The sequence below is a fragment of the Delphinapterus leucas genome, chromosome 12 (genome assembly GCF_059928025.1).
Source record: "Delphinapterus leucas isolate spDelLeu-1000000601 "Yukka" chromosome 12, BTC_Dleu_Yukka2, whole genome shotgun sequence".
Classification (NCBI taxonomy): Eukaryota; Metazoa; Chordata; class Mammalia; order Artiodactyla; family Monodontidae; genus Delphinapterus; species Delphinapterus leucas.
Window position 1 is genome coordinate 73,232,955 of NC_143140.1, and position 72,089 is coordinate 73,305,043.

At 34.1% G+C, this 72,089-nt stretch overlaps 1 long non-coding RNA gene across 2 annotated transcripts; it reads left to right on the top strand.

Annotated features, from left to right (window-relative positions):
- The first annotated feature begins 5,045 nt into the window (after nt 1-5,045).
- Nucleotides 5,046-41,500, top strand: LOC111166338 (uncharacterized). 2 transcript variants are annotated; one of them, XR_016395240.1, is made up of 4 exons: nt 5,046-6,292; nt 32,057-34,030; nt 38,699-38,797; nt 40,583-41,500. It is a non-coding gene; the product is annotated as an uncharacterized LOC111166338 (long non-coding RNA). The 2 variants fall into 2 exon arrangements; XR_016395239.1 differs by lacking the exon at nt 5,046-6,292 and having other exon boundaries at nt 29,308-34,030.
- Nucleotides 41,501-72,089: the final 30,589 nt, after the last annotated feature.

Consider the following 72,089-nt stretch of genomic DNA (forward strand, 5'->3'; position numbering starts at 1 on the left):
AAATAGTGTGTGTGGGTAGACAGATAAATGGATGATAGATGATAGATAGACTGATAGACATAATCTGGGTGTGTTTAAATTGTGCAACTTAAATCTATATTCTATGAGTCATATTTGAGATAATGATCATTAACTTCATTTATTATTAGTTTTTCATACTCTTTTACATTTGATTCACCCAAATCTTTTAATAATTTTCTTATAGTCTTTCATCTGTCAGAAGAAAAAAAAAAGTTCTGGTGGTAATGCATAATGGAGCCACTGTGGAAAAGAGTTTGGTGGTTCTTCAAAAAGTTAGGGTTACTGCATAACAATGAAATTTTACCTATAGGTATACACACAAAAGAATTAAAAACAGGTACCCAAACACATGTTCGTAGCAGCACTATTCACAATAGTCAAAGGCAGAAAAATCTCAAATGTTCATCAATAGGTGAATGGATAAACACATTGTTATATATACATACAATGAAATAATATTCAGCCATAAAATGGAATGAAGTACTGATACAGGTGACGACATGGATGAACTTCCAAAACAGCTAAGTGACAAAAGCCAAGCACAAAAGATCACATATTTTATGATTCCACTTACATGAAATATCCAGAATAGACAAATTCATTGAGACAGAATATGGATCGGTGGTTGCCAGAGGCAGGGTGATGGGGCAGGGAGAGGGAATGGGGAGAAACTGATTGATGGGTATAAGGTACTACTTTGCAGTGATGGAAATATTTTGAAACTGGATATAAATGGTGGTTGTACAGTGTGAATGATCTAATTGCCACTGAATTGTTCATGTTAAAATGGTAAATTTTAAGGCATGTGAATTTCACTTTGGTAATTAGCATTCAAAAATGTCTATGGTATAAGCAGTATAACTTCTCATTTAAGACTAGGACATTTATGTTCTTAGCTTCACAATTCTGATGGGGGCTTCTTCTCCTTAGTTTTCATCCCCCCAAGCTGCATCCACATACAGGCTTTTCCCCTCTCTGGACCTTGAGCTTCAATGACTGCAGGCTGATGTTTTGTTGCAGCTCAGTAACAACCACACAGCCTCTCCCATCCTTTTATCTTCCTTAACTAAGCCAATGCCTCATCTGAGTGTAATCCTTTGTCAGAAGCATATTGAAACTCCAAAGAGGTGTTCCATTTGCCTACACACTGAACATGAAAATGTATTCTGCTACCTATACACAGGGCATAGAAGGACCCTGGTACTTAATCTATGACCCAGACTTGACCTGAGGGTATCTTGACATAGATGTCTTCTGTTTTCAGATTCTCAGCTCAAATGAAGGTTCTACTGAAAGCTTCCAGAATTTGGAGATCTATTTCTAATCTAAGGGGAAGACAGAATCTGCTCTGGCTCATCACATTTTTCTATATCCTTTGAGTGCTAACCACAGGAAATATTTTTAAACTAAAAAGTCAAGATGTAACTCTTTCTTTCATTCCAGAATTTGACTCTCCTCTGAGGCAACATGTGACACTGACTATGAAAGGAATTGGGAATAAAAAAAAAAATATGTGATCTCAGCCACAAATAGAAGACTGAAAAAACTGTATCCTTAAATTAGTAGAGCTTTATATATAGATGTTTGTTTCCTAGGGTTAGGTTCTTCACGATTTAACATGACTACAATCGATGATTTCAAAACCATTATATTGTCCCGTCTCCTTTCTGTGCCTATTATTATCCTGGCAATGGGAAGCAGGAAGTCAGAAGTTAAGAAGAGAAATAGTGTCTTTCTTTGTAAACCCTTCAGAAAACACTCCTAAGCAACAGCACATCATTCGCTCTATTCTAAACAACTGAAGAACATAGTGGCATTGATGTAAAATCTATGATCTTATCACAGCACAGTTTGATCAGGAATCTTAACTGATGATCACAGGCATTATGTAAATAGCACCATGAATATTGGTCGGGGTCTTTGTAATAGATTATTATTTTTTAACATCTATATTGGAGCATAATTGCTTTACAATGGTGTCTTAGTTTCTGCTTAATAACAAAGTGAATCAGCTGTGCATATACATATATACCCCATATCTCCTCTCTTTTTTGTCTCCCTCCTGCCATCCATACATATCCCACCCCTCTAGGTGATCACAAAGCACCGAGATGACCTCCCTGTGCTATGTGGCTGCTTCCCACTAGCTATCTATTTTACATTTGGTAGTATATATAAGCCCATGCCACTCTCTCACTTCCTCCCAGCTTACCTTTCCCCTCCCCATGTCCTCAAGTCCATTCTCTATGTCTGCGTCTTTATTCCTGTCCTGCCCCAAGGTTCTTCAGAGCCATTTTTTTTGAATTCCACATATATGTGTTAGTGTACGGTATTTATTTTCCTCTTTCTGACTTAAATCATTGAATCTGTAGATTGCTTTGGGTATTATAGTCATTTTCACAATGTTGATTCTTCCAATCCAAGAACATGATACATCTCTCCAACTGTTTGTATCATCTCTAATTTCTTTCATCAGTGTCTTATAGTTTTCTGCATACAGGTCTTTTGTCTCCTTAGGTAGGTTTATTCCTTGGTATTTTATTCTTTTTGTTGCAATGGTAAATGGGAGGGTTTCCTTAATTTCACTTTCAGATTTTTCATTAGTGTATAGAATTGCAAGAGATATCTGTGCATTAATTTCGTATCCTGCTACTTTACCAAATACATTGATTAGCTCTAATAGTTTTCTGGTAGCATCTTCATGATTCCCTATGTATAGTATCATGTCACCTGCAAACAGTGACAGCTTTACTTCTTCTTTTCCAATTTGGATTCCTTTTATTTCTTTTTCTTCTCTGATTGCTGTGGCTAAAACTTTCAAAACTATGTTGAATAATAGTGGTGAGAGTGTACAACCTTGTCTTGTTCCTGATCTCAGAAGAAATGGTTTCAGATTTTCACCATTGAGGATGATGTTGGCTGTGGGTTTGTCATCTATAGCTTTTAATATGTAGAGGTGAGTTCCCTCTGTGCCTTCTTTCTGGAGGGTTTTTATCAAAAATGGGTGTTGAATTTTGTCAAAAGCTTTTTCTGCATCTATTGAGATTGTCATATGGTTTTTATCCTTCAATTTGTTAATACGGTGTATCACATTGATTAATTTCCATGTATTGAAGAATCCTGACATTCCTGGGATAAACCCCACTTGATCATGGTGTATGATCCTTTTAATATGCTGTTGGATTCTGTTTACTAGAATTTTGTTGAGGATGTTTGCATCTATGGTCATCAGTGATATTGGCCGTAGTTTTCTTTCTTTGTGACATTTTTGTCTGGTTTTTGTATCAGGGTAGTGGTGGCCTCGTAGAATGAGTTTGAGTGTTCCTCTCTCTGCTATATCTTGGAAGGCTTTGAGAAGGATAGGTGTTAGCTCTTCTCTAAATTATTGATAGAATTTTCCTGTGAAGCCATCCAGTCCTGGGCTTTTGTTTGTTGGAAGATTTTTAATCACAGTTTCAATTTCAGTGCTTGTGATTGGTCTGTTTATATTTTCTATTTCTTTCTTGTTCAGTCTTGGAAGGTTGTGCTTTTCTAAGAATTTGTCCATTTCTTCCAGGTTGTCCATTTTATTGGCTTATACTTACTTGTAGTAATCGCTTGTGATCCTTTGTATTTCTGCAGTGTCAGTTCTTATTTCTCCTTTTTCATTTCTAATTCTGTTGATTTGAGTCTCCTCGGTTTTTTTCTTGATGAGTCTCGCTAATGGTTTATCAATTTTGTTTATCTTATCAAAGAACCAGCTTTTAGTTTTATTGATCTTTGCAATTGTTTCCTTCACTTCTTTTTAATTTATTTCTGATCTGATCTTTATAATTTCTTTCCTTCTGATAACTTTGGGGGTTTTTTTGTTCTTCTTTCTCTAATTGCTTTAGGTATATGGTTAGGTTGTTTATTTGAGATGTTTCTTGTTTCTTGAGGTAGGATTATATTGCTATAAACTACCCTCTTAGAAATGATTTTGCTGCATCCCATAGGCTTTGGGTTGCCGTGTTTACATTGTCATTTGTCTGAGTATTTTTTGATTTCCTCTTTGCTTTCTTCAGTGATCTCTTGGTTATTTAGTAGCATGTTGTTTAGCTTCCATGTGTTTGTTACAATTACAGTTTTTTTCCTCTAATTGATATCTACTTTCATATCTTGTGGTCGGAAAAGATCCTTGATATGATTGCAGTTTTCTTAAATTTACCAAGGCTTGATTTTTTACCCAGGATGTGATCTGTCCTGGAGAATGTTCCATGAGCACTTGAGAAGAAAGTGTATTCTGTTGTTTTTGGATGGAATGTCCTATCAATATCAATTAAGTCCATCTTGTTTAATGTATCATTTAAAGCTTGTGTTTCCTTATTTACTTTCATGTTGGATGATCTGTCCGTTGGTGAAAATGGGGTGTTAAAGTCCCCTATACTGTTATTGTGTTTCTGTCAAATTCCCCTTTTATGGCTGTTAGCATTTGCCTCATGTATTTAGGTGCTCCTATGTCGGGTGCATAAATATTTACAATTGTTATAGCTTCTTCTTGGATTGATCCCTTGATCATTAGGTAGTGTCCTTCTTTGCCTCTTGTAATAGTTTTTGTTTTAAAGTCTATTTTGTCTGATATGAGAATTGCTATGCCAGCTTTCTTTTGCTTTCCCTTTGCATGGAGTAACTTCTTCCATCCTCTCACTTTCAGTCTGTATGTGTCCCTAGGTCTGAAGTGGGTCTCTTGTAGACAGCATATATATGGGTCTTGTTTTTGTATCCCTTCAGCCAGTATATGTCTTTTGGTGGCAGCATTTAATCCATTTACATTTAAAGTAATTATTGATATGTATGTTCCTATTACCATTTTCTTAGTTGTTTTGTGTTTGTTATTGTAGGTCTTTTCCTTCTCTTGATTTTCCTGCCTAGAGAGGTTCCTTTACCATTTGTTGTAAAGCTAGTTTGGTGATGCTGAATTCTCTTACTTTTTGCTTGCCTGTAAAGGTTTTAGTTTCTCCGTCAAATCTGAATGAGATCCTTGCTAGGTAGAGTAATCTTGGTTGTAGGTTTTTCCCTTTCATCACTTTAAGTATGTCTTGCCACTCCCTTCTGGCTTGCAGAGTTTCTGCTGAAACATCAGCTGTTAACCTTATGAGGATTCCCTTGTATGTTATTCGTTGTTTTTCCCTTGCTGCTTGTAATATTTTTTCTTTGTATTTAATTTTTGATAGTTTGACTAATATGTGTCTTGGTGTGTTTCTCCTTGGATTTATCCTGATGGGACTCTGCAGTTCCTGGACTTGATTGACTATTCCCTTTCCATATTAGGGAAGTTTTCAACTCTAAAGTCTTCAAATATTTTCTCAGTCCCTTTCTTTTTCTCTTCTTCTTCTGGACCCCTATAATTCAAATGTTGGTACGTTTTCCCAGAGATCTCTACAACTATCCTCAATTCTTTTCATTTTTTTTTCCTTTATTCTGTTCTGCAGTATTTATTTGCACTATTTTATCTTCCAGGTTAATTATCCGTTCTTTTGCCTCAGTATTCTGCTATTGATTCCTTCTAGAGAATTTTTTATTTCATTTATTATGTTGTTTATCATTGTTTGTTTGCTCTTTAGTTCTTCTAGGTCCTTGTTAAATGCTTATTGTATTTTCTCCATTCTATTTCCAGGATTTTAGATCATCTTTACTATCCTTCTTCTGAATTCTTTTTCAGGTAGGCTGCCTATTTCCTCTTCATTTGTTTGGTCTGGTGGGTTTTTACCTTGCTCCTTCACCTGCTGTGTGTATTTCTGTCTTCTCATTTTGCTTCACTTACTGTGTTTGGGGTCCCTTTTTGCAGGCTGCAGGTTCGTGGTTCCAGTTGTTTTTGGTGTCTGCCCCCAGTGGCTAAGGTTGGTTCAGTGGGTGATGTAGGCTTCCTGGTGGAGCAGACTATGCCTGTGTTCTGGTGGATGAGGCTGGATCTTGTTTTTCTGGTGGTCAGGACCACGTCCGGTGGTGTGTTCTGGGGTGTCTGTGACTTTATTATGATTTTAGGCAGCCTCTCTGCTAATGGGTGGGGTTGTGTTCCTGTCTTGCTAGTTGTTTGGCATAGGGTATCCAGAACTGTTGCTTGCTGGTTGTTGACTGGAGCTGGGTCTTATCGTTGAGATGGAGATCTATGGGAGAGCTTTTGCCGTTTGATATTACACGGTGATGGGAGATCTCTGGTGGACCAATGTCCTGAATTTGGTTCTCCCACCTCAGAGGCAAAGGCCTGACACCCGGCCGGAGCATCAAGATGCTGTCAGCCACATTGCTCCAGGTATGAGGGAAGTTTCTTGCCTTTTGGGAAGTCTGAGGTCTTCTGCCAGCATTCAGTAGGTGTTCTTTAGGAGTTGTTCCACATGTAGATATATATCTGATGTATTTATGGGGAGAAAGGTGATCTCTATGTCTTACTCCTAAGCCATTTGGAAGGTCTTGTCTGTAATAGACTTTTTTTTTTTAACATCTTTATTAGAGTATAATTGCTCTACAATGGTGTTTTAGTTTCTACTTTATAACAAAGTGAATCAGCCATACATATACATATATCCCCATATCTCTCCTCCCTCTTGTGTATCCCTCCCACCCTCCCTATCCCACCCCTCTAGGTGGTAACAAAGCACTGAGCTGATCTCCCTGTGCTATGTTGCTGCTTCCCTCTAGCTGTTGATTTTACATTTGGTAGTGTATATATGTCCATGCCACTCTCTCACTTTGTCCCAGCTTACCCTTCCCGCTCCCCGTAGCCTCAAGTCCATTCTCTACATCTGCGTCTTTATTCCTGTCCTTCCGCTAGGTTCTTCAGAACCTTTTTTTTTTTTTTTAAAGATTCCATATATATGTGTAAGCATACAGTATTTGTTTTTCTCTTCCTGACTTACTTCACTCTGTATGACAGACACCTAGGTCCATCCACCTCACTACAAATTACTCAATTTCATTTCTTTTTATGGCTGAGTAATACTTCATTGTATAAATGTGTCACATCTTCTTTATCTATTCATCTGTCAATGTACATTTAGGTTGCTTCCATGTCCTGGTTATTGTAAATAGAGTTGCAATGAACATTGTGGTACATGACTCTTTTTGAATTATGGTCTTCTCAGGGTATTTGCCCAGTAGTGGGATTGCTGGGTCATATGGTAGTTCTATTTTTAGTTTTTTAAGGAACGTCCATACTGTTCTCCATAGTGGCTGTATCAATTTACATTCCCACCAACAGTGCAAGAGGGTTCCCTTTTCTCCACACCCTCTCCAGCATTTATTGTTTGTAGATTTTTTGATGATGGCCATTCTGACTGGTGTGAGGTGCTACCTCATTGCAGTTTTCATTTGCATTTCTCTAATCATTAGTGATGTTGAGCATCCTTTCATGTGTTTGTTGGCAATCTGTATATCTTCATTGGAGAAATGTCTATTTAGCTCTTCTGCCCATTTTCATCAAATCTTCCCCTTCCTGTCTTCACATATTTACTTTGGGACATTGCAGATCCTCCCATGATATAGATTGTATTTCTCCACCCCTTGATTCTGGGTTTTTCATGATACTTAGACTAATATAACATTAGCAAATGTGACACAAGGAGATACTGAAATGCACTTGCATGGGCTGGTTTCCTTGCTATTCTTAGAACACTTTGATAGCCACGTGGAGAAGCCTGGCCTCATCTGCTGAAGGACTATATGGATACCAGCTGGAGAGAGACCCCACTCATCCCATCCATCCCAGACAAAACCATCACAAACTTCCCAGCTTCAAAAAACCACCAGCTCTTTGAAAATTCAAAATAAATCTAGCTGAGATCAACTAAGCTTGATTAGATTTGATGAGCCATCAGGCTCAAATAGGCGACCCACAAAATCATGCACTAAACAGTTGTTTCAGACCACTAAGTTTTGGATTGTTTTTCATGCACCAATGGCTAACTAATAAACCTACTGATTTTTCTCTTCTACAACTTACTTACCATTGCATCCTAATTCACCAAAGTAAAATATAAATTACATTAGCTGCTATTTGTTGATCACTTACGTATACCAAACGTATTGCTAAAAATTATATACTTTAAAAAACCTTTCAAGGTTTGTGTTAAGGACTGAACTGTGTCCCCCAAAATCCATATGTTGCATCCTTAACCCCCAGTGTGACTTTATTTAGAGATAGGGCTTTTCAGGAGGTAATTGAGGTTACAAAAGGTCATATGCATGGAGCCCTGATCCAATAAGACTGATGTTCTTGTAAGAAAAGTAAGAGACAACAGGAATGTGCAAACGCAAAGAAAAAGCCATGTGAGGACACAGCCGGAAGGCCGCCATCTGCCAACACCTTGATCTTGGACTTCCCAGCCTCCAGAACTGTGAGAAAATAAACTTCTGCTGTTTAGGTCACCCAGTCTGTGACATTTATTTATGTCTTCCCTAGTTTGTATTATTGTAATATAGTTTGTATTATTGTCTTCTTTTTGCAGATGAGGCAACTAAGTCTGAGAGGTATTTATGTAAATGGTCCAGAGTAACCAGCTAGCATTACACAGAGATGAGAGCCTAGACTAGGTCATTTTGATTGTGAAACCCGGGTTCTCAGCAATATAGAGGAAAGAAAGTGTGCTTATATTTTACTGCCCTGACAATACCAATACTAGGGTATGTAATCTAAACCAAAAATCTTGCAACAAATATTAAAGAAAACACTACTTTTGTCAAATAAGATGTAATAAAAGATGAAACACAAAACATGCAACCAAGAAAATGACTGATTAAAGAGCAATAAGAAAGGAAAAAGTTGGAGGAGGAAGAGCACCCATAATCCATTGAGAACAGAGACTCTGATGACCTATTTGGTTTCCTTTATTCACCTAAAGCTTTATAATTATAGTTTTTGTATGTCATACTAACTTTCCACCACACAACTTGTGGTTATTAATTCATTATGTGATCTTTCCTTTTAAAGGTTTCTGCTTATTTTCTGTCAATGAGAAGATTGATCAGAAGTGGCTTCATTTCAGTTTCAGGGCTCTGTTGCAAGGGCTCCATATTCATTTAGGCCAAATATGGGCATACAGTTTTCTTAATTTGCTAAATCTATTCTATTTCCTTGTCTTTTGTTAATTGATTCTCTGGCATGGGGGAATCAAACAGGGCTCTAAAAGTACCTACACACACCTGGCGAACTCTGGAAAGATAATGCCACAGACAAAAGGTAGATTAGCCCACTGGTAACAAAACTCAAGTTTCTCTAAAGCAATTGATGATTAATTAAAACTAGTGAAACCTCTTTAAATAATCTTTACTAGTAGGTTTGAACAAACACTTGGCTTGATTAAAAGCTAAATGAATAGTGAGCATGCATGACACTCATTCACCCATAGTTAAATTGTATTTAAAGTTAAATAACATTAAAATTTTCTTTAATGTTGCACCATTAAGTACAACTTATGTTTAGTAGGTTCTGATTTTATAAATCTATATAATTTTGTTTTTAATTTGAACCTAGCTGACTGTTTTGGTAACATTTCCTTTTAATAATTCTATCAGAAGACGAATACAAAATTCTATTAAAAACTAAGGTTTCCACATGTAAATGTCCCACACCTTTTTAGAAACATTACTCTTAAAGCTTACAACACATTTTTAGAATAATTCAGTTTTTTCTTCTCAACATTAGCATTTAGATTAAATATGATGTACAAAATATACTCAATGTCCCACAGTATTACAATTTTTATATTCTCCAATATTTTATGGGACAAAAATGGCTTATCTGCTCCCTTTATGCCATACATAAGTTAATATTTTTCCAATGCCTTGTTTGAATTACTAATATAGAACACTATGACTCAACAACTGTTTTGAAGAATGACTTGGTTTTCTTTTTTTTTTTTGGAGGATCAATTTTCTCACCAATTTGTGATAATGTTCTTTGATACTGATCTTATTTATCACAATGTAACTAACATCTAGTACATGTAAAATGTGCATTCTCTTAGTATTGTAGGGTCTTAATGGGATTAAGAAATAAAAGATTTCTAAGATTTTTTAAAGAAAACAACACTAGTAAATGGCAGAGCAAAGGTTTGAGCCCATATTAGTCTGGATCAAAAATGGTGTTAACCAATATGCTACTCTCCTGGGTTTGCAATATATTTTTTTCACTAGCTCTTGATTCCACAAAATTTGTATTTCCTTTAAAATTCATTTCAAATATGTATTATAATAAGAAAAATGTATGCAATTGCCTTCAGAGGAAAATATAAACTCTAAAACTATATTCAAGGTTTGAAAATTGAATCAATATTTCAAAAAGGACATTTTTCAAGCTTACAGCTCTTAGGTTCCTTTATCTCTATTTTTCTCAAAATAATTTCAGCAGAATTATTAACAGAACTGATTTCTTTTTAAGGTTTTTGAGCAATGGGAAGTTTCACTTTTGTTAAGTCATGGAATTATACATAGAAAGTAATGTTGTTGAGATTATGCCTATCCAATCAAATGTGCTTTAGAGAACATCTCTTATTACATAGTGAGAGTGTCCTGAATGGTTCTCAGGAGACCAGGGCACATTTTCAGATCTAGTTTTGGTGACACATTTCTGTGAACTCACAATGGTTCCTGATTTTATAAATCTTCTGGGCAATAACTTACAGGAAAGTACCTCCAGAGTGCTTGAGCCCTGTGCCAAATTTGAGAAAGAACTCTGAACATGTTATATTTGAGTTCTCCTCGAGAACAAGGAAAGAAAGCATTAAAAAACTGAAGAGGTATGGAGTGGGAAACGAAGTTTCAAGGATCTTGGAAATATTTAGTGAAAAAAAGAGACAAGAGAATAGAATGGAAAGACCAAAAACAGGATAAATTTTGAGGAAAAAAAAAAATCCCAGGCTTGGATGGTGGGCCCAGTTTATAGGTGTGATTTTGAGAAAATATAACTGGTGAGTTTTAGGTTCTTCTATCATAAAATGTAGAGAAAACTGTCCTTTTTCAGAGAGATAAAATACCTAACACAATACCTGTGACTTAGTAGGCAATTGCAAACTTTCACCCCATCGTGGCTATATAGAGATTAAATAGGTAGTGTACTTTTAAAACATTTAAGAATCACAAGAAGTGGCAATAACAGTACAGAGAATCCCCTAGGACCCGGTACTCATTTTTTCACACTGATAACATTTTCCTTAGCCATAGTACACTTTAACCAGGAAACTGACATTGGTACAAAACTATTAAGTAAATTATGGATCTTTTCAGAATTCCTACCAGTTGTTACATGCACTCAAATATATGTGGGGGGTGTGTGTGTGTGTCCGTGTGTGTGCATGTGTGTTGTGATGTGTAATAATATGAAATTTTATTATGTGCACAGACTCAATACCACCACCACAATCAGGATAAAGACTAATCTATCACTACAGAGAAACTTCCTTATATCAACACTTTAAGTCACAGCTTTACCCTAATCCTCAACCTAGGCAATTTCTGTCTGATCTATTCTCCATCATTACACTTTTGTCACTTTGAGAATGTGATACAAATGGAATCAAAATACAGTATATAATTTTTTGATATTGGCTTTTGTCACTAAGCATAGTGCCCTTGAGTTGATCTAAGTTGTTTTGTACATCAATAATTTGCTCCCTTCATTGTTGAGTAGTTTTCCTTTGCATGGATGTATCATGGCTTTTTTAGTCCATCCACATCCACCTGCTGAAGGATGTTTGGGTGATTTCCAGTTTGGGATATTGCAAATAAAGTGGCTATGCACATCATATAAAGATTTTCATATCCATAAGCTTTTATTTTTCTATGATAAATACTCAGGAGTGTGATTGTTGGGTCGTAGGTTAAGCATATGTTTAACTATTAACAAAGTTGCTGAACTGTTTTCTGGAGGGACTGTAACATTTTACATCCCTAGTAGAAACGTATGAGAGATGCAGTGCAGATGCTGTTGCAGATGGGTGGTATTTTAAGAAATGTAAAATATAAAACAATTTCTTCTCTGACTTCTTGGACAAAGGAGAGTTGGTCACGGAATACAACTCGGGAAAAATTGCTCAACTGAATGCTAATACTGAGAAAGAAGGAAGCATATGATTCACACTTATGCAAAATTTTGTTTCCTCAAATGATTGAGTGGCTCAGTTGGCATGAGATTTGCCTGCTTGGAAATTTACACATTACTTTCTGTATTAATCAGGCCATATTCTTGTTTCTGTTCAAAATAAACAACATATGTTATTGTGTAAATTCACCCTAAATAAACCGAAATTCTATTGTCTTCAGAAATTCTTGTAAATATGGTCATTCATTAACAATATGGGGGCAGGGAGACTCAGTCTGGTGGGAGAAGCATTAGCAAGATTTGGAATGTCACACAATCCCTGCAGGCAAGTAGGAGTTGCTTTAAAATAGGTCCTATTTAAAGAACCCAAGTGTAACACATCTTGTATTATCTTCACAGTGAATAAAGACAATCCCTAGGAACATCTTCATGGCAGCAATAGTCTGCTGCATTCATTTTCAAGGGTGCCATTTTAAGGTACAAAACTAATTTTTTCCTAAATCAATGCCAAAAACAAACCAGCAAATATGTTAATATAATTTTCACTTCTTTTACTTAATTACAAAACCATAGACAAAAAGAATTGAAGAAGAATGAGATATCCAACCAAATAATGTTAAACTAGTCAATACTGTTCTTTACAGTTGAGCAGCATTTATGATAGTTAATGGAATCGAAGAGTGTAATTATTTACTTGTTTGTGCACTTAAAATATTTCAAGCAAGGAAATCATCCTTTTATGGAAACCATTTATTTTTAAATTTCCTCTTTATAGCTCTCTGTATTTTCCTAAGTTTACCTCGCTTTGCCAGCTAAAAACAAAATGAACAGAAAATGTAAGTACTTTTCCTCAAAATAAACAACTATCCATACCTGTGGATTTCCTCCTATGAAATGATAATAGAGGGTTTGAGAGTCAGTGGAAAAATATAGTAAGCTTAAAATAACCAATAAGAAGGAGAGAAAAAAATGAAGAAAATGACATATGATCTCACTGATCATAGAGGTGAGACATGAATGGAGATGGGCCAGCACCACTGGCTTGTAGACGTGCCTTGATCTGCTTTTCCTTCAGGTCAGCATGAGGGTGGTTGTTTGCTCTCTACTCCTCCGATTTTGTGTCCTAATTCCTTATTTTTTTCATACTGCATTTTAAAAATAATGTTTCTTTGTGCAGTCATGTTATGCCTATAATTTATTTGTGTTTTTTTTCTCTTTAAATTTTACTTGTATCTTGGGAAAATCAGAAGAAGAAAGTTTCAACAAAAAGTAATAAGCTTCTTTGACACACCGTTGATTGCAATAATCACTACAACAACCTCAAACAAGGAAGGAGAGGTTTTCTTCTATAATGACAAAGACACCAGTAATGTTTCACTTTATGTTGTGTACCTTCAAGGTAATCAACAGAAATAAATTCACCCCTTTCACTGACTATATTTCCCAAAGCAAATTTATTATTGTATCTCAACAGTTATAAATTATCAGTTTAAAACCACATATAGATGTTATTATGCACTAGGGTACCATTTTATGAGGATTAGAAATGGTTTGATGATAGAAATTTATACTGGAGTATTTCAGTAGCAACCACAGTAAAAACATTCCTTTCATTCCTATGATACTCAACAGAAAGTAGATAAAAGAACATTGTAAAACATGCACTTTAGTGCAAGCTGTTTATCAGACCCACTCTGTGGACACTGAAAGCCCAAGGTAAGCGCATTTGACTGCCTACTGTAAAACACTTAAGATCAAACTCAGGATTGGGTGAGTGAAACACAATTATTGGTGTCAGCAGTTTAAATATAGTTCTTGCTGAGAACACCTTCAAGATAACTGTTCAGACCCATCCATTTTGCCAAGTAGAGGTAATAATTGGTAACTGTCAGTGCTCCCTCCAAACACCAGCCTCCTCCAAGAATAACCCAGCATGATTACCTCGCAGCAACTGGCTGCACTTTTGCTGACTTCTTGTGAGTGGTTTTTCACACACAGTCACAGATAAACCCACTGTAACCGAACACAGCTGATGACTCATTTCATGGCTTTCAGCTGGTCTCCTTCAAAGCTGTGTGTTGTTTCTGTTTTAGAAAGAACAAGCAACTATTTTTAACAAAAGGGTGAGTTTACTACTTTTTATTCAGAAAAGACCATGCAAGCATCTTATAATCTTATGCTGTGACATGCAGAACATTCCTGGGTTTTGTTCCATAAATAGAGCAAAGTTTTACTTAAAGGAACAAAGTCAGAGTGACCTTCAAACCTATCTTTAGACTTTTGTGTGTTGCTACAGTAGATGCAGAATTCAAATTGAGTTGCTCTGCAAAATGTATTTTGGAAGCAGACATTTCTAGAGATTACAGATGGTTCAAAAGCAATTTAATGCTAGGTACACTTGGGGTGCTGTCTGATTCATGAATAATGAGGACACTTACATGTTCACTTGATATATGGTATTCAAACAGAACTCAGTGAATATTTCTTATGGAAAAGGTGTCAGCTGGAGTGGTTATATATGGGGGACTTGCCACAAAAGGGTTCAGAGTTTGTAATAAGGTAAAATGAGGGCAATTCTCTTTTCTTTTAAAAGAAAATATATAATTTTGCCTTCAAACTTGTTAAGAAATGAACACATGTCAATGATGAAAATTAAATATTCATAGAATGTTTTAAATAAAATATTAGTCCTTAGTGCGATGATGTAGAAACAACTTTTTCTGATTCATATTTTACCAAACAACACAGTTTTGTTTTTAAATCAATGGCCACATATATAATTTCCCATAAATTGTTAGAAAATCTGAACAAGACTGTAAGGTTACCATGAGGCAAGTTAATGACCAAACCATTCCCACAGTTTGCTCTCATCCTATAATCAAAATCATGGATTTTATTAACTGCATGTTAAAGTAGTAAGATCAGCTGTAGTCTTACTCCAAGTCTAAGTGCATTCATTTTTGTTGTTTTTGTGATTCTGGAAGTGGAATCACACCTCCAGCCATGGAAGTCTGGGCCATGGCTGTAACAGCCACACGTCCAGTTTCCATTCAGATGGAATGACTCTAACACATGTGCTCCTAGTCTGATTTCTTGGCAATTACAAGTTTATAATGCAAATAAATCATTTTGCTTTGAAAATGCTACTTTTTCAATGATGACAAAGTATTCTAATTAAATTGCAATTCTCCTCTCAGTTCTCTTCATTTTCCTTATTGCTCTATTTTCCCCAGCACTTATTCCTCCATAAATATTATAAAATTTGTTTATCATTATGCATATGGTCTATTTCCCCTCATGAGAATATAAGCTTCATGAAGGCAAGGACTTTTGTCTGCTTTGTTCATTAAACTGTACGTAACACAAAGGACAGTTTCTGGAACAAAGAAGGTGTTTGAAAATATTTGTTGAATGAATAAAAGAATACCTACTGAGGTTCTGAGATGAAAATTTTTATATATAAATGTTGGTAAATAAATTCATATGCTATCTGTCTTTAGCCTTTTTATTATATCAATAAAACAAAATTTCAAATAACATCAATTTTAGATGCACTGAATCTATGTGGAAAGTTATGAAATACTATTACAGATTTATGATACTCTAGTATTTCTGTCTAGATAATAAGTAGCTTTCTTGTCAGGAAATTTATTTGACAGATACTGATCTTAAAGTGTTTGTAATATAAATTTGTTCTGTTTTTAAAATACAGATTTCCTTTTAGATCATTTGAAGTCCTTAAATAATTCATAGATCTCACATCAATTTTGTATGTACTCTGAATGTATGTAAATAATTGTGAGATAAGTTGTTGTTGGATATCGGAGTAGATAAGAATATTAAATAAGATAACAAAAGAACTGAAACTACAGAGAACTGTTTAAAGATAATATGGATGAATATCAATTCTAAAAGGACATTTCCCTTAAAGAAAATTAAATTTCATACTAAAAAGTAGGTATTTGCTTATTGGGTCCACTACATAAGAGGCGGAAGAAGGATTTACAGCCAGACAATACAAAGCACAAGTTATAATTTGTGTAATATGCAAACCAACCTAAACTGATGCAAAGCTTAGCAGTTTGGTTAGGCCCAGGGGCACAGAGAGGGACAGAGAGGCATGATAAATCTTTTGGGGGTGATGTAATAGTTCTGTACCTTGATTTTGGTGGTATTGTCTGGGGTTCTACATCTGTCAAAATTCAAAAAGTCGTGTACTTTAAATGGATATAACTCACTGTACATAAATTATTCCTCAGCAAATTGATGAGAAAAATCAACGTGAGTAAAGATATTTTAGACAAATAAAAGTTATGAGAACTCAGCTTAAACAGATCTCTATGAAAGGACTAAAAAATATTATTCAAGCATAAAAAATATCCCTATTGGAAAATAGGGATAAATAAATAAATATTGACTACATAAGCAATAATAATATCTTGTTTCATTGAAAACCGAACAGGACTAACTTGCATATGACTGCAATGGTATGTAATTTGGGAGAAAATGACTGATTTAAATTCTTCTAAGGTGCTTACATTGCCCAGGAATAGGACCAGAGTAAACATGAATATTAGACATAAGTCATTGAAGGACATATGTCATAATCTCTTGGCTAAGCATTAAACAATAATGAAAGAGTAACATATTTATGAGTGAATAGAGGAGGAAATATAATTAAATACACACAAAAAATAATTCTCGTACAGATGGAAAGAAAGAAAAAAGAAATAGAGGACAGGTGGGACAAATTAGAAGCAAAAAGTAAGATGGTAGGTTTAAACTCAAACATATGAATGACTGCATTAATTTTAACTCAGCTAATGTGCAGATTAAAAGACAATGGCTATTAGAGTATACACACAAAGCACACACATAAACACATATACACAGACACATATAATAAAAAGAAACACACCATAATGATGAAATGTTAATTTTACCAAGAACATGGAAATTATATATTTTAAAAACCTACTAATATATCCTCAAATAGATATAAAACACTACTTATAAAACTGAAAGGCAAATCTACAGTTATAGTAAGAGATTTTAATATACTTCTCTTAGTAACAGAGTAAGTGGATCAAAAAAAAATCAAGAATAGAGAAAATTTCAATATATAACTAGCAAATTTGACTGATATATATGAAACATTGTACACACTTAAAAGCAAGATACTCAATAGTTAAATTGTACTTGGAACTTAAAAAAAAACAAAAAAAACCTGACTGTATGCTTCACCACAAAGCAGGTCTCAAATAATTACAAAAAAGTAAAATTATAGAGTATGTTTTATGGCTACAATGAAATTAAGCTATAAATCAAAAACAGAAAGATTGCTAACAAAATCATAATTTGGAAACTAAGAAATGTACTACTAAATAAGCCATAGATCAAAATAAAATCAAAATTGGAATAATAATAGTGTAGATTAATCATAATGAATTATTATACATTAAAAATTATGAGATACAGATAAGCTGTATTTAGAAGAAAATTTATGGCTTTAATTCATATTTCAGAAAAGAAGAAAAGTTGAAACTCATTGAGCTAACTGTGCATCTCAAGAGGTCAGAGAAATTTGGAAAATTAAACCCCAAAAAATATAAGAAGGGAAAAATAAGAGTAGAAATTAATAAAACAGAAAACCAATGTACAATAGACAGAACCAAAAGTTAAATTATAGTCCTTTGAAATTTGATCTGAAGAAAGCTATCAAGAAATGAGAGAAAGCCCAAAAAAACAACATCAGGAATAAAAAAAATAATTCTTTACTATAGATCTTGCAGATTTTCAATATTGTAAAAATATAATATGAACTAGGTGTCCATGAGTTGGAAAATTCAGATGTCAAATGTCCCCCAAATTAAGTGTGAATTAAATGTAATCCCAATCAAAAATTCAACATTTTTCATTGTTTTTTGGAACTGCTCAAGGTGATTAAGAAAACATGATAAAAAAATAGTTCATGCTTGAAGAGAACTATGGTGGAAGATCTTGCTTTCCTGGATATAAATGTTCATTATAAATCTATATTAAATTAAACAACATGGCATTGACTCAAGAACATTTCTCCATAGTTTCAATTCTTTTGTTGTCTTTTTATGTATAAGTGGACCAATGGAACAGAATAGGTTAGAAATAGAATCATGCATGTATGATTAGTTTAGTTACCAAACAAATGATAATATAAAGGGGTGGGGAAAGAATAGTAGTTTCAATAAATGGTACTGTGTCCATTAATAGATAAATGGATAAAGAAGTTGTGGTATACAGACACAATGGAATACTACTCAACCATAAAAAAGAATTAAATCTTTCCATTTGTCACAGGATGGATTACCCAGAGGGTATTATGCTAAGTGAAATAAGTCAGACAGAGAAGGACAAATACTGCATGATTTCACTTATATGTGGAATCTAAAAAACAAAACAAATGAACAAACATAAAGAAACAGAGCTATAGAAACAGAACAAACAGGTGGTTACCAATGGAGAGGGGAGTAGGCGGTGGAAAGAAATAGGTGAGGGAGATTAAGAGGTACAAAATTCCAGTTGCAAAGGAAGTGAGTCATGTGTATGGAATGTACAGTGTGGGATATATACCAAGAGCTAAGTAATATCTTCGTATGGTGACATATCATAACTAGACTTATTGTGATGATCATTTTGAAATGCACCGCCAAAATATCACTATGTTGTGTAAGAGGAACTAACATAATTTTGCTGGGCACTTATACTTCAAAACCAAACATACAAACTAATAGAAAAAGAGATCAGATTTGTGGCTATCAGAAATGTGAGGGGGAGAGATTGGATGAAGGCATTCAAAATGTACAGCTATAAGACAAATAAATAATAGGATGTAATGTATAACATGATAAACATAATTAACACTGGTGTATGTTATATATGAAAGTTGGTAAAAGAGTAAATCATTAAGACTTCTCATCACACACACACACAAATACATACAATTAAGAGTATGAAAGTGAAAAGGCAATTCACATAATGGAAAAGATATTTGTGGAATTCGTATCCAGTTTTCACAGTAAAGTTCTATAAATACAAAACTACACAAACCAATAGAAAAATGTCAAGAGAGTTGAACAAGAATATCAGCAGAGAGGGGATCTAATGGTCACATTTAAAAGCTCTACTTTATTAATAATCAGGGAAATACACATTAAAAAATGCTGACAGTATCAAGTGTTGACAAGAGTGTTGAGCAACTGGAAACTGACACACTCGTGGTATACAATCACCTTGTGAAACAATTTGGGATTATCTATGCAAGTTGAAAAACATATAAAATATATATATAAAATATATAAAACATATATGTATATATAATGTTCTAATTTAGAAGAGGTTAAAATAAAAGACAAAACAAAAACAGGTCTAGCTTTAAAAATTTTAGATGAAGTGCTTTTGAAGCCAAAATACTATTAAATAAAAAGAAGGTGGTTGATGATATATGTAGAAATCCATGAAGAAAATATGTTAATACCAAATGCAGACAAAATGATTATAGTGTCATGAATAAAATAAAAATTTTCAGAATTAAGAAAAATTCATAACTCATCAATTATAAAAGTAGATTTTTATAACTCTCTTAAAAATTAATGAAGCAGGGAGACAAAGAGTTTTGAGTACATAAGATTTGAAATACTCAGTTAACAAACTTTATCAAAGGAACATAGAGCACTGGCACCAAATATATAAGGGACATCTTTTTATATTTCTTCAAGCCCACACAGAATTGTCAAAGAAAATTACTATGTGTTAATCTGCAAAGGCAGTCTCAACAAGGGCAAAAAATCACTAAGAAAAGCACCTTGTTTACATGCTATGACACAATTAATTTAGAGAAAATAATAAGGCCTCATAAAATTTGGTAGGTTCATTTAAAAAAATCTGTCTTAATAAGAAAAAGTATAAATAAAATGGAAATTACACTTAAGTAGGACTGAACAATAATGAGGATTCTGTGGAATGAAGCTAGAATACTATTTGAGCCTTAAATGCCTATATTAACAAATGAGAAAGAATGAAATATTGTTAAGTTGGCCATTTGGCCACTCAAATCGATAACTTCAAAAAGACACAGAACAGAACCAAAGGAAGTAAAATAAAGAAACGTCAATAAATTTAACAAATGAAACAGAAAGCAAAGCAAAAGCAGAGTGGAATAACAAAACCGAAAGTAGACTCCAATAATACCGAGAGTTGGTCAAAGACGGTAAGATTTATCAAGAAAAAAAGAGAGAAGGCATATACACATGATATTAAGAAAGTAAAATGGGATATGGATGTGAACACACATTTAAACATTATATAAGGACACAATAAAGAGCTTGAGGTCAATAAATTCAAGAAAAATTCATTTAATTAAGTCATTGTATTGGAAAACCTACTTATAACTGCTTCAAGAGAAAGAATACCTAACAAAGCCTGTAATTAAAACAATTAAAAGAGAAGAAAAAAAATACACACAAAAGCTAACCACAGAACAAATAAACATATCTAAAATCTCAACAATATCAAGTACACATGGTTTGATAGTTCATTTTATTAAATGGTCAAGGACCAGAAAGCTGTTCCCTCATATTCAATGCTTTAGAAGTTAGAACATTTCCCCAACACTTTTAATGAGCCTCATAAACTCTTATTACAAACCAGAGAAAAATAAAGATATCATGAGGAAGGAAAACTGTGAACACAGATACAGATATCCAAAATAAAATACCAGCTAACAAAACCAGCAACAGACAGGAAACAACCAAATGATGAATAGGTATGGTGCATCTTAAGAATGCAAGAACACTTTTATATTGAAAATATATTATGATATTTACCACATTAACTTCTTAAAATACCAAAATATTTAAAATACCTCAATATATAGAGAAAACATTTAATTTCAACACTCATTTACTGTTACATATACACACACTCATAACATGCACACACCAATACCAAAAATTAAGCAGTAGAAACCTCTCAGCAAACTAAAAGCAGAAAGTGACCACTTCCCAGTAATGGGCTGTCATCAAAACCTACATAAAAGGGATATACTTAAGAGTAGAATATGAGCATCATGGTTTTACATTCAGAAGTAATACAAAGATACTGCTACTACACACACTAATAAAGATTGCGCCAAATAAAGGTTTAAAGAAGATAGTTATGGGAAAGGAAGAAACAAAATATTGGCTCTTATAAGCAATGTAACCATCTACACAGAAAACCCAATGTATCTATAGGTCCAATAGATCTTATTAGAAAATTCAGCAATGTGGCAGGATAAAACTTAAATGAGCAATAAAATCAAGAGTGTTGTACACAAGCTTAGACTATTTCTAAGATATGCTTTTTAAATAAAGACCTTATTTACAATACTAGTAAAATACATAGTCCTAAACTGTTTTGATTAATGCAATCAGAAGTCAAGAAAGAACATGTTAAAATTTTAATGAAGGGTGCAAATAAATGGAGATATGTTTAAAACTTTGAGGCAATTTCCATTGTAGTCTCAGAGACTTTCACGGAAACACATTTTTTCAACAAAATTTGTGGGGACAAATAAAGAGAAAAAGGGAAGCAGGAAGAGAACAAAAGAGGAAGGTGACTTGTCATACTCATGTGGTTTTGAACTGTCAACTAGGTTAGAAGTACAATTCCTAGAATCTCCCTCCTAATGTATTTTTAGTTTATAGTTGAGAAAAAGAGGGATGGAGCTAGATCTGGAAAATGGAATAGAGGCAGAATCCATTGTGTTCTGAAGGTTATCTTAGGGCAACAGGCATGGTTGCAGTTCAGAGATTGAGGACATGATGCCTCTGCTCCCAAAGCTCTTGCCAGCTGGTAAACAAAAGAATGAAAAGGGAGAAAACACACTAAATCTTAAATAGTGAGGTGTGAAGGTGAATGAAATCTAGAAAGGGTACAAAGTGGACTTCAACAAAAATTTCTCAAAACAGAGTTATAAAGTAAAAATGGCAAAATGTTTACATTTCATATATCTCAGTGGTGAGATGAGTGCATTTTATACTATCCTCTAAATTTCTATTTCAAATAGTTTTTATTTCAACAAATTACTGAAACTGGGAGCTATGGAAGAATATATAGCATTATGGCATGAAACAAAAATTATAAAAGAAAATAGTTACCATATTTGAATTCATATAGAAATATGTGAGACAAATCATCATAATGTTAACAAATACCACTCTTACACATCTCTTGTATTTAAAAATTATATAGTCTAGATATTTTTCATTCTGTAGCTATTCAATTGAAAATTGTATTGATTTGTATGTTATGCCTTTTTAGCCTGCTCATATTCCATTATAATTTTCTATCAATATTTCAAGTAAATAGGAGTTTGGTATCTCTGTTATTAGAGTGTTGATTTTTAATCACAGATGAAATGTTCCAGCCTAGGCACTGGAATTTTTAATTTAGATTCACAGTACTATTTTAAGTAACTTTTTTTCTTTAATAGCAATTCATTAACTAAATGTTATGTACATATTTTAGAAAACTATATTTTTCAATACTTATTTTATAAATGTTCTATCAATATCTGTCAAGTCCTGAGATGATTAGAGCTATTTGACAATTGGATGATATAGCTCTACATTAAATATTACAAATCTCACTCAATTTGAGCGGTGTATAAACAATAAATATAGTAACTACAACTTGTAAGTTATTGTACTTTAATCTACATAGTCCTTTCATATTTGTTTATAAGCATTGAAACTAAGATAAGATTATAATTGGCTTAGAAAAACCCTCAAACACTTGTGTTTTATGTAGAATTTTGGTCCCAAAGCAAAAATCCTAGAAAAATCAAGTCAGCAAATGATATTACTCCAGTTTTAGAAAGGTGAAGATACCTCTAAAATAACTGAGGGTTTTTAATATACAGCATTCAGCATCCATTGCTGTAAGCCATCCTTACCATTAAATGTCAGCTCAGGTTCATCACACAGGACTTAGAATGCAGATAATCAACCTATTTATGAATAGACTCCATGACGTAGGTCCCCTAAGTACAAATTTGGTGATAAAAACCCTGCCATGTGCCTGAAGGAATGTGAGTTAAAGGCCATGCTTCGCATGGAAATGGTTAAAAGTTAAGATAAAAGCAAGGAACTAAGTTGATCTGGAGGCACCTTAGGGACGTGTGATGTGAAGAGGAAACCCAAGAATACATGGAAGATCATCAGTAGCATCGGTACGGAGTTGGTTATCTCTAATCACCAAGCCCAAGCTGCCATTTATCCCTTAGTTACCCTACTCTCATTAGTGGGCTGAGTTTGGTGGCTCACACTCAAAGCCAGACAATTTTTGCACGTCTAGGAAGAGGTCTATGCACTTCAATAAAGCTTTAGAATACCTTTGGAAGTTTTGTCCAAATGCCTTCAACGTCAAGAAAATAAGAAGATAATCCCCTCATCCATTAGTCTCTTTTTTAAAGCAGGCTTTAAAGCATATGTACTTAATGTGTGATGAAAGCGATATTATTAAAACACAACTGCAGTGTCTATGCAAGATGATCCTTTTTAGGGTTGAAATTGCATGGTGTGTTGAACTTTGTATAGAAGTTTGATGCAATAACCCTTAAACTGGAATTATCTGCTTCCACAGTTTGTCTACTCCAGATACCTCAGATAAGTCAATCATTTTGGATAGGAAAATTAAGGTGATCCAGTGTTCCCCCAGTAAAAAGAACTAGCTCTCTTGACTTTGATCTGTGTGCAGTGTAATAGTGGGGTAAAAAAATCAGTGCCCAGTTAGAATTCCTTCAAATCTGCATCTCTCCAGAATGGTAAAGTCTGACTTTATTTAAATGGTCAACATTCCCCTGGTTGCCAGCTTTGTATTTTCATTTTGCAATATTCCTATGGCAAAGCATTAAAAAATGGGAGTGTTTTGCTCTCAACTGAGTAGACTTAGTTACTAAAAATTATGCCTGATAGTTATCAGCCTCCAAAAAAATTATGATTTAGTCCTTCCATGCTCTTTAGCCTTGTCCAAAATTGAAAGTAGGGGGAATTAGTCCTTGATGGCCCTGGCCTCTTCACTGTTCTTCCTTGGGTACCTGGTGATTTTATAATCTTTTCCTTCCCTACTTTACCTAGTAACCTCTGCTCTTAGAAAAAAATACCCCAATTTAATGTATACTATGTTCTGACTCATTTAAACTTTTTGTGTTATCCTTCCCAGGGAGATTTGCATTTCATGAAGTTGATGGAATAGACCTTTAACAGTGGCATCAATAGTATGATGGATGAGGGATTATTCTGAAGCAATAATGGCTTTTCTGGTGCCTCAGAAAAGGAGTATGTCCAGACATGGAGTGTCTGTTCCTTAGCACATACACTTTTCCTTTGCATAGGAAAAGACAAGTGGGAGAGGAAGAGGAAAATCAAAGTATACATGATTATGAAAGAAACACATACCTTAAAAGGGTTGCAACATGATGAGAAACAGGTTTTATTTAGTCTCAAAATGTCTCCTTTCTACATAAATATTAACAATATTATATCATGAGTCAAAATGCAAAATTTCCATTACCGTTGTCAATTTAAAACTCAGACGTTTCTCTCTTTTCCACAATATCTCTCATATCAAACAATAAAGTTTTATTTTTTAATTTCTTAAAATAGTACTGAAATAAAATTTCCTCAGAACATTGCTATTTAAAACATGAATTTCCTTTGCAGAAGGTCCTTGTCTTCTCATGATTTTAGAGCAAGGCCAACAAATCTATCCCTTCCCTGTTTTCACACGATTTCAGAGCTCTGCAGAAATTGCACATCTGGCTCTTTGCCTGTGCACCTGATGTTATCTCAAAAGAAATTATATAAATTAAAAACATTAAAAGGGTCTTTTTGAATCCAAAGCAATAGAATATATATCCAAGGCAACAAAAAAGAGTTAGAAAAATAGTTAAGGGACATTAGTAGTATTAAGCTAGGAAACTAACAAAATGATGACAATATAAAATGAATGCTGTGAAAAGAACAATTAAAATATACAAATTAGAATTGGAAAATACACTGTGTGGACCAAGAATAACATTAAAATCATTTTCTTCCATCCACATAGGGAACTTTGGTCATTAGCTTATTTATTTATTTATTTTTTTTTTTGCGGTACGCGGGCCTCTCACTGTTGTGGCCTCTCCCGTTGTGAAGCATAGGCTCCGGACGCGCAGGCTCAGCGGCCGTGGCTCACGGGCATGTGGGATCTTCCCAGGCCGGGGCACGAACCCGTGTCCCCTGCATCGGCAGGTGGACTCTCAACCACTGCGCCACCAGGGAAGCCCCATTAGCTTTTTTAATTTATTTTTTTTTAAGTTTGGAAAATAGTGAAAGCTTGGCACATTTGCCAAAATTGTCATCTCTTGCTTTATTTCTACTGCCTCTGTATTCTGCAGATTCATGCCTTGTCCTGCAGATTCAGGCTTACTCCTAAATTTCTGAGCTATCAGTGAGTGACTATCCCATGTCATCTGCCACTTTCCTATCGCTTGACCCACTTTCTCCATGTCTTTTTGGAGCTAAAAATGAAATTATTACCTCACTGCAAGAACCATACCTTCTGATCCACCACATTGCACACTTGCTTAAAAATGTGTTAATTTGTTCAAGATTGATTCCTTGTAAACTAGCTTTCCAGAGAGACAGTTGTCCTTTTGAAGAGCCCCATGGAGCTCTAAAGAAATGGAAGGTCAGGATCCAACACCAAAGGTATAGTACATCGGAAAGTTACAGTTATGGGTCTTGGACGTCACAGCTGGATCAAACCGGGGAATATACAGATATCCGTTAACCATGAACGCTGAAGTGAAAGAGTAAGGCTGCAGGCTGGGATTCTGCTATATTATACTGATTTGGGATCCTAGCATCCATGATGCTGAGGGAGGGTAGTATTCCTTAATCCCACAGCTTAAAACCTCATAACAGAGATGTGAGAGTCCTTCCAGGGTCTATAGCCAAGCCTGTTAGATCCCTGAGTGCTGCCTCAGACTGAGTGGCAATGAAGAGCCACACGTCTCCTGCCTGTTCGTTGTCTAGTTGTTGACACTGATTCCTTCACGCCCCTCAATGAAGTAGCCTCCTTTGCCAGCTACATTAAAGATTTTGTATGCTCTGTAACTCACATATCCTTTCAGTGACATATTTTCTATTGTCTCAACCTTCCACCACCTCACTTCACAGTATGAAAAAGAGATCCTTTTGCTTCTCTCAAAAACTTCAAAGACATAAGACACAAGGAAGGTGAGGGCTGAGATATTTGGGCTCAGTAAGAGTCTTATAAGACATGTGGGACTGAGAAATCTCTTAGATCCCAGTATATCCATATAACCAGTGAGGGGTATAACATAGGAGAAGTTCAAAATGTGCCCCATTCATTGCTTGTGCATCTCTAGCACACACAAAAAATACATCTGTTGAATTAATGATGAATGTGAGTGTTTCTATCTTAACTGAAAGGTGAACTTCCTAATGGAAACCCTAAAATGCATAATGCCCAGATTTTCTTGGATGCTTACTTGGTATAAAACTTAATTTCTTCTGAAAAAATTTTCTTATATATTAGACGTTTGTTCTCTTCAAAACATGATAGGTGCCTAGTAAATGTTCAATATTAACTGAATTCCAATACTTTGCTCACTGTTCTATTTGCTTTGTGATTTATTATCCACTTTCCACATCTTCACCCATGTCCTTAGTGCTCATAATAACTATCCCACCACCAGTAGTTTAAAAAAACACAGTCCATGGAATAAAAATTCTGAGTAATCATTACTTTTTGTCATTTTTCTTATTATCCACATCTAATCTATTTCCAAATTCACACTCTGTATGCATAGTATGACATGAATCCATCTACTTCTCTGTAACTCTAGTTACAACATTATAGTTTTTGGTACGATCAACTGACTTTACTGTTACAACAGTCATTTAACTCATCTCCCTGATTAGACTCTTGACTTAACTCCCACAATATAACCCATTCTTTTTTATTTTCCTTTCATGATAAACATGTATTTATTTATTTATCTATTCATTCATTTATTGGCTTAAGGCAACAGATATTTATTTTCACAATTCTGGAGGCTGGGAATTCTGCAATCAGGGTACCAGCATGGTCAGGTTCTGGTAAGAGCCCTCTTTCTGGCTTGTAAATGGTTGCCTCCTTGCTGTATCCTTACATGGTGGAAAGAGAGAGAGAGAGCTGTTAGGCTTTCCTTTCCTATAAGGACACTAATCTAATCATGAGGGCTCCATCCTCATGACTTCATCTGAACCTAAATTACCTTAAAAAGGCCCCACCCCAAGTATCATCACATTTTGAAATAGGGCTTCAGCATATAAATTTTGGAGAGACGTAAGCATCCAGTTCATAGCAGGTAGCTTTTACCAAACAGTTGCAGGTACAGAGAATCTCTGGGTTTGAATTTTAGCTCTGCTACCTGTGTGACCTGGGCCAAGTCATTTAAATGTTTGGAGCCAGCTTCCTCACTTGTAAAATGGGAATACTATTGGTACATATAAACTATCTCAATTTAACTATAATACACATACTTCAAATAAAGGGCAAATATTGTAAGTCCACACTTTCATGAATTTTAACCAAGTGAATTCTTGGTATTACCATCATAGATTATGAAATGAAACATTTGGACTTTCAGATAGTTCAGCTAATGGCCTAAAAACAAATCTTTCCACATAATATCCACAAACTATACAGATCAACTAAAAGAGCAAAAGAAACAACGCACATTCTACACCTTCAGCATAGCTAATGGAGAGAAAACACTAAAGATTAAAAATTAATTTCAGCAGAAAAGGTAATATTGAAACATGATAAAGATAGCACAAAAACAAAATCAAAGATCAGTATCATTTGTAAAAATTTATACAAAAATATACTATAAATATAAGCAAAATAATTTAACACACATTTAAAAAATATGTGCCATCCAAAGTGGATTTATTCCTAGAATGCAAGCTGATTGAATGTTAGAATATCTAGTAACATTGTACACCACTTCAGTAGATCTAAGGGCAAAAGAAAAAATCCATAGATACTGAAAAATGTTTAGCAAAATTCAACATTCAGTGATAATTTTTAAAATACTCAATGAAATAAGAATTTATGGATATTCTTTTTCTGAATATGTATCCTAGTCATAAAGCTATCACCTCACTTATAGGGAATTTTAGAGGCATGGCCACAAAAATCAGGAAAAGAGCAAGATGTCCACTATTGCCATTACTTTTCAACATTGCACTACAGATTTTAGCTAATGAATCAAGTCAATTAGAGTCTTAAGAATAGGAAAAGAAGATCTGAAAATATCTCTTTTTGAAGGTTGTCCTACACTGTGTTTTTCAGGAAGTAAACATAGATGAGGAGATTTGCATTTAGGATGTTTTAGAGGGAGTGTCTTTGCAATTAATACCTGTCAAGGAGCAAAACATGTAGGACTGGTTAGAGGGAAGTGTAGAACTGTGAAGCAACATAGTCCTCAGCTGATTCCATTTCTACAGGGAGTCTTAGAGCCGGGGTGGTGCTTCAGAGATGACCTATCTTTATGCAAAGCGTACTGAGGCTTCATATACCAACATGCAGTAGTCTTTGGATATGGGGTATCACCAAAGAGAGTGTGACTTAGGATAAGGCTTCTCCCTTTAGATGAAAGGAATTCATGGAGTAGGACTCACTGGGAGCCAGCATCTGCCAATACTCCAGCAACTGGAGTACGAATCCTGAAGGGGTAAATCTGAGAGGCATGCCAAAGTATCCACTACACAGATGTGTGATCGTATACCTAGAAAGTCCCAGAGAATGAATGGCTTAACGTAATTCTAAAAATAAAATATTTTAGTAAGGTGGAATGATATAAAATAAACATTTAAAAATCAATAGCCCTTCATATACATAAAAGTGAGATAGAGAATATAATGTAGAGAGTTCCTCATATGAAGTAGTACAAAAGAACTAAAATATTTAGAAATAAATTTAACAAGATGTGCAAAATCTACTTAAATATGGCTATAAACACTCCTGAAAGGTACAAAATAGATTGGAACAAATTAAAAGACTCCTTTGTTCCTGAGTGGGGATCACTCAACATCACAAAGATATCTGTTACCCCTAAGTAGATTTACACATTCAACATAATCTCAATAAAAATAGCAACAAGGCTTTATGGAGTTATAGAAATAAAATAAGCTTAGAAAAATAAATTCTCGAAAAAAGCAAAGAGAACTTTGAAGAAGAAAAGCTAGGAATATTAACACTGACAGATATTTAAATATTACATAAAGCTTCTATAATCAAAGTGATACTGGCATGCTGACAAGCAGATAATAGAAGTTCATTAGAAAATTTTAAAAGGAATCACAAACTTTGGAGTTAAAACAGAATTTAAAAATGAATAGTGCTAGGAAAGCTGGAAGATCATTTGAAAAACAAGATAAAATTTGTACATACATTACACAATACTCAAATCGATCAGAGACCTAGAATGTAACCATACAAGTTTTAGAAGAAAACAGGATGAATTCCTCTATAAATAAGATATTAAAAAAGAAAAGCTTAATTGTGACTTAAAACCAGGCACAATAAAAGATTGATACATTTAAATATATAATTAAGATTACATATAAATCAAAATACCATAAAGATAATCAAAAGACAAATAAGTTGGAGAAAATATTTGCAACATAAACCACAGATAAAGGAATGGCATATATAATTTATAAGGAACTCTTAAAAAGTGAGGAAAAAATTTTAAATACATGATTGAAAAGTTGCTATTTACAAGACAATGATTAATAAAAATAATAAAATTGTTAAACTTTAAAAATGATGTTCAGCTTCAGTCATGATAAGAGAAATGTAAAACATAACTGCACCAAGGTACCATTTCTCCCCTCAGATTGTCAAAGTTGCAACTTTCACAAACATTTTGTTGGTAAAGCTATGGAAAAACAGGCACTAACATTCTGATGAGAATGCAAATTGGTATAACCATATGGAGGAGACTTTGGCAGTATATAAGAAAATCACATTTTTATCATTTTTTACTGGCAGCCTGCTTCTAGGAATCTAGTCGATAGAAGAACACACATGCGCACATATATTCAGTTGGGCATTATTTGCAGTTGCAAAACATTGAAGAATAAACACCTTAAATGCTCATACATAGATGATTCCTTGAAAAAATGGTTCACCTACTCAATGGTGTACTATGCAGATATTAAAACAAAAAATAAGGGTGATCTTTATGAACTGATGTAGAGTGATTTCAAGAAAAGCAAAATACAAGACACTTCTCTTTCTTCTAGCCTTTAGGTAAGAATAAAGGAAAAATATTAAAATATTCATGTAATTGCTTATTTTGTCAAGAGACTCATAGGAAACAGAGATTGGAAACTAAGGAGATTAGTTAGGGAAGGAGGTTGAGGGCTCAGGAAAGAAACGAGCAAATTTTTTTTAGTGTGGCTTTGATTTTTGGAACTCAATGTTTTACCAAAAATATCATATAAAGGGAAGAATTTTTAACATAGAATATGAATAGAAATTTTAAAAATATTTCAAATGAATGAGAACAGAACTAACCTGAATATCCTTGTATATCTATTTTGACTATAGACAAGACTAAAGACTAAAAGAACCGTAAATATTATTAAGCTCTAGCCACTGTGTTCATTTTTTACCATGGTATCAATTTGCCCTTTAAACTGCTTTCTGTGTATGCTAGGAACCAGACAATAAGCAAAACCTGAGAGCCATGTATTTTAACCATGAAATTATATGGAAAGGAGAAGACTTATGGTATTACATTGAGCTGGAGGGGTCAGTTTGATAGGTAGATACAAAAATAGATATAGATATATTTTCTAGCTCACTATGCTGAAAGAGCCTAGAAAAGTAAAACCTTTAGGTGAGGATGAGCACACTCAGGACCACGATATTGCTTTCTAGGTACCATTCTCTGCCAAAAGGAACCATGGCTCCTTGGAATAAATGGCTGATTCCAGAGCAGGGACAGAAAAAGTACAAGAGAAGATTGAAGCATCTTGTGCTGGAAAACAAGTTAATGCTCAAAGAATGATTGAAATATATGAAGAACATATAGGAGTCTTCTTAAAGGGGATTTAAACTGGCCAAATTTGGGGAAATATTAACATCAAAAAAATAATGGGTGAAGATAGTCAAAAGGTACAAACTTTCCGTTATAAGGTGAGTAAGTCCTGGAGCTACAATGCACAGCATGGTGACTCCAGTTAATAACATTGTATTGGATATTTGAAAGCTGCTAAGAGAGTAGATCTTGAAAGTTCTCATCACAAGAAGAGAAATTATGTTGTGTACTTGAAACTCATAAAATGTAACCCATCAGTTTTATCTCAATAAACAATACAATTCAATTCATTTTAAAATAATGATAGTAGTTATTTAATACTACATTTTTTTGAATTTATGAATCTATCCTGATATCAATCAGTAAGAAGGAAAATATTTTCTATACAATAGAATGCCATCCAAAAGTGCAGAAGAAATGATGGTTGATTTAATAGCACTTCTTTTGGTAATGGCAGATTAAAATTATTGGCCTCTTCAGGTCCTTTTCTTCTTTCACGTATTTATTTCCATTTTCTCCCACTTCCCTCCTTCTATAGGTGGACATTTTAATATATTTAATATGTACCTACTTGATTTTTTATTGCTATAACAAATGTAAAATTGTTTTACATGTATTTTTAATTTATGGAAATGCTATTGTTAGAGATCTTATAACTTTTCTTACTTTATTCACCACCATACCTTTAAGCGTTGTCCTTCTTTGTGTGTGTGCGTGTGTGTGTGCAACCTGTGGTTTCCGGCTACTGAATTGTACTCTGTGGTGTGGATTTATTATACTTTATGCATTTTCTTTCCAAGCAATGAACACCTGGTTTACCTGAAATGCTTCATACCACAAATAATGCTGCAATAAGTAAGTATCTTCTTACTCATCCTTGGATAGAGTTCTGTGAGACACTCTTTGAGATATATACTCCAAAGTAGAACTGCTGTGTAACAGTAAATGGGTACATTTAATTTGATGAAATAATGCAAGATTGCCCCACTGAATGCCTCAATATGTCTGTGCTCCTACAAGGGATGCACAAGAATGACCACATCTCCATATCCCCACTAACAGATGGCGATTTTATGTAACTTTCTAGTCTTTAACATTCTAAGAAATGTAAAGTAATGTCATATTGATTTTTTTTGCTTTATTATGCATGAAAAAATACCTTTTTACATTCAAGCAACTGTTACTAAATTAAATATTACATATATATGTATATAATATAAATTAAATATAACAAATATAACATAGTAATTTCTATAATCTAATGTTTTATTCAGTGAAATTAAAGACAACAAAGACAAAAGATCAACTGTACCAATAACATTGTTTTAACCCTTACTTGGGAAGAAATATCTCAATGATGCTTGTTTTCACACAGTGTACAAATAACATTATAGTAATTTTTCATAGAAAAATTCTCTCAACTTTAAGAAAGCTTTAGAGAAGGATAACATTCACCTATATATACACACACACATATATATTTAAGACATATTTAGCTGTATTTAGTGCATAAGTATTTATAACCTAAAGATGTATTTTTGCATACAAATGCTAATGTTTTAACTACAGAAAAACAGAACTTGTACCTGATAAATAAACCAGTATAATATACATAGTTAAAAAGAATCAATTTTTGGATAAGCTTTAAGTCTCTAAGTCTCTATAGAAACACTAGGTTCTCTATTCCCCCAAAAGTGTAAAGCGACTATACCTAATGTGATCATTAACATACACATGCTCTCTCCAAAGGTGGTACAGTCTCCACAAGGAGCAAAGGGATTGTAACAGCCAAGGTTCAATCAGAGAAACAGAACCTTAATAAGTATTATGGAACAAAAAATGTATTATAGAAATGGTGAGAGAAGCAATGGAAAAATGGGTCTGATACAGGGAATTAGAGCATCAGAATCAGTAACCAGTCCTTTGGAGTTCAGACAAGTTTAGTTGCTAGACTGGGACTGTGAAGAAGAGCCGGGATTGGAGAGGGGAGTGGGAGGACAGACCTCTGAGGAAACCTATGGTCTCTTTATCTAATGGAGAGCCTGTACTTCAGCCTTGACAGCAGTCGGGATAAAGAACTCATCACAGAGCCAGGGAAGGCAAGGACAAGCTGCATCTGTCTCTCACTCCCTCTCTAACCAGGAATACTTTCAGAGGGTAATGGTTGCTGTCTTCATTTGTCTTCCAAATCATAAGAACATTATCTCCCCACTCTATTGACAAGAATTCAGAAAAGGGACTTCTAGGAAATGTAGTGGTACTATTATCAAGTTAGCAAAGTACAAAGCTACACATCCATCCCTTGTCCACACACAACTCCTTTAACCATATTTAACTTCCAACTGAAGGCAATAGAAAATCTGTATTCTCATGTAAAAGATGCAATTATTCCTCCTATAACTAAAAGAATAAAAACCCTCTATACAAAAGAAGGTTACAGATGACACCTCAACAATTTTAAATAAATTTAAAAAACTAAATATATATATATATACATATATATATACACACATATATATACAAAGATGCATATATATACATATAAATATAAATATGGGAATATCAAATTAAGAAAGAAATATTCATAATTCATTTCAGTAGTGGGTCAGATGGTGGTATTGATATTTATAATTCCCATCTTCTATCTATTCCATTCTCTCTTTTCCCTTACAGATCACTTGAGCTGGCCATGAATACTTGCCTAGTGGAATGAAGAAAAATTTAATTCCTGAATTAGTAGTCCTGCCTGTTCTGAAATGTAGTAATTCCAAGAGGTAGAGGATTCCTTGTATTACAGACAAACTACTGTGGTCCCCCACTTGTGTAAAAGCAATCCAATTTTCACTTGAAAGTCACAATCAATCATACTAGCCAGCAGATTAACCACCTTCCTTGCTTATTGATTTCATTGTTTTCACTCCTTCTGAAGTTCCAGCTTTCCTCTGTTTTCATTTCCTTTCTATTTGGAGACCAGTTTTAGACTTTTTTTTTTAGAGAAGGTGTTAGTTTTCCTTTCTCTGAGAATCCCTTGATTTTACTTTAATCCCTGGAGGATATTTTTGCTAGATATAGAATTCATAGTTGATAGGTCTTTTCCTTTAGCACTTGAAAAATGTTGTGCCACTTCCTCTGGACTCAGTTGTTTCATATGAGAAATCCATTGTTATTCAAATTAGTGTTTCTCTATATGAAACTGCTCTGTGGTTACTTATAAGATTTCTATTTTGTCTTTAGTTTTCAGAAGTTTAATTAGGATGCATTGGCTTGGATTTCTTTTGGTGTAGCAATATTTAGAGTTTACTCAGCTTCTTGAATCTGTAGGTATATGTCTTCTGTCAAATTTGTGGAATTTTCAGCCATTATTTAATACTTTTCTAGCAGCACATTCTTTCTCCTTTACATTGGGACTCTGATGATATAAATGTTAAATTTATTATTATTGTTCCAGGGGACCCTAAGACTTTGTTCATTACTTTTAAGACTATTTTCTCTCTGTTGTTCAGAATAAGTGAATTCTAATGATCTGTTCTCAAATTCAGTGATTCTGTCTTCTGTAATCTCCACTCTATTGCAATGCTTAACCAGCAAGTTTTGTTTTTTCTTTTTCCTTTTTGTGATATCATATTTTTCAGTTCTATAATTTCTCTTCAATTCTTTTCTTTATGACTTTTATTTCCTTGCTGAGACTTTTTAATTTTTTCATTTGTTTCAAGGCAATTCATAACTATTATTGAAGCAGTATTATGTTGGCTGCTTTAAAACCTGTGTCAAATATCTTGAACAACTGATTCTGTTGATATTGTCATGAGTTAATTTTATTTTTTCATTCAAGTTGTGATCTTCCTGGTGCTTTGTATGACAAATGATTTTCTATATCTGGACATACTGAGTATTGTTAGAAGACACCTAAAGCTATTAAGTTTATTTTAACAGGCTATTGCTCTGTTTGCATTTAGCATATCTCTTTGATGAAAAACTAGGGCAATTCAAAAGAATGCAGGCACCTGTTAAATACAGGAAAGCTGTCAAACTCTTTGATGTAGATAGATATCATAGTAGAAATGAATTTGTAACATGTGACACCTCACACAAGAAAAGGCCTAGTGCCACCTCTATCTGGAAGTGTTTCTCTTAGATATGTCCACCTTGGGACTGGATGTCAATTACACTTTTCAGTACACTTCTCCCCAGCACAAAATCTAAACTTTTCTGCCTACACTTTTGCCTAAAAATAGATATATGAGTAGATTCTGAGTTATTAAGTTTACTATAAATAATTTAAACTGTGTTTCTTGTCAAAATATTTAGAGTTGAAAATTTAGCTATAATGTCTTTGAGGATTATCAATGTAAGATTAGTTTTAGGGAAAACATAATATAAAAATCTATGCATTCTAAATCTAATATGAGAGATTTCTATATATTGTAACACAGTTTTCCTTACCAAAAGACCAGAAATAACTGGATGACCATTAATTGAGGACTCATTAAATAAACTAAATAATATCTAAAGAGTGAAACCCAATGCAGTTGAAATTTAAAAAAAAATGATGAATGTGTTTATGTACTACCATTTATTGGTTCTCCATAAAGTATTGTCCAAGCTGTATATAAGGGCAATGTGAATATTCATGTGTGTGTGTGTTTGCCTAAATGATAAATATGGTAGAATAAATCACAACATTTTAAAAACAATTATCTATAGGTGGAAGAGAGGTGATAGAGATAGAGTTTAGCCATATGTATAATATATTTTTATACATTATATTTTGGGGATATACAAATGTTTTACAGTTATAAAAACAAGATTTAAATTTAAAATTGAAAGCAGAATAAAACAAATGAACAAACATATCAAATTGGTAGCACACAGAGAAGTGTCCCAGATGACTTAAAAACATAGTAATTTGATTAGATATTCTGAGTAAAATTTACTTATAGGACAAACAAAAATGCAGAATATTTTTATCTGTTCTCTATAATCGTAGTTGGTGTATCTGTGTTTTCATCCTGAGAATAAAGAGATTGAGTATGCATTATGTGAAAGCAAATAAGTAATTATACTTGTCTCATTAAGAACTAGAATTTATGAATGAGAGAAAGGTTACAGAGATATAAAATTGATGACTTGGGTAAAATCTCTGTCATTTTTAATTTGTGCTGAGTGAAGAAGTATGAACACCAAATGTATTTTCTCTTTAAAAAAAAGAAGGAAAATATTTTCTAGGTATGGCAATAAAAAATGTTCAGAAATGACCAACCTAGTAGTAGTGAGCAATAATTGGAAGGTAAGTACACAAGATATACATAAGACAACTTGTCATTATAGAAATCAAGGAAAATACAAAGTTATCAGGGAGAACTAAGTCATGTTATAGAGATCTGTATAGAGCTTGAATAATTTCCTTTCATCAGCCAAACACGGAATAATTTGAACATCAATATGAATTATAACTGTAACAGATTAGACCACATCAAATATACTTAAATTCATGAGTTCATAATAATATATGGTTATTAAGTTACTTTGAAATGTATCTACAACAATCTCTCATTCCACATGCTTTTCTTACAATATAACATTCTTTTAGGAAGTGGAGTCTATGTTTCCTTCTGTTGAAACTAGGTGGCCCTTTCTGACTACCTCTATCCATTGAATAGGACCAATGTGATGCTATGTGACTGACTTTCAGGGCTATCCTCAAAATTCCACACAGGACCCTCTTTTTCTCTTTGAATACTTGCTCTGGAGGTAGTCAGTCACCAAGTAAGCATTTTGACTGTTACCATATACTGGGTGGCTTATAAACAACAGAAATTTATTTCTCACAGTCTGGAGGCTAGAAAGTCCAAGATCAAGGCATGAGCAAATTCAGTGTCTGATGAACACCTATTTCTGGGTTCATAGATAGTCGTCTTTTTGCTGTATCCTTACTTGGTGGAAGGAATGAGTGAATTCTCTGGGGTCTCTTTTATCAGGGCACTAATCTTATTCATGAGGGTTCTACCCTTATCACATAATCACTTCTCAAAGGTTCCAACTCCAAAAACCATCACATTGGGGATTAAGTTCCAACATATAAATTTGGGAAGACACAAACATTCAGTCTATAGTGACTACCCTTAAGCTGACATGAAATTCAAACTAGTCCACACGGAAACGTCACATTCACACACAGAGGCAGGTGCCTGGCCGGGCCCCAATTATCTAATCACTTACTGTTCCAGTTACAGCAACTCTTTGACTCCAACAATATTAGAGATCTCAAGCACCAGAACTGCCTAGCTGAGCCCCTCCCTAATTCACAACCCACAGAAATATGACAGTCACTGTTTTAAGCCACTAAGATTTACTGTGTTTTATTCCACGACAGTGGATACCTGGAAGAGTCACATTAGGAAGATGTTAGGGAACCAACACTTGAAAAAAATAAAGTTATAAAAGGAAAAGAATCAAGGATACATACCACATTTTCTATACAAACAATACTTCAGTGTAACCAAATAGTTAATGATGAAAGTTTTACGTCAGAAAAATATTCTGCTAATAAGTGAAAAAGAAGTAATCCAATTTTATAAAAGTGCTTTCAAAAGCTTAGTGTACTGACGTATCTATGCAATGACTATCAATTGCTGATAACCAAGTAACTATATGTTATTTACCTCCTGATGGAATAATGCAACAGGATCTATGCAGAATTCTTACCAAAATTAAAAAAAAACTTTGATATGATAAATCCTCTAAACATGGCTGCAATTTACAGGGACTATAGTAGAGATAGAATAATGATAACTGTGGGAAACTCTATAAAGACAATCAACTCTGTTCTTTCCTAAATAACAAGCAAAGAAAATAGAGCAATGAAAGACAACCTATGGATAAAAACTTACATAATGGGCACATCAACTAGTTTGAACATATGGAACTTATTTGGATATCTGATTCATATATGAAAACAAAAATAAAAATGTTTGAGTTAATTATGAAAATTTTCATATTGAATATGTATTTAGTAATATACAGAGGTTGTAATTCTTATGTATTACATTGATATTGTGTTGTATTTTTTTAAAAGTTTCTATGTTTAACAGATGTATGCTGAAATATTTATGGACTAAATAATATTACACCTGGGATTTGCCCCCAAAAGTTTTGAAGGAGAAGTGGGAGAGTAAAAATAAATTAGCCATAAGTTGATAATTGTTAAAGCTAAGTGACCATGCATGACAGTATTTTACAATATTAGTCTCTCTACTTTTATATATATATATGAAAAATAATAAAATATAATGATGGGTAACCCTCTAAAATGTACATTATCCTCATAGAAAATATTAACTTTCATTGTTACAAATATTATATATACATTCATTGTTGTAAAGATATGCTGATACCCTAAAAGAAATTTGATCTTACTTGGATCTATTTTCCCTTTTGATTAGAGATAGAAAATGAATGCAAATAAAAAAGAAATTCTACATGCAAAAATACAGTTTTTGACCTAGTGCTAATTGGAAGGGGAGTTCATCTGTTCCTGGAAGGTAATTTTTATGATAAATGTCTCCTGTGTTTTTCTCATCTAGGATTCAATGTCTATAGGGAATCAATATCTCAAATTCAGAACATAAACCTTTTTGAAAAAGCAAATAATTTCATACATAATATATACATTATACATATAAATCTGTATATATATATACACACACAATTCTGTGTCTGTGTGGGAATATGCTTTAAAGAAATATAATTTTATAACCCAGCACTATATCTTACATGGAAATTTTGTCTTTATAGTCTTCTAGTTTCATCTGTTTATGTCTTTTCTCTTTTATTAATTGGTCCATTCAATGTTATTTTGATCCAAGTAGACAGTTGGCATATAGAAGTCATCATTTCATTCCAAGCTGGAGATAGTTTGTCTTTGCAACTTAAGTATAATCATCTGTCAGCTTCTATCTCTCTTTTTGGTTTGTGACAATAACTCAGACTTAAGAAAAATCAGGGTTATAACACTTTCCCCAATAAAAGATGTTATTATTTTATATGTTTATATACATCTTTTTATCTTCATCTTATACACTCTTTATAAACATGCAATTGTTGGATACAGAAAACTGTATTCAAACATTAGCATAAATGGGAGAGAAAGAAATCTCCTCACTGCTATTTCATGTGGATTCTGTCAGTGAGTGGCGAGCCCAACTTCCAAGTCTCATAGACTTCAGTTACTCTACCACCTGTACAGTGCTTAGCTCAAGTATTTTATCCCTGCCCCTGGGATTGAGTCATCTCTCTGGAGAGACCCTCAGGAGAGGCCTTGGAGGATTGGATGGTCTTCCTCAGGTATTTATCAGCTTAGCTCCAGGGACAGAAAGATATTGTGCACAATCTAAACAGAGGTCATTCAGAGGTGAGTAAAATTCATTCAAAGGTAAATAAATAGAACATTCTGTGGAAGAAATCATAGTAAAGGGATCTTCAGGGAAGATTATATTGTGCCCAAACTGACTACTTACATCCTAGAACTATAATCAACTAGTGGTCCCTGTTTGAAGCATTGACTGCTTGTATTTATACACATTCAAAATAACCCAGGCTAAGTGAAGTGTTCTTGAAAATAAATTTAAACTTTCTCATTAAAATACTAAATTTGCACATGTATCTTACTCAAGAGGGAATTTTAGCTGCCTTACGGTAGAAATTATAGATGAGAGATCATTTTCAGTGAGTGCATTTCTAAAAATACCTTCCCAAGCACAAATGTAGTTCATTAATAAGTGAATGGAATAAAATTGAGTAACATGGTGCAGCTGTTATACTCATACACTACGTGTGAAAAAACAAGCAACTATAGCAACTATATATTTAAAATTCAAAGATAACAAGATATGAAATGATAGGCTACACTTACAGAGATTTCCAAAAGTAATCATTATTGGGAACTTCTTAAAAACATTGCATCAAAAAAAATTATTAGAAACACAGGAAGATAATGCCAAGTGATAAATCTGACAATACCATTTCTGACGTAATAATTTTATAAAAATCTTATAATAACTATATAGTTTAGAAATACTTTTATATTTCAAATAAGTTAATAAAAGTTTACTATATCACAAGAACATTTAGAATATTAGTGACTGTTACACTTGTTATGGATTATATTTAGCAACAACAAGTCAACAATAACACATTCTTTACCTTAAGGCATTGATTATTTGTGGATCAGTCAGACTCTATTCAGCCTAAAGTGAGTGCTTTGACTTGAAATTTGTTTTGTATGCAACCATTTCATCCATCAATATCTTGTTTTGTGTTCACCATAGGAATTGAAAAGGTGGCTCCTTCAATCTCCTCTTGGTGAGCATTGACAAAGTGGTGGAGGGAGTTTCAGAAATCGAAGATATTCTTGGATTCCAGCTTGATTTTTGGTCACTAAACATATTGCCATACCCTAGTTCATTAGACTTCCTAATAACCTTTGAGAGGAAAATTAACATTTCACAGAGCAACAGAGTAAAATTTGTGTATTGCAAAGAGAATTAGAGGTCACTATGATGCCATATACATTCATTTCAGTTCCCACAAGACTTTACTCTTTGCATCTATTTTTAATGAAACAAATAAAAACAGGAACCCAAACCTATGAATATGATCATTTATACAGCTAGATTTTTAAGACATTTTTATGTCTAGTTTGTTATATATGTCTGCAAGTTGACTGGCAAGTGACAAAGCAAGGATGGCAAGATAAATTCAAACACTGTGCTCCTTCCTGGAAGAAGATCTTTGTAAACAAAATCAATATCTGCAGAGAAATATCAAACTCTCATGTGCTCCAGTTCAAGAACCTCAGAGTTACTCTATAATAAAAAGGAATTGCTAAAACAAATAAATTTAGAATAGCTAAAACTTACATTTCTCGAAATATATCCAAAGGCTTTCTATGAAAGCTAGAAACTACAAGCATGTATTTTCATCAACACATCTGATTTGGTGACTCTGTAAGATGTATATCTATTGTGATAACTGGAAGGCTATTTTCAATGAATATGAATATTTGTTTGTACCCTCTATCTTGTAGATGCCAATTTGTTTCTCTGTTCGAGATACGATTTTATGAAATAGGGATAATAGGTTTTCTATGAGGACACATTATCATGATACATTATTAACTAGTGAGTAATGGCAAGACACGTATTTAGTTGTCAGTATTTGACCAAAGAATTTGTGATATATATATATATATATATATATATATATAATATATATCATATATAAAATCCATTATACTTTATAGTATTTATGTGTGTGTGTGTCTGCTATGAAGCATATAACTTCTAAGATTATCTAGAAATTAACATATCAGTTCATGAGCCTAAAGCTAAAATATCTAAAATTTCTAGGAGATTTGAAATTCTTTAATTTGCTTCTTTTGGACTTTTGTTATTGACAAGTTTTCTTATTTAACTTCATCAGTTAATTATGGATTACATAATTATTATTTGTTTTAACATTACAACATATTTAGAGAAAAAAGAAGAAATAATTTTGTGTTTTCTTTTCTTTTATGGTTTTATTCATTATCATCCTTGCTTTCACATATTACTTTTTCAATTACTAACAATAAAACTATCTAGCTTACAGGGCTTCTGCTGTCCACATTTTTGGTGTGTCACCTTGCTTTTTAATTATTAATCTTTTTAATGTGTAAATTTACTCGAGTATGATAAACTATATTTTACCTATTTTTATTATATGTTACCTATTAATACAACATATATTAATAATTTTATCTAATTTTTAAATCTGAATATATTTCAGAAGAAAGAAGTGTTTAATTTGCTAAGAAACTGAAAGTTAATTATTATATAAAATTGAATTATGTTCCATAACATATCTCATGTTATTGTGAGGCACTTAAAATTTTCCTCAAGTTCATGAAGAGAGATCAAGTATATTAAAATATGATTTTAAAAATAACCAGGCCTAAAAAAATGAGGCAACACAACAGCGTAATGTGCTATAAATTAGAATGTTATTTATGTAATAGAGTATTAATTATACACACATACATGTGTTCTTCTGTTGTCTCTATATTGGCTGAGAGATGCTACATGGGTTCTTTGTTTATTTTTAGTGATATACTGTACTTGTGTCTTCAAGGGGGATTAAAACACTGTGTAAATAGTAATTGTATGCACACTCAAAGCCTCGAACTCAGGCATTCTCTTCCCTTACTATCAAATATAGTCATAAACGGTCTTTTCCAGAAAATCTTTCTTGAGACAACGTCAACGATTTCAAAAGTAATTGCAATGTCATTATATCCGATTATTGGGGGAAAATTCACACGCACAGATATGGTAAGAGCCCAAACTCTATTGGCATAAGTCATTAACACTGATTTGCTTTCCACCAATGATATACTTGCTGTCCCTAGCCTAGTACTTTTCAAAGCTTAATAAAATCTAGGCATTATGATATCTATGCTACTATTCTTCATTTTATTTTCCACCTTATTTCCCCAAATCCTTACTGTGAATCTCAAAAATAACAATTACATTTTTTCTGGAAATTTAACATCATAAGGAGTTGAAGCTAAGAATCCACACCATGATATAGCTATGTTGTTCTTTAAGTGTAAATAAATTTACCAAGATTTCTAGAACTTGGAAAAAGACAATTGATAGTCTCAAATTTGTTCAAAAACTTCGAAATTATAAGTTGTATGAAAACAAATCCAATGACTCATTTATTAAAAGCAGTGGTGCAAAAGACTTAAAAAAGAAATGTTGCAGCGTCCAGTCTTCTAATTTCCTACATATGTTATTAAATATAACACATTCCTCCAACCGCAACTTTCATAACACTATTAGCTTTTTTCCAATTAAATTCTGTTCACAAGGAAATAAAGTGTCATACTTGTTTTTCTTTTACTTTCCCTGAATTAAAAAAAAAAAACAAGTAAGCAAATTAAAAGAGTAAGACAACGAAACTTAATTGTATCTTAAATGGACCACACAATTATTCAAAACTTAATTATTTAATTTATTTACTAAAACATAACACATTTTGGAAATGGGAAGTTAGAAGACCAGCTGTAGAGCTCTGAACTTGTAGGCATAAGTTATCATGAATTAAGAAATCCTGGCTTTATCTTGAAAGAAAATCTCAGAGGAAAAAGTCAGAGTAGTTGCCAGACTTAAAGGCTATATTTTCTTTCCAGTGTAACTTTTTCTTTGAGTATTTCTGACTAACTTTTTAAAAGGTAAAGCACAATACCATAGAATCTCATAGTAATCTCTATTTTTAATACATTCACTATGATATTAAAAGGCACGTACAGAATGATAGAATGAGGAGCTCCCTGAACCTTCTGTCCAGCAAAACTGGTAATAATTATTTAAAACCAACCACATAAAGTCTCAGGAAATAGTGTCAGGGACATAGAGACAACAAAGAAACAACGATTCAAGAAAACATACTGTAAGAAGAGTGAGAATCTGTGGTATTTGAACTGAGATTTGCTCCCCCCCTCGCCCCTCCATATTCGGCAAGATAGAAACTCCGCTCCAGGTAACTGCAACCAAGAATCCTGGGCTACCTCTTCCCCAAACTCCAGTCAGAGTGATATCTTCCCAGGAGGGACAGGACTCGAGCACTTTTCATTCTGAAACCAGCTACAAGTTGCTGAGGTAAAGATACGGGTGAATATGGTTGAGAAGTGGGGGCTCCCTTCTTCGTCTTCGTCCACTCCTGACCAAACTGTGGTTGGAAACTCTACCTTGGGATATAGTACCTCTGATAATACTAGGGCCCTGATTGTACTGATACTTGCCCAGCTCTTAAGGTGGTGATTCCACACTGGGAGAGTCATGCAAGAACATCTAAGGCTACTTCCCCTTCCTTCTTCTAAACACGGAATACTCAGTTCCTAAAGCAGCTGTGTCACTCAGAGACAAGCACACCATTGCCCCCATATCCAATCTCAGAGATGTGGTCCAGAGACTTTGTCTGTGGTCCGGGGACATGGGAAAGCAAGTCATAAAAATGATAGCTCCTAATCTCTTTCCAAAGGAACCGAACTTGAAATAGTGGAGAATTTTGAGCCTAAAACAGCAACAACAATAGTAAAAATTGTGGTGAAAGGGAATTGGGGGAGGAGGTTAATAAGTTCACTGGACATATAAGCTAAACTGTATGCTAATTACTTTGTCTGAGAGAACAAGAGAAAGAAACTATTGTGAGGATTCACCTAGGGTCAGAAAAAAAAAAATCACAAACACTGATCTCAGGAATTATCTGTTCAAAAGAGCTCAAATTTGATTGGCTTCATCAATGGATCAATTTATGCCCCAGCACATTGTTAAACATTATAGGGCAATAAGTTGGCAATTAGTGGAACATAACAGCTGGATGAGGTCAGGGAAAGAGGTTAAGATAACCCTGTCAAAACCATTGTCATATCAGAGTGGTTAAGGGCAAACCCAAGCCTGTGCTATATATTAGTCAGCTAGGGCTGCTGTAACAAAGTACCACAAACTGGGGGGCTTAAACAACAGAAATGTATTGTCTTACAGTTCTGGAGGCTAGAAGTCCAGAATCAAACTGTTGGCTGGGTTGATTCCTTCTGAGGGCTATGACAGAGAATCTGTTCCATGACTCTCACCTAGTTTCTATTGATTTGCTGGCAGTCTTTGATGCTCCCTGTCTCATACAAACATCCTTCATCTCCTCACAGTGCTCTTCTTGTGTGCAAGTCTGTGTCCAAATTTCTTCTTTTTCTAAGGACACCAGTCATACTGGATTGGAGGCCCAGTGTACTCCATATACCCTCATCCTAACCTAACTAATTATATCTGCAATGACCCTACTTTCAAATAAAATCACATTCTGAGGTACTGGTGATTAGTACTCCAGTGTATGAATTTTTGAGGGAAAAAATTCAATCCATAACAGCACTCATAAGAAGTAACATTAGAGGTTCAAAATTTTCAGGGGGAGGAATAGTTTCCACTAAAATAATTCAGCTAGTCACTAAACAAATAAGAAACAAGAAAATACAAAGAGGGAGAGTACCCAGAGTTGCTATAATACATTATGTAAAATTTCTACTTTTCAACAACAAAAAATGAGACATGAAAACAAAAAAGAAAGCAGGCAACAAAAACTGCCTGTAAAAGTGAACAGGTAGGGCTTCCCTGGTGGCACAGTGGTTGAGAGTCCGCCTGCCAATGCAGGGGATACGGGTTCGTGCCCCGGTCTGGGAAGATCCCACATGCTGCGGAGCGGCTGGGCCCGTGAGCCATGGCCGCTGAGCCTGTGCGTCTGGAGCCTGTGTTCTGCAACGGGACAGGCCACGACAGTGAGAGGCCCGTGTACCGCAAAAAAAAAAAAAAAAAGTGAACAGGTATAGGATTTAATGGAAAAAGACTTCAAAATACCACTGTAAATATGTTCAAAGAATAAAAGAAAACCATGATTAAAGAAGTAAAGGAAGATATGAGGACAATGTCTTATTAAATAGAAAATATCAATAAAGAGATATTACAGAAAACAACTAAGTGGAACTTATGGAATAGAATAGCATAGTTAAAATGGAAAACTCAGTAGAGGGGCTCCACAGTAGATTTGAACTGGCAGAAGAAATAATTAGCAAATTTAGAGTGAGAGAGGTTATGCAATCTGAAGAAAAGAGAGAAAAATGAATGAAGAAAAATAAATAAAATCTCTGAAAAATGTGAGCATTATTAAGTATACCAATGTAAGAACAGTGGGAGTACTACAAGGAGAAAAGAAAGAGAAATGAGCAGAAAAAATATTCAAAGGCTTGCTGGTTGACAACTTCCCAAATTCATTGAAAAACAATAATCTACACATCCTAAAAGAAGCAAGAGGATAACAACTCATCACTTACACATAAACTCCAATAACATTATCAGCTGAGTTCTTATCAGAAACAATGGAGGCCTGAAGGCAATGTAATAATAACAATCATATTCAAAGTGTTCACAGAAACAGTAAACCAAGAGTCCTATTTACAACAAAGCTATCTTTCAAAATTAAAGTGAAATAAAAACATTACCAGATAATCAAAACCTGAGCAAATTTGTTGCTAGGAGACCTACCTTACAAGAAATACTAGGGGAAGTTCTTCAGGCTGAAATCAAGTTAATCCAGATAGTAATTTAAATCCACACATACACACAAAAAGAATTACCCCAGTAAAGGTCATTATGTAATAATTATAAAAGATGGTATAAATGCATATTTCTTCTCCTGTTTTCTCTAAATTGATTTTTTTTTTCCTGCGGTACGTGGGCCTCTCACTGCCATGGCCTCTCCCATTGCGGAGCACAGGCTCTGGACGTGCAGGCCCAGTGGCCATGGCTCACCGGCCCAGCCGCTCTGTGGCATGTGGGATCTTCCCAGACCGGGGCATGAACCCGTGTCCCCTGCATTGGAAGGCGGACTCCCAACCACTGCGCCACCAGGGAAGCCCTGATTTAAAAAACAGTTATACAAAAAAAAAAAAAAAAAAAAATATATATATATATATATATATATATATATGCATTGTTGAACCTATAATGTATAGAAATGTAATATATTTGCCAAAAAAACCCACTAAAGAGACAGGTGGGAGCAAATCTGCATTGGGCTAAGGAAATGACTCCAGATGGTACTCAAATACATAAGAACAGATGAAGAGAAACAGAAATGGTAAATCAGAAGGTTAATAAAACAAAAGCTGTAAATATTTACTTTCTCCTCGTAGCTTCTTTATAAGATATCAAATTATAGAATGTAGTAATTATAACAATGTATTGTTGGGTTTGTAATATTTATAGATGTTATATGTAGAACAAAAGTTCACAAAAAAGGAGGAAAGAGAATAGAGGAGTAACATTTCTATACCTAACTGGAATTAAGTTAGTATAAATCTAAAACTGATATTCATATGGTAAAGTGTATATGGAAAGCCCTAGAGGAACCACTAAAGAAATAACTGAAGGTATCTAGTGGAAAAATTATAAGAGAAATGTATATGATACATTAAAAAATATTCACTTATTCAGCTAATGCAATAGAAAATAGTAAAGAAGGAATAGAGGGGAAGAAGGCACAAGACATATAGAAAATAAACAGTAAAATGGCAGTCATATTGACTAAATCAATATCCAAAGTTAGACTGAATGAAAAAAAATGATCCAACTATTTGCTTTTTTATTGAAGATCTAATTGGCTTCCTTCAACAATTTATAAATCAGGCAGCACCCCATCTAGCAAGTAGAGAGGAGCTCCAAGGGGCTGTACAAAATGGAAGGCTTGTAAAGGCAGAGACTGGGGTGGGGCAAGGAAGTCCAACTATTTGCTCTTAAAAATAGTTTGGATTCAAAGACATAGATATACAGACAACAACTATAAGAAAGCTGGAGTGGCTATGATATTATAAGACAAATACATTTTAAAACAAAAAGTGTTGCTAATTATAAAGAGGACATTTTAGCATGATAATAGTTACAATCCTTTGGAAAGGTAGAACAGTTATAAACATATATGCCTAATAACAGAGCACCAAAATACATGAAAAAGAAACTGTCAGAAATGAAGTGAGACATACATAAATTCAAAAATAATACTTGGAAAATTCAATAATCTAATTTTCAGTAATAGATAGAATAAGGCAGGAAAACAACAAGGACATAGACTTGAACTACACTGTAAACCAACTAGACCTAGCAGATATCTATAAGGAGCACCCACTAAACAATAGCAAAATATATATTCTTCTCAAGAGCACACAGAACATTCTCCATGATAGACCATATACTAGATCATAAAAAAATCTTCAATAAAAGTAAAAAGTTATAAATAATACAAAATATGTTCTCCAAACAACATGGAATGAAATTAGAAATCAGTACCAGAAAGATATTTAGAATGCTTGCATACACGTGCAAATTAAACAACACATATAAATGTGTTGTTTATAACCTAAATAACCAATGAATCAAAGAAGAAACCAAATAGGAAATCAGAAAGTACTTTGAAATGAATGAAAATGAGAGACAAATTAGCAAAACTTATGAGGTGTAGACAAAGCAGAGCTTAGTGATAAATTTAAAAAGCTGTAAATACCTATACTAAGAAAGAAGAAAGATATCAAATCAATAACCTAACCTTCTACCTTAAGGCAAAGGAGAAAGCAAGCAGAGGAAGGAAATAATAAAGATTAGAACAGAAATTAATGAAATAGAGGGTAGAAAAGCAATAGAGAAGTTCAATGAAAGTAAAAGCTGATTATTTGAAAATATCAACAAAATAGACAAATCTTTAGCTCAATTGACCAGAGAGACAGAGGCAGAGGCAGAGACAGAGACAGAGAACTCAAATCACTAGAATCATATCAGAAATAAAAGACAAGGCATTACTACTCACCTTAGAGAAATAAAATGTATTTTAAAAGAATTCTATAAAAATTGTATATCAATGAATTAGACAGCTTGGCTGAAATGAAAATAAAAACTTAGAAAGAGGCAAACTACAAAAATTGACTTAGGAAATAGACGATCTAATTAAAATATATTAAGTGAAGGCATTTAATTAATTATCAAAACACTATCCACAAAGAAAGCCCAGATCCAGATGGCTGCACAACTGAATTCAACCAAACATTTTAAGATAGAAATATTGAGAAATATTGATAATACCAAATATTCACACACTCCTCTAAAAAGTAGAAGAGTAGGTAACACTTCCCAACTCATTCAGAGTCTAGTATTACCCTCATGCCCAAACAAGACAAACATCACAAGAAAGCTACACACCAATGTCTCTTTAGAGATAGGCACAAAATATAGGCACAAAAATCCTCAACAAAATACTAACAAACTGAATCCAGCAATACACAAAAAGAATTATACATTATGACCAAGTGAGATTTATCCCAGGCATACAAGACTAGTTTAACATCAAACAATAATTAATGTAATATATTATATCATACAAATTTTGTAAATAAAATGAGATTATATCAATATAGAAAAAGCATTTGACCAAACCCAACACTCTTTCATAATAAAAATACTGAGCCAACTAGGAACTGAAGGGAACTTTCTTAATCTGATAAAAGGCATCTATGAAAACCCCACAGCTAACATACTTAATGGTGAAAGACTGGAAACTTTCCCTAGAAAATCATGAAAAAGACAAGGATGTTTGTTCTCATCAATTCTCTTTAACTTTGTACTAGAGGTTCTAGCGAGGGAAATTAGGAAGGAAATAATCCATTTAGATTGGTGTAAAACTATCTCTCTTCACAGATAATATGACCTTTTACATAGAAAATACCAAGGAATCCACCAAGAAACCCAGGAGTACTAATAGATGAGTTGAGCAAAGTTGCAGGACACAGACTCAACATACAAAATTCAATTGTATTTCTGCACACTTACAATGAACAATCCAAAGATGAAATTTAAGAAAACAATTCCATTCACAATAGCGTCAGAAATGATAAAATATTTAGAAATAAACAGAAGTATAAAACTTAAACTCAAAAAGCTACAAAACATCATTCAAGAAACTAAAGATCTAAATAAATGGGGAAACATCTGAGGTTAATGGATCAGAAGATTTATTGTTAAGATGCCAGTATTCTTCATTGTTCTGCAGATTCAACCCAGTCTCTGCCAGAATCCCAGATGACTTATTTGTACAAATTGACAAGTTGTTTCTAAAATTTATATGGAATTGCAAGGGACTTAGAATAACCAAAAACTAAATATTTAAGAAGAACAAAGTAGGAGAACTCACACTTCCTGATTTTAAAACTTAATACAAAGCAACAGAAATCAAGATAGTCTCGTTAATGTCAAAAGAATAGACACATAGATTTTCTAAGAGTGCGAAGACTGTTCAGTGGGGAAAGAATAATCTTTCGACAAGTGATGCTGAGACAACTGGATAGCCACATGTAAAAGAGTGAATTTGAACCCTTCCCTCATACAAAAATTAGCTGAAAATGGGTCTATGACCTAAATACAATAGCAAAAAACATAAAATTCTTAGAAGAATACTAAACGGAGTCTTTATGACCTTGGATTTGGCAGTGGATTCTTAGATGAGCAACCAAAGGAAAAAAATAGATAAATCAGACTTCAAATTAAAAAAAAATTATTTTGCACTTCAACAGACACTTGAAAGACAATGAACAGAAAGGGATAAAATATTTTCAAATCACATATCTGATAACAGAATTTATCTGGAATATCTTAAGCACTTATAACTCAATAATATGAAGTCCAACAATCCAAAAATATGAGCAACTATTTGGAATAGGCATTACTCAGGGAAGATTTACAAAAGGCCAATGAGTTCATGAAGGAATCTTGATATCATTAGTAAACAGGGAAACGCAAATCAAAACTATAATGGGATGGCACTGTCCATCCACTAGGGTTGTATCAATACAGAGGAAGTGAAAACACATGTCCACACAAAAAATTGTACATGATTGTTTAGAGCAGCATTATTCATAATAGCCAAAAGAAGGAAACAACTCAAATATCCATTAACTAATGAATTAACAAAAGTGGTATATCTATATGATGGAATAATATTCATCCATAAAAAAGAGTGTAATGATACATGTTATGTAATAAAAATATTATACCAACTGAAAGAAGCCAGTCTTGAAAGAGATTCCATTTATATGATTCCACATCATATATGATATATATGAATCATATCATGTGTGATTCCACATTATGTGAGTCAATTCATATGAAATGTCCATAATATGCAAAGATATAGAGACATACTTCATACTAGTGGTTGCTTAGATTTGGAGGGATAGGCCAATGACACTAAAGGTTTGAGGCTTTTTTCTGAGGTGATGAAAATGTTCAATAACTGACTGTGGTGATGGTTGCACATATCTGTGAAATACTAAAAAAACATTGAATTGTGCTCTACTTTAAAAGGATGAATTTCATGGCATGTGAATTGTATCTCAATATACTTTTTTAAAAACAAAGCAAAAACTATATTAACTTTCTTGGTAGACTCATTTACAGGGCTATAACCACAGTTATACTTATATGTATTTGCATTATACCTTTATTATTCTTCTTATGACAGAAACCCTGTTTATGATATATTTTCTATCCCCAGCTCTTACACTCTGTCAAGCATAATCTCTGCATAAATTTCTTCAACAAATATCTGGCACCAGTATTATTGCATATTTTTAGGAAAGTACTTAAGAAAAGGGATATACATCTTCAAATAACCAACATAGTAATTCCAGCTTGGATTTTAGTTCTATTTTTGCCATTTACTATATTTTGACTTTGATATGTCATTTATCTTTTCTAAGACATGGTTTCCTATTTACAAAATTAATATAAATATCTTACTTCATTGTTTTATTGTGGTGATGAATGAAATAATATATGTCTAAGGCTTCATCTTGGGCTTGGCACATTATAAACACTTAGTAACTGTCTACCCATGTTATCCTTTCAATATCAGGGATATTGCAGCCATCTTTATGCACAGATCTGACTGGGTAGATATGGATAGATAGAAGGGATGATCCTGTATTTGATAACCTCCTCTCCAGTGTAAAGACAAGATGACTTCTTTCTTTTTATTCTTTATCAATCATCCATGAGATGTTATAATGCAATTAACTATTAATTATAACAGAAACTTGAGGGATTTTTTGTTTGTTTGTTTTTGTTTTTTTTTGTTTTTGCAAAGTTAGAATAAATGACCTGCGACTTCCCTGGTGGTCCAGTGGTTAAGACTCTGCACTTCCAACTTCCACTGCAGGGGGCACGGGTTCGAACCCTGGTTGGGGAACTAAGATACCACATGTCACAGGGCATGGCCAAAAAAACTTATATTACTAAAATCAATTTCATTTATAAAAAAAGAATAAGTGACTGTTTAATTCTAACTTTTTAGTATTAATCTGTAGCTAATATGAACACCATACTAGTTAGTCATTACATTTAGCTTTTTCTGAATATCAAACTCTGAGCAACTAAATATATTTGAAGATAAAAAATTTAAAATGTGGTGGTTACCAAGAGCTGAGGGGAGGGGTTCATGGGGAGTTACAAATCAGTGAGCATAAAGTTTCAGTTAAACAAGATGAGGAAGTTGGAGAGATCTGCTGCACCACATTATATCTATAGTCAACCATAATGTGGGGTACACTTAAAAATTTAAGAGGGTCGATTTCATGTTAATTGTTCTTACCACAATAAACTAAAATTTTAAAACAATTAAGGCTAAGTGTTAATTTTTTCTTATTATATACTTATCACCTAAAGTTTAAACATTATTTTTCAAATATCAGATTTTGTTTCTGTTATGAGGAAAATGTTTCCTTAACCTCTAAATATACTAGACACACAGACTCAAGTGATTTTTTTTCCTTATGGAAGATAAATGTATGTACATTTCCTATTGATTGCCTTGATAACAATGCATTTTGTAAAATATCAGTAATTTATAGGCATTGAGGATTAAGTCAGTCTGAATTACAGAGAGAAAATACCAATTATTTCTAAGCCTAGTCGGAACCACTGAAATGAGTAGACATGGGTCTGGAGTCCTTAAAAGTTAGTGTCATATATTTCAGGTTAACTATCTTTTTGACCTTGTAAGTTGTTATCGATTGGCTTAGTAAACTGTTTTTTTTTCTTCTTAGTTCATAGAAAGGTGAACAGTCCAGCACAGGTTAAATAATCACAATTTCTGAATTTCTGGAATTTACATATTAGTCCTCAATCAATTATACTTTGTATTCTTCACCTTTGTTTGGCTAGCACTGGATTGGAATTCCTTAGTTCAAATTTTAACACATGTCTATAAACTGTTTCAACACAGTAGGAGGGCAATTGTGTTTTATAATATCCCTCTTGACTTCTTGTCTTAGATGCCTCTCCTCCTCTCAGTAAATATTAGATGATGGTAATTCCACCATTAAAGACCTCTCAAATGGCAACATTCTTTATCCTGTAATATTAATGGGGCACATCAGAACTATGACACATAACTCAGACTTTTTATTTCAGCAATTTTCTATTCTATTTACTTTAACTGGCACCCCTAGAGTTACTGCTTTATTGGCTTAGTTTAAATGTGCTGTTGTTACTTATGGGTTAAGCAGGTGGGCTGATTGCATTAATAAAAATTGATAAGTAGGCAGGTTATCCTTCCTAATTTATTTCCATGGCAACAGACAAGCAACTGTGCCTTGTTTCTCAGGAGCAGAATGCTAATAACCAAATGTGCTTTACCCAGATGAATATATAACAGTTTACTAATATAAATGTCTCAACATTGTGTATATTACTGAAGAGAAATACACATTAATTCTACATCTAAGTTACATGATGGATATGCACAGGAGGATGAAAAACTGAGAAAGTTCCTCTGAAACATTAAAATCGTTCATTAAAGTAATGTATTTTAAATAGTGTGTACATTGAACAATTTAATTCTCTGACTCTCCTATTGTTTATTTTGGGAGATGCTTATATTACAGAAATATGTAGTAATGCATAGTTATTTTGACATCTCAGAAAATAATGGGTCCCGCACAAGAGTTCAATTAAGCAATAATCCCTGGGAAAAATGGTCATTACTAACAGTTAATGATTGGTTTGTTAGTTAATGGCCCAAGGCAAAGCTGAGGGCGGTTAAGACTCTAACAATCGAGTTGTGAATTGTAGCAATGGCTTGTGAAATGTAGCAGTGAGGGATTTTAAAGGGCTTTTTTTCCCCTGGTTATAAACCACCTTTAATGGTTTATGATAGAAATAATGTGCTTTTTAAAACTGATTATAACATAGGACAGTCTCTGAAACAACTGATATTTCTAGTAAATCGACAATTGATTTTCTTCTGATACTTCCTGAAGCTATAAATTTGCAGATGTGATATTTTTTTGGTTTAGAATATACGTAACTATATTATACACATATATTGTTCATTGTTCAAAGTGGAGGCAATGTTGACAAAGCTATAAATAGCATTCTCCTTTCCTGGTTAAAAATATTGTGTGGATTTCTATTAGTCATAATTATATACTTTTCTTAGATGTCTTGGCTGGCAAGTTTTGACCTGTGATATTAGTTTAACTTTATCTTGAAATAAGATCACCCACAGAGTTTTTACTGAAAAGGCTTTAAGGCTATAGAATGGGCTCTTGAATCCCTACACCTCACAGCTCCCACAGGAAAATGCCCATTGGCTCTTATGGCCCCCATCCATGTCCTCATGTGTTCATGAGTAATTTAACAGAATAAATGTGCTATATTCAGAATTTCTTTACCTAACGTCAGCGATATTTTATTGCCTCTTCTTCTTCTTTTTTTTTTTTTTTAAATCCATAGGAAATTAGACTTCATTAGTCTGGGTACTTGCCTCACAAAACTACTTGTAATGAAACTATAATAGCTTCTGGGTTACAGGAAGGCTTCATTTCCTCTTAGAAAATAAGACTTTGTACTCAGCTTCAATTAAGTCTGGGTCTGCATAACTGACACACAACTGGTCAACTGGTGAACTGATGTGGGGGATCAATAATTTGGCTCTCAAGATATATTTTTGAACAAAACATTAATTGATTTCTTTTAAAATGAGTTTTTCAATTCATTGAATTAACATTTTGTAGGTTATCAGCTAGAATTTGGAATTGAGTTCAATCAGAAAGGTCATGTGGAAGAGGGATTAGTCTAATTCTATGTACATATTACCAAAATTAAATTATTTGATTAAAATTGTCCCATAGAACCACAGTATCTTTTTAAATTGTTCTACAACTTGCATATGGGGATTTGCTTTTGTCCAAAGAACATCCCATGGATATACTTATTTTGATCTAAAACAAAATAATAACCCTTCTCTCTTTCTCTCTCTGTCTCTGGCTCTCTCATTCAACTACCACTTGAAGAGAGAGATATTAACTTTACATAAGTAAAATGAGAATCACACATGCTAAATGACCTATGCACTGTCACACAGGTATAGTTAGCAGGTCTGGGGTTCAAAACAATTAGGTCTGGGTGTTGTGAGCTCAAATCATATGTTTATTTGTTTGTAGGACATAAAATATCAGAAAAAAATAATTATATAGCAAACATGATCCTAAACACAATAAAAAATCTTATTAAAATATTGTAAGTTTGAAGCAAATACGTTTAAAATTCAGAACAATAAGTGATAATATTGCTAACAGAATACTCACCACTCTAAAATGTCAGTATTAAAGCATTTTACCCTTGAGCATAATTGTATTTTATGAATATTCTAAACACAGTGAGAATCTCTACATGCTCCGTGGTACATTTTAACTTCAGTATCAAACAGAGAGCAATTAAGATAAAATAATATTTGGTTTTATCCTAGGTCAGAGTGGTCTCCAGAGGGTCATCCAATTCATACATAGTGCTGACATTCAATTCATATACACATACAGGGGTGAAACTCTGGGTATTTGAGAATTCATCAACTCATGCTATATGTTCAAATCTTATTCCTATTTATTAAACCAATCTATTATTCATTGGTATTTTTGTTTCTTAATAATGCATGTTTGTGTTCAGAAGCAGCAAAATACTTGATGTTAGATAAAGAATTGATGATACGTAAATAATGACTATTAGCCCAATAAAGACATGCTGTCAGCAGAATATCTTCTATCTCTTTCCAACTTAATTGGGAATGCAATGTGTGTACATTATGTTGCTCCAATTAATTCAAATCATTCCTAATTGGGATCTCTTAAATAACTCCCTCCTGGGTCTAGAGAGGAAATTGAATAAAGCATTAAATCAGGAAGTCATCTCTATCTTTAAATATATTGTTATTCATAATCAAATATGCTTATGTTGATATCACTAAAGATTAAGAAAAAATTCTTTTCTTGCGTTTTATAAGTAAGGGGGTACTGATTAGTTAAAATTAGGGTTAACTAATAGTGGTAAAAACTAATGAAATATTAAATGTATATTCATTTCTGTGGGCAACTAGAGTTACTTACTTGAAATAATTATGATAGAGAATCAGCGATTCAAACACAAACCTAGAGAGAGCAGAAGCTGACTTACCTATGTGAGTTAGGAAAGAACTCATTACTGTGAATGAAGGTGCAGAGATAGTGTTAAGGAGAAAGTTTTAGTGGCAAAATATATAATGGGAAAGGAGGTTTAATGTTGAAATAGTAATAATAATCACATGAAGAAAAAGAGCAATGGCTTTTCATAGGCAACCACAGTGGAAAAAAAAGAAATAAAGGAGCTTTCATATCTCAGGATGGAGAGCATTCTTAATCTATTATTCAGAGCAAGCTTGGGAAATTAAATTACCTTCTAAATACCATATTTTCAGAAGGTATTGAGGAAAGTAAAGGTTTTGGAACTGATGTCATAAGGGACAGGTAAAGGGCTATAATGGCTTAGTGTAAAATATAGATTACAAAAAGATAACCATTTTCAAAACTTTTAAAATTTATGACTTGGAAGAAGAGTTACACTTAGTTAACCTGAGACAATACAGAATGACCATTATTCCAGCATAGCTGTTAAAGTCTAGGGTTAGGCTAAGATTAACCCTATCACTTTAGGTGAGGAGGGAGGGGCTAAACTGAGGCAGAGTAGATAATACTTCAACCAAATATGTTTTTGAACACTGTCAAGGCACTTATGTTTCTGTTAGTTAAACTTTGATTGTTGCTAGTCACTTCATCTCTCTAGGATCCATTTCTTCAGTTTTTATGCCACGTCTATTTGAGTTGGCTTGCTGGGTATCAGATGAGATATTGGTCAAAAGACTGAAGCTAACAGACTAAACATGTGTGACTCTACACTTGCACATCTAAAGGTGTAAGAACTTGCTAGCTCTTCATCAGAACTGTATTCTATTCCAACTATACACAGGAGTAATCTCTATTTCCCAGCATCCCTTGAAGCAGATCTGATATGTAACTGAGTTCTAGTCAACAGAAAGATAGCAAAAGTGATGCATGCCAGGATATTAGGCCAGGATCATAGATCCTTTGCATGTAATCACCTTTGTTTTTTTCCACTCTGGATGAATATAATGGAAAATGATCACTGGGGAAAATACGGAAACCAAGTATCAAAAATGGTTGAGCCCCAAGATGAAAGGAGTCATTTGGAAGTGAACAGCTTGTTTATTATCAATACCCACTTATGAATTTATGTGAGCAAGAACTAAAGTTCTAATTTATTAAGTCACTGATGTTTCATGGTTTACTGTTACTATAGCTGGTGTTATTCTAATTAATATGGAGATCAGAAAGAATGTGGTATTGCTAACAGAAACCTAAATTATAATATTGACCTAATCGTTGGGGTGCAGATTATACAGGAGTTGGAGGGTGGAAAGATTAAGGATCATATTATGTGGTGGCAAAATATTTGGTAAATGTGTGTCCTTCAATAACTTTTACATCAGACCACATGCAGGTTGAACCTGTAGGTCTCAGCACTGAATGAAGAGTTAGGAAGAGTCAGGCTGAAATGTGTGTACCCAACCATTTGATAGAATTTATACCGTATTGATATAACAGAAGTTAATAACCTTCAGAACATAGATAAGAGTAAAATGTAGTAAAATGATCAGTATGAGATGAGTTTGATTATTAATTATCTTTGTTTTTAATATACTAGTTTATTTAATTGTAAGTGTATAATCTATTATTTAATAGTGGCTGATTAAAAATTGGCTCATACAATTTCAGAAAATTTACTAGTTGACTCTTTTGATCTGGTATGAACTGTTACTAGATACATAACTATCAATTTTGGACTTCTTAAGAAAATAAATGAGTTTCATTTGTTTTACACTATTGACATTTGGGGCTTTATTTGTGACCACAAATAGCACTGACCTAACTAATGTGCAGGGCTACATTCTTTATTCAGAAATGGCATATGCCTTCAAATTATTCACTGCTCCTCTGGGTGATAAGGAGTCCCTTAACAATGCTTATACTTTCTGAGATCCAAGGATCTTGTCTGGTGGGTGGTGTTTCCCTGGGCTCCAGTAGGAACTGTGTCACCTGAGACAATAGGCTGTGTGTTTTGAAGGTAGAAGTATGATTGTCAAACTCCAACTCTAGTAGTAAAGCCAACAATCAGAAGTACAGACTTATAAGGTTTTTTATTATCATAAGGCAACAGGACCATAATGCTTAAATTATTTGCATACTGGGCATCTACCTAAATCAAGGGCAGCTAGAATAACCTCAGAGCAACTAGAAAGCAGATGAGGCTGCTGGTATGTATACCATATATATGTCCCTGAATTATTCATGTTATAAATATATGTATTATTAAATTGAACAATGCACTTTGATGTGATCATTGAAAATTTCAGTAATATTAAAATTTGGGGTTAGGATCAAAGAATTTTCAAGTTGAAAATTGTCCTTCTGGTCCTGGACCTTAAAATCCTGACAAAGAACCCACTTATCTGTGAATCACAACCAGGCAGATCATAAAACCAAGTCACACATAGGAGCGGACATTCTAGGTTGTTTTCCTTGCCCAGTTAATTTTTTTCTAGCTCTGTCTCCCTTTGGTTTAAAGATCCTCATCTGACTCACTTACTCCTCCCAAAGTAGAGCAATAGTATCCATTGGCTTTTGTCGACCTCTCCTCATGTAACTGTCTATTGGAGAAGGGTAGCCTAAGAATGGAGCTCCTACCTCCTGCCCACCCTCTCATAGGATTGGTGCCCAGGACTATTATCATTGGAAGCCCACACTTTTCCCATTGCATCAAGCAAGAGACAACTCCTGTTGACATTTTCCCCAGGAGTGGGGTAGGAGGGAGGCGGGGATCTGATATGTTGGTCTTGGTGGTAGTCCTGTTCTCTCTCCTACTTGCAGTTTCAATGTTTCTGTAATAGGGAAGACAAATCTGACTCCATATTGATCTTTTTTATTTTACTTTAACCTTTGTATTCTATTGCTTTTGCTACAAGTGAGTCACTAAAGAGTTGTTGCCTATAAGTTTAAATTATACATAATGGCCCATCTCTGGGATCCCTGTCTCCTATGTAATGAGCTAAGCTAAAATACCTTTCTTTAGCTCACATGAAACATCATGATCAAACCCACCTGTGAATAACAGCCGGAAGGAAGAAATTAACACATCCCTTCCAGAGTCTGACCAGAACCAGGGCTTTACCCTCTTCCCTTTCAGTGTTAAAGAAGCCTGAATTATAACGTGGAGAAGATAGTTCTTTGGGATATTATTCCACCATCTTCTCAGTCTGCTGGCTTTCCAAATAAAGTCCCTATCCTTTGCCTCAACAACTCATCTCTCAATTAATTGACCTGTCATGCTGCCAACAGTACGAGCTTGGACTCAGTAACATTTCCAGCAACAACATGCACATCTTGAATGTTTCTCCTGCTTCCTGGTGGATGTTCAGTAATTTAGTATGCAGATCTATGTTACCAAATGTTTGCCAAATTGCTTGTAAACACATAGCCACACACTGAGATGTTGATACAAGCCTTGCATACCCTTGCAGGCAGTGTTTTCAATGTTCTCCTTAAACTCTCTCATGGAGATGGACTATTCTAAAAGAATCCTATAATTTTGTTCAATCCCATTTTAAAGTCCTTAGACGGGCATCTAAACTTCTGAAAATATTTGTAGTTTTTGATACTACATCATATCTAGCATGAGCTTTAGAAATTATACAACTGTCTCTCCTGAAAAATTTACTGTTACTTTTGGGTATTTCATGTAGAGATCTGGGCTCATGGATAAAACATTTTAACTACCCAGCCAAGTCTGTCATAGGTGTCCCTTCAAATCTGAGAAAGACCTCTCCAGGCCCAAGGTTTTTGTTTCTGTTCTTGTGAATTTTTTAAATTTATTTATGTATTTATTTATAAGCTGCTTTCTGTAAGTAGGTACTAACTCCATCTTTAATGCCAAAGAACATTTCCCGAAGAAATTATTACAACTTATCCAGTTGTAGACATATCATATAAAATTGGTGAGTCTCAATCCCTGGGTACTATATAGAATATTTCTCCCCTCCAGAACTTCTATGCCACTAGGAATATATTTTTGATAAATTTTGTCTGACTTTATCTCACACTTCTCAATTCAGCTGGCAAATTAACTGTTATAGGAAGGGTCCTCTTTTGGAGCAGAGAGAACTGAGCCATGGGAAGACCATCCTAATAAGCATGAATGTTTATAATTATAGAATATAAGGGTTCTCTCCTCTGCTCTGCCTATATAAATATGTAGCCGGCATATACAACTGTCGTAGCAGATAATGAAAAACTCATTATTTCCTGGAGATAACAACCCATATATTCTTAGGTCTGGATTGCAGCGGGTTGCACCACCTGCTTCTGAGTATACTCATTCAAATAAAACAACTGAAAGGATTTACGCAGTAAGTCCTTCCTGGAGCCTCTTTGGAGCTATCTGCTTCCAGAAAAATTATGCTTCCTTAACAGCATCAGAGCTCTTTCTGTGAACAGTAGAGCCTTTGGAGCTGGGCCCGTACCAGGGTATCTGAGGCAAGGTACCTCCCTACTGGGCTGTTGGCGTGATGACTCTGTACCAGGCTACCTTCCATAGCCTTCCCCATTTTTACTTCTGTTCCACACATGTGGACATCAGGAAAGGATTTCCCTAGTAACCATTCTCTCCACCCCTTCTATCTCCCAGAGGTCAATCCTCCTCACCTCCTTAACATTTTCTAGTAAGCCACTTCCATACAGATTCCTGAAATCAGAGTCAACTTAAGTCTTGTGTTCCCTAATGAAACTTTTGAAATGAGAAGAAAAGAACTGAAATAGTCAGTGGGTCAAGCTGAAGAATTCAATTCTTTTTAACTGTGTTCTGATGTTTATTTGAGGGAGCTGTAACTCAGTGATTGAAAACCAAGCTTTATTTTGATTATGCCTTTTTTTTTTAACATCTTTATTTGGAGTATAATTGCTTTACAATGGTGTGTTAGTTTCTGCTTTATAACGAAGTGAATCAGTTATACATATACATATGTTCCCATATCTCTTCCCTCTTGCATCTCCCTCCCTCCCACCCTCCCTATCCCACCCCTCTAGGTGGTCACAAAGCACCGACCTGATCTCCCTGTGCTATGTGGCTGCTTCCCACTAGCTATTTATTTTACATTTGGTAGTGTATATATGTCCATGCCACTCTCTCACTTTGTCACAGCTTACCCTTCCCCCCACCCCATATCCTCAAGTCCATTCTCTAGTAGGTCTGTGTCTTTATTCCCTTCTTACCCCTAGGTTCTTCATGACATTTTTTTTTCTCTTAGATTCCAAATATATGTGTTAGCATACGGTATTTGTCTTTCTCTTTCTGACTTACTTCATTCTGTATGACATAATCTAGGTTCATCCACCTCACTACAAATAACTCAGTTTCATTTCTTTTTATGGCTGAGTAATATTCCATTGTATATATGTGCCACATCTTCTTTATCCATTCATCCAGTGATGGACACGTAGGTTGCTTCCATCTCCTGACTATTGTAAATAGAGCTGCAGTGAACATTATGGTACATGACTCTTTTTGAATTATGGTTTTCTCAGGGTATATGCCCAGTAGTGGGATTGCTGGGTCATATGGTAGTTCTATTTTTAGTTTTTTAAGGAACCTCCATACTGTTCTCCATAGTGACTGTATCAATTTACATTCCCTCCAACAGTGCAAGAGTGTTCCCTTTTCTCCACAGGCTCTCCAGCATTTATTGTTTCTAGATTTTTTGATGATGGCCATTCTGACTGGTGTGAGATGATATCTCATTGTAGTTTTGATTTACATTTCTCGAATGATTAATGATGTTGAGCATTCTGTCATATGTTTCTTGGCAACCTATGTATCTTCTTTGGAGAAATATCTATTTAGGTCTTCTGCCCATTTTTGGATTGGGTTGTTTGGTTATTTGTTATTGAGCTGCATGAGCTGCTTGTAAATTTTGGAGATTAATCCTTTGTCAGTTGCTTCATTTGCAAATATTTTCTCCCATTCTGAGGGTTGTCTTTTGGTCTTGTTTATGGTTTCCTTTGCTATGCAAAAGCTTTTAAGTTATGGTCACCTTATCTTTGATAAAGGAGGCAAGAATATACAATGGAGAAAAGACAGCCTCTTCAGTAAGTGGTGCTGGGAAAACCGGACATGTACATGTAAAAGTATGAGATTAGAACACTACCTAACACCATACACAAAAATAAGCTCAAAATGGATTAAAGATCTAAATGTAAGGCCAGAAACTATCAAACTCTTAGAGGAAAACATAGGCAGAACACTCTATGACATAAATCACAGCAAGATCCTTTTTGACCCACCTCCTAGAGAAATGGAAATAAAAACAAAAATAAACAAATGGGACCTAATGATTATGCCTTTTGTTTAACTCTACAGAATAGCATTTTCAATGATGGCAAGAGGTTTTTAGTGAAAAGAACCATGTCTAATGGGTATTGAAATGCAATTTCACAGACATTTTTGGAACAGTTCCTCTAATAATATTACTTTGCACTTAACTAATTTATTTGCTTAATGTGAAGTTAGTAAGAAAACTAAAACCAGAGAAATAAAAACTACCATGGCTGTTTTCATATGCAAAACATCAAAAATAATTAAATAAATGCACACAGACACACAAAAACTGACTTACATCTTTTGACCAAAATAGATTTTATCAACATGATTGCCATACAAAAAAACCAGTGCTGTTATTTGATAGATTATTTTTGAAAGGTGGGTCAGCATCACAACATTTCCTGTAAGGACTTGTTTCATTATGTCAGTGATTGCAAGAGAGACTAAACCGTAAGAGACTACTTCCAACTATAAATAGGTCACATATTCATATACATAAATTTTTCTCACAATTGGGAACTTAAGCAAATAATTTGGCATATTTTTATCACAAGGAAAATATTGAAGCAGAAGCAGAGAGAAATAAATATCCTCTAGAATTCCAATCCTAAAATGGAAATATCACCCAAAGCTTTTCTATGAGTATTTAAGTAAAAATCTTCTCAATATTGCCTACTAGGTGCTTGGGGTCATTATATTACTTTTTTTTTTTTTTTTTTTTTTGCGATACGCGGGCCTCTCACTGTTGTGGCCTCTCCCGTTGCAGAGCACAGGCTCTGGACGCGCAGGCTCAGCAGCCATGGCTCACGGGCCCAGCCGCTCCACGGCATGTGGGATCTTCCCGGACTGGGGCACGAACCCGTGTCCCCTGCATCGGCAGGCGGACTCTCAACCCCTGTGCCACCAGGGAAGCCCCATTATATTACTTTGAGTCAGGGAAAGTACTGGGATGATATATTGACCTGGAGAATAATAGAACCTTCCTTTCTTTTTTCTTCTCTAATGACACCAGGTAACTACAGTGGAACAATAAAAGAATATTTTTGAAAAATAAATTAGAAAAGTAAAGTTATTCTCACTTCAGTTAAATGTGTTCCATGAAACGTGTAGAGGGGAGTTGAAAAAGCAGGTCCTTTATTAGTATGAGTTCAATAAGTGTGTTGTGTTCTAACTCAGGCCATGTCCCCAAGTTGCCTGGATACTACATAAAAAATGAATGTTTTGCACTACACAATACTCATATGAACAGCAATTTTATTTTTATTATTTCAGATTCTATTAGTATTCATCTTCAGACCCATAGAGCTAATAAGAATTCTATTGCTATCATAGTCTCTTTGAAAGAAGGAATGAGCGATACAAATACCTTATTTTCCCCTGCTAATTACCATAATGTTTCTTGATGGAAAAATGCATCATCTCCTGATATTCATTGTTAGGAGAGAGTGTTAAAATATCAGTTATAATATTTTCCTCACTTCGTACTTGGAAATAAATACATGGAGTCTGGGGTCTCTCTCAATTTCAGAACATTCTGACCTCAGACACAGCTTTATCACAGTATTGGCTGCTGACTTAGTTGTTAGAATAATTGTTTTGTTAAAGTTGAGAGAAGAGGCAAAGAAAAGTTCATAATTTATTGATCTGTTTTTCTGGCTGGTTTGAAATAAGTGAATTGGTATCAATTCTCTATGCATATATTGATTATTATATAAAAGGACCTGTAAAAGGGGCAGTATTCAACTGTTGAAAGTGGCTAAAAATATTTCCTGATAAACCTTATGAGAGTTCCATGGGGTCAATTTTATTTGAGCACTGCATTCGTGTTTTTGTTATTCTCAAATAAAAGAGAAAGCTGATTTAAATCAGGTACAGCTCTGTTTACTTGTGAATCCTAAGGGATCAATGATCCTAATGGGTTGACAGCAAAGCTCTAAACTGAAAATCACATTGGCCAATTCAAGTTTCATAACTAGTACCTAATTCTCATAAATCTTTGAAGTTCATTAAATTCAATTTTTAATGAATGTTGTTCCACTAAGAAAAATTGGAACCATCATGCTGATATTTCCTTCATCTGAATCTTTCTTCCCACTGCTTTAAATGTAAGTCTTGCAAGCATGGCCAGTACACACATGAAGATAAGTAGAATGATCATTATCGAATATTATAAATGCTTAAAGCATAGCAGGTATTTTCAGAAACAACTTTGAGGAAACAAATTTCTGACAAGTAGAATAGAAATAAATAGAATTGACGTTTTCATTTCCATTTCAAATTTTTTAAACATGTTGATACACTTACAGGCAAACCTGTTTTTACTGTGCTTTGCTTTATTGAACTTCACAAATATTGCATATTTTATAAATTGAAGGTTTGTGACAACCCTGCTTTGTTAGAAGATGGTTAGCAGTTTTTAGCAATAAAGTAATTTTAATTAAGATATGTACATTATTTTTTTAAGACATAATGCTATTTCACATTTGAGAGACTGCACTGTAGTGTAGACATAACTTTTATATGCACTGGGAAACCAAAAATTTTGTGTGGCATTACTGAGATATTCACATTATTGCCGTGGTCTAGAACCATACCTGCAATATCTGTGAGGTATGGTTGTACAAATTTTAAAAGCATAGAAATATATGAAGTATAATGGAGTGGTCGGAAGATCACACTGATACATATAATGAATGTGAATCTGGCAATGACAAATACAGACTAGTACAGTTTGGTATTATTACCTCAACTATGAGAGGTAATATGACTATGCTATTGCTGTCCATAATATGATTTTCTTTGGGTAAAGTTTCAAACAACAGAGTACAATTTACCTTAAATTTACCCCACAGGTTTTTTGTTTTGGACAATTTAGTGTATATTAAGACATTGCAGAAACTATTTGTGCTTATATGTAAAATATAGTTGGTTCCAGATTCAAATAATGTAGTCTCTTCACCCCATCTTTCATGAATAATTGGCAAATAATGTAGTCTCCTCACCCCATCTTTCATGAATAATTGTGGGAGCAGGAATTTATTCTTCATTTTGTAGGAAAATCCTATGCATTGTTGGATGCTTTTTATCCCAGGAACCTTCCAATGAAATGCCTGTGGTATCCCCCCGAACATTTTCACAACCAAAGATATCCACATACATTTCTAAAATACTCACTTGGTGTGGTTCTACTCTTCATGAAAACTATTGCTTATGATTTATGCTATATGTTAGATACTATATATTATATGAGTAACTGGATGTAGTCACTGCCATAGTATCAGTATGAACAGAACTAAGAACTGAGACCTTGGAGTAGAACTCACAGAGACGAAGCTTTCAGCCTAAGACAGACTGAGCACTTCCAGAATGTAATACGCTCCTGGTAAGTAGACAAGTTCAGAAAAAATGAATTACCCAATAGTAATTTGACAAAAAGTAATTCTTCTGATGATTAATTGAATGGTCAAATTTCCAAGAATGAATTAGTATAATATCATTTTCTGAATTTAGTGGTTTTTTTCAGTTATTAATTCACAAAATATCATTTCTAAAGTGATTTATATTTTTCTGACATCACTCAATTGTCATTTTGTTTGGAGAAAGAAAATTTCTTGTGAATTTTGAATTCTGTGTGTTGTTCACATTACAAGGTCAAGGATTTTATAAATGGTTGGGTGTGTTTATTTCCAAAATATTTTCATTCTCACCTACATTTGTTTTATTATTGTGTTGATTTGCAAATATCTAAGCACATGTTCAATGATCATCTGTCTAGTCTATTTTAGGTTGAATATTTGCATTTACCTGTAAAATGACTACAAGATTAATAATATTTCAACTAAATTTATCTTTTTTTTGTTTTGTTTCTTTTTTTAAAAAAATTATTTATTTTATTTATTTATTTTTGGCCACGTTGGGTCTTCATTGCTGCGTGCGGGCTTTCTCTAGTTGCAGCGAGTGGGAGCTACTCTTCTTGGCGGTGCGTGGGCTTCTCATTGCGGTGGGTTCTAGGTGCATGGGCTTCAGTAGTTGTGGCACATGGGCTCAGTAGTTGTGGCACATGGGCTTAGTTGCTCCCCGGCATGTGGGATCTTCCCGGATCAGGGCTTGAACCCGTGTCCCCTGCATTGGCAGGTAGATTCTTAACCACTGCACCACCAGGGAAGCCACTGTTTTGTTTCTTTTATTATTTATTTATTTTATTTTATTTATTTTTGGCTGCTTTGGACCTCAGTTGCGGCACATGGGATCTTTGTTGAGGCCTGTGGGATCTTCCGTTGTGGCACACGGGCTTCTCTCTAGTTGAGGCACGTGAGTTCAGCAGCTGTAGTGTGCAGGCTCAGTTGCCTCATGGCACGTGGGATCCTAGTCTTATGACCAGGGACTGAACCCATGTCCCCTGCATGGTAAGGCGATTCTTTACCACTGGACCACCAGGGAAGTCCCTCAACTAAATTTATCTTGTATTATGGGTTCTTCCTTTTAGTGTTTCTGGTAATTATTTATAAGCAGTTACTTGTCTTGTCATCATTTTGAATGATGACTGAGGAGCATGGTCATGTTTAATTCATTGAATATTTATATTTCCTAAAATCTTTAGCTCCTTGTCACAGCACTCTATAAGTGCTCAAAGAATAGCTCTTGTTTCACTCACTAATATCTGAGACTTGAGCCTGAAGCAGATTTGACAGACTATGTCTGTGTCTACCTGTTAGGAAAAGAGCCATCTGGGTCTGGTCCTGCAGGGAAGGGAGTGTGACAAATCAAACTTGAATGATCACCATCATATATATAAAATAACCAGCCAGTTTCTTTTTTTTCTTTAATTTTCCCACTCGTTGCATGATTGCCATGTCAATGGACTACTCAATGAATCATTTTTAATGAATTGGTCAATTTGAGAAAGTATCTGATTCAAAATCTTAAAAAAAATTTTTTTTTATTTGCATAGAATCCAATGCTTGCTGGAACTGATCACATCATCAGATAAATTTAGACTGAACTAGACACAGCCTGTGTTTCTCATGTCTAACCACTGAGATATAGAAAGGCAAATTAGAAGAACCAGGATCCCTGATAGAGTGGTCACTGGTACCTTTCTATATGTCATTCATATCTCTCCTTTATTGCTCCCCCTTCTCTTGTTGCTTCAGAAGATTGAGAGGTCAATTTCTTTAAAACACTATATTCATAAACTATGGGGAAAATAAAATGTACTACAATGAACCCCTCTCGTTGCTCCTGCATCAGATACACAACGTGGGAGAATCATGACAAGCAAGTATCAGAGGAATGTAGTGCCTGTGCATTTGCCTGTTCATAAAGCACCTCAGCTACACTTAAGTAGAAACTGAAATATTTTATTTACTAATGTTGGAAAAATCCCCTTTCCATCTTCATAAGATTCCAGCATCTGAGGAAGTAAACTGTTGAGCTATTACGACTTATTGAGCTATTTAGATTAAAATTATTCTCCTCCTCAAAAGAAATTAAAGAAGGTGGGGGGGATGTACTGTACTAAGATTGGAAGGAGTACAGGGAGGGCAATGAAAAAATGTTGGTTGCTTTTTTTTTTCTTGTTTGCTTTTTTTTGTCAGTTAAAATGCCCAAATGAAGCAATTTTAGTGTCTTTCCTAATGTGGAAAGGATAATCAAGCCCATTTTACTTTAACCACTTGCGTCTCTCGCCTGCGATTCCTGCAATTTTGCACATTCTAAATATAAGTAAAAAATTGAAGTACCTATTGAAAAAATTTGTCTTCAAAATGTAATTCATCTACACAGTATGTCTAGAACACATATATTTTTGAAACAAAGATAAATTGCCTGACATTTTTATAATTTCATTATTAATGAATAAACAAAAAAGCAATCTTTGAAAAACAAAATAGTATAATTTTAATTCATACTGCCTTAATGGCTGAAGACCAGAGGTAAAATAAACCAAACAGGAAGAGAAAATAGTACATATGGGTAATGTGACTTGGAAAATCACATTACTAAGGAACCATAACTTTTGACTTTAATAACTTTAATATGATTCAATTTTCAATTTTAACATTATAATGCCTCACATTCCTAATTATCACGTTTTTCTGCATACCATATTCCTCGTTCTTGGAATTGTTGCTAGCACTATTTCCTGATTAGCACATTTGTTTTATTTTTGTCTCTTAAAGACATTCAGACATTTCAGTGTAATAATTTTCCAGCTGCATTTTGGCATTCTTCACTCAAAAAATTGTTTTTAGAAAGAATGTTAAAACTCCTAGACATTTCACATCTTAAAAATGCTTAGAGAAGTATATTTCCTCACTTTTATTCATATGCATTTACAATTTATTTTAAATGGGCAACAAAATCAAAATAATTAAATATATTAAAGAACCTATCATTCCCTCTCAGTCTGTCTTCTCAAATTTGTACATTGTATGTAAAGAAATACAAACTTTGATTATCTGTGCCATATGAAGTAATCATATGGATTATTTGAAATCAGAAATAATCATCTAATCTGTTTAAAAATTATCTCTGAAGTATATTAGTTAATGCCTCTGCATCCCATTTTCCTTCTTAAAAATGTCTTGGGCTTCCCTGGTGGCACAGTGGTTGAGAGTCCGCCTGCCGATGCAGGGGACACGGGTTTGTGCCCCGGTCCAGGAAGATCCCACATGCCGCGGAGCGGCTGGGCCCGTGAGCCATGGCCGCTGAGCCTGCGCGTCCGGAGCCTGTGCTCCGCAGCGGGAGAGGCCACAACAGTGAGAGGCCCGCGTACCGCAAAAAAAAAAAAAAAGAAAAAAAATGTCTTAAGGCAGAAGTGTTAAAATGTTTTTATTTAAATGGCAGAAATACCTATTATATCAAAATCTTACACAAGACCGCTTTATGAAAAAGATCAAAATACAGTTACTTTGGATGAATCAGAGGCCTGTATTCTCCTATATAATTTTCTACTTTTCTCTGTAGCAGCTTGTGAAAATCCAAAATTAACCCAAGGTTACACAAAACGCTGTTGGAAAATCAGTCTGTTGTCAAACTTAAAAAGAAAATTTGATTCCTGGCTAATAAATCAAGAAAAGAAGCATTGTTTTCCACTCTTGCCCCTCACCTCCTTCCCAATTCACTTGATCCACCCTAGGCTTTGACAATACTTTGTACTTAACCTTTCACTACTCTCTCATTATATTTCATATTTTATTCTTTATGTTTCTTTCCAGCAAGTTTGGCTTCCCCATAGATTTGGAGATAGTAGTCATCAAGGTTTTTAAACCCCCATTTGCTAACACCATGCTGGACATACAGTAGCTAGTCAAGAAATGTTTGCTAAATGAGTGAACTGATGAACCATAAATAACTGACTAAATATGTAAATTAAAGAAGAAATAAAATATATATTGATCAACAGAATAATTAGTATAAGAGAATGTTCAGTAATACTAATTTGCTACTAATAATCCATTTGTATATAATCAAATCTACCAACATTTTGGTTTGTGGGTCTATAACCTCAATAAAAAGTCACCTTTCCACAAGTGTAAACAAATCTCTTCCCCTATAATTTGGATTTGCCATCTTTCTATGTTTGTAAGAACTTTTTTGTTATAGATTATTATCCTCTTCTCCATTTTTAATCTTTCCTCCACTAATCATTTCCCTTCAGAAAATAAATACTCTCAAATTTGTCTAAAATTAAACACACACACACACACACACACACACACAGAGAAACAAATTCCTTTAATCCATTAGCACTTTATTTCTCATCATTCACAGTCAAGCATGTAACAACACTGTCTACTCTTTTTCCACTAACCCACTTTTCATGTATTCAACCTACTGCCTGTGACTCACCTGTTATCACTTCAGTGCATATGTTGGGAGGCGGAGATATTGAATAATATCCTCCGAACTGAGAAGGAACTTTAAGACCAAAAACAAAAGCATGCAACTCCATATAGTACAATTTTGAAGTATTTTGTGAGTAACTTACACACAGGCAAGATCAGTGGGACAATGGTGATCCAGAAGCATTCACAGCTGTACTCCGCACATGCATAGAATTTTCATACAAAATGAAGAAAAAATTCCTGCCCCTATAAGACCTTTCATCTTGCCATTCAGTCATGCAAGATGGGGTGAGGAGACTATATTATCTGAGTTCTGCTAGCGTGGAATTCATTTTTCCTAATGGAGGAAGGCTACTCCCTAGCTACACAACACTGGTTCCACTGAATTGGAAGATGAGACTTCCAACTTGCCACTTTGTGCTCCTTATGAAATCAACCCAACACATAGAAAAAGGGGTTTACTCTTCTGATTTGGCTGATTGATCATGATTATGAAATAGATTTGCAGTTTTACAATAGGGGCAAAGAGGAATATGTATGGGACCCTTGGGAGTATCTGCAGTACCTCTTAGTTCTTTTATATCTAATAGTAAAGATTAATGATAGGATAAGCAAAAAAAAAAGGGAGGCCTTTTGAGGGCTCACTTCCTTCAGAATGACAGTTTAGTCATCCTCCCTACTAAAATCTTTACCAGCTGATATTTTTTTCCAAAGAGCAAGGGAATAGAGAAAGCTTATAGAAGAAAGAAATAAAAATATTAACAATAGACATAAACATTTACTGAGATATGGACTACAGTTTTTTTATACAGTTTCCCTTTGCATTTATATGTATAGTTATTAGTGTATATTAATTATACTTTCCCTTTATTTCTTTTAGTTCTATATACAATATATCACTGGTTACTTTCAAAATTTAGTCTTCACAAAACAGAATATTTGGTGGAACTGTGACTGAATTTGATTAGTGATTATATTATATCCAGTAATGGCTATTGGAGCTATGAGTCTCATCATTGTAGTGAGAGGGAAATGACTTCACACTGTACAAAGGAAAACACTTTTTAAAAAGTTGTTTATTTGTTTTATGGAAATTCACACTGTATGAAGGGTGCATTCGGAAACTGAAGTGCCAAAAAGATCAACTGTGCCCATTAACAAAATTGCCTCTCATCTCATAATTCATCCTTCTTTTCTTATGGTACTAGAACTAGACCTCACAGATATTTCACCTTTTTCAGCTTTCTTTAAGAGAGGGTCCTTGACAGAAAGACACTGTAAACCAGAGAAGTGGAAAAGCACTTCCTTCCTGTATCTGATGTGCTGTTTTTCAACCTGACAGCCAATACAGTGGCATCTGGGAAGCCAGGTAGCACTCACTTCAGCTGTCCAAAAGGAGAAGCTGTGGCCAACACCTAGGATATTTCTTTTTCGTCACCAAGCAGGTCACTCCTTCAGAACAACTGTGGTCATGCCTTCCTGAAAGATTTTCCACTATCATGTGGTTTTCTTTATAACCTCCAGCAAGTTTCTTTACCACT